The sequence below is a fragment of the Vigna angularis genome, chromosome 5 (assembly GCF_016808095.1).
Source record: "Vigna angularis cultivar LongXiaoDou No.4 chromosome 5, ASM1680809v1, whole genome shotgun sequence".
In the NCBI taxonomy this organism is placed as follows: Eukaryota; Viridiplantae; Streptophyta; class Magnoliopsida; order Fabales; family Fabaceae; genus Vigna; species Vigna angularis.
The window spans coordinates 2572460-2639911 of record NC_068974.1 but is presented as its reverse complement, the minus strand read 5'-3'; the positions used below and the strand labels follow the sequence as shown (position 1 = coordinate 2639911).

Sequence of the window (67452 nt, the reverse complement as noted above, 5' to 3'; positions counted from 1 at the left end):
ATATACAGTGATGGAATTTAATTAAACGATGAGGGTACACATGACTTTTTAACATAAATCTCTGCTAATCTCTTCTCCATCGCGGGTGACACAAAATCCATCAATCTTGCAAATTTGTCCTCGTCATTGCTTTTCCTCTCAAGCGAACACGAAAGACAGCTTAATTCCTCGCCCATAAAACTGAGTAAACAGTAAAATCCCTTCAAACGAACAATCGCTAAGTTGCTTTACATTGAATACAGATTTGTTGTGTGTATTAAATGGCTTTTACGTAGATTGTTTTGATGTCTTTTAATACGAGGATACTTTTTAACTGAATTTTGAATTGCTTTGATATATTGCAACAATTATTTATTTTTAAACAACTGTTAACTATGATCCAACGTTACACTAGTACAAAAATATACTAAAAAAAATTGTTATTTAGTAGAAATTATTATGTAAAAGTTATAAAAAATCTTACAAATTAACATAATTTAAGATAATTATAGTGAATTATCTAAATAACAATAATAATGAAAGTTTTAGTTCTTTTATGAGATTTATACACTAGTGTAAAAAGAGGTTTTTAAGTATGCAAATTTAAGTCAGTTAAAAAAATTCAGACTTAAAAAATGTGCGGTGGTTATATAGTTTACTCAAATTATAATATATTTTTTACTTTCCTTTTCATATTTTTTACATCTATATCTAAGATCCAGTTTTTCAAATTTCGTGATTCCCTTTGTCCCTTTATATTTTCTCAAATTTCATCAATCCTTTTGTTCCATTCTTTTTTTCCTTCTTTCATTTCCCTTTCTGATTCTCAGTCCAAACAACAATCATTACCCTTCAATATTCAACTTATTCGGTGTCTTTGAAATTCATATGCTCGTGTCTTTGAAAGCCTTATTCGGTGTTCACATTTCGCATGAGCATGTATGAAGGCTCTACAAGTATTTTGTCATCGCTTGTAGGTGACATTTTAATTAATTGGCAGGGTAATGCAGATCAAGTTGTAGGTGCATTCTACTTTTTTTACTGATTAAACAAATTAATTCACATATTTTTTATGAGGGTGACATGTTAATTAATTGGTGGGGTAATACAGATCAAGCTAAGTTTTCTGTAGGAGGAACATGGATAAGGTGGTAAGGGTGATAAACATTCTTGTCATTAGACACACTATTTCTTAAGAGCTACTCCACTCCTCTTATACGCTGCATGAAATTAGACAAATACTCGAGCTATAAACGTTTCAATCTAAGCACCATTTTACAAATCAAAGGTTTAACTACCTGTGTAGATCATCCAATCACTACCAAGGATTGTTAAACATCAATGTTGAAATGTTTTTTCATAAATATTACTCAATCCCCAGTCTAGTGTTTCTTGCAATTTCACTCTTCTCATCACTATTCTTTGTCTAAATTTCCTTGCTATGCCACTCCTCTGTCTAGCCATCACCGAACAAAAACAATTCTTTGTTACGAAGTTCATAAGAAACAATAACAAACCTTCCAAAGCTCAAACATCATTGTTGGGTCCTGGCTTCAGATTCATTGGATGTTGTGTTGAGGTTCGGAAGCTAGTTGCCCATCAATAAGCACGACCTCATTTTCGACATGGGAATGGGCACTAGTAAAAAATCGCATTTTTAACTTGCACATTACGCTTCGGTGTTTTTGGAATCGAAGCGTATCAAAACGCGGTGACAGTCTCGTAACTTTTAAAATAATATATACCTTGGTTGTTAAGCAACCAGTGTCTAAAAATAATACTGCCTCAGTTGGCAAGGTGAACCGAGGCATAAACCTCACGTGGCAAAGATACTGCCTCGGTTGGCAAATAGACCGAGGCATATGGGCTTGGATTGGACTTTAAAAAAGCATCCAAGAAAACCTAGCCTATGCGATGAAAATTTTCCCAAAAACCTAGCACCTCTCCTCTTCTCCTTTTTCTCTACGATGTGCGATGGGGTGAGAGCGCGTGACGGTGCGGCGAGAGAGCGGCGACGGTGCTGCGATGGCGGAAACTCTTTTCTCATGGAGTGGCGAGGACGCAGTGGCGGCGGCATGGTGGCGGTTAGTCGCGTCTCTACGCACTCTCGCGAGCCAGTTTCTCTCTCGAGAGTGCATCTCCTCATCGCCAACCTCCATTACAAATCCACCTCTCCTCCGCACTATAAGTCTAGTTTCCTTCACAGATCCAACATTCTTCTTCCATATTTTTCCTTTCTTCAGCCTTAGCACCATAAAACAACTTTTCTACCGATTAAACATGTTTCCCTCGGTTCATTCCTCTTTTCCACTGTTTAAAACCTTGGTTCCACCGATTAATTGGTCAAGATAGTGTCTCTGCAGGTGGATGGTGAAATGGATTTGGGGGTTCTGCTTCTTAGGTTGCTCTACGGCTTCTGATTGCTCGCTGGGAAAGAAGAGAGAAAGAAAGGGAGCATCTTGATGGAATGGTTGAAGCGTCCCCGGTAAACATTGCTCCAATCTCCGGTGGACTTCAACCTCAGCCGCACGGAGAAGTTGTCGGTGGCCAACAGGATCTCCTCCGTCGTATACTCGCGGAAGGTGCAGCGCGTCCATATTTGAAGCCTATTGGAGAGCTCCGATTGCACCTCCGTCAGGGGCTTCTGATTAGGGTTGAAAATTTGGGTTGTTAATGTAGGTTGGAGTTTGGGTGCCACTGGTTCGTGATAATCAAGCCACATATTGTTTTTTTTTGTCTCAAAATTGTGTTTCTGTCTGTTCTCTTCCTTCTATCATTCATATCTTCTTTCCTTCTTTTTTCCAGCACAATCATAGGTTCTGTTTATCTGTACATTATTTGTTAAGTTTGTGGCTTCATTGAATAGTGAGAACTCAGCAGCAAGTCTCATATGTTGATTCTTTTCCTTTTCAGTATCTTATCTTTATATTTTAGTTTCCAATGGTAAAGAGCTTCTTTCTTGCTATGTTTGATCAAGAATTCTAGACTCGTTTGATATTAAAAAGAGAAGGAAAAGAGAAAGCAAAAGAGCATAGGAAAAACAGAACATAACGAGGAAACGATCTCGGTTGAGATTAAAAATATTAAAAACACTTTATTGCCTCGGTTAATTGGGAAATGAGGCATAATTTGAATCCTATTGAATCGGTTCAAAACCGAGACAAAAAGTCTACCCTTTTTGCCTCGCCTGTATATGCCTCGGTTGCAGAACCATTGCCTATAAACGAAAGCAACCGTTGTCGTTTCCTTTGACCGCATTAGTGGGGTTGTAGAGTTGGTGTTGACTTCGACTTCGGCCAAGGCTTCAACCATCAAAATATTTTCAGATTCCCATAAAATAGAACGATTGTTATTCATATTTGATTATATTACATCCTTTAAAGTTGAAACCTTTCATTGATTTTCTATGCACAATATTCATAAATTAATATAAGATACTTTATTTAACTCACTAGAAGAAAAAATAATATTACCTATAACAAAAATTCGTATATAAGATAAAAATTCATAGGTAAGATAGTGTTCCCTACATATTACCTACGAATAAAAGTTCATAAACAAAATATTCGTAAGTAACCATACGAATTTTTTTACGTAATTACATACGAAAAAAATCTATATATAAATCCATGTGTAATTACATAAATCTATATGTAAATCCATGTGTAATTACATAAAAAAAATCTGTATTACATAAAAAAATTCGTAGATAATTATGCACAAAAAATATCTATATATTGCATACAAAAAATTTTAAAGTTTAATGAAAATCCAGGTACATACACCCAACCAACCACGACAATAACTTTCATTGAACACCATAACAAACATTTCACATTTAACATATATATATATATATATATATATATATATATATATATATATATATATATATATATATATATATATATATGTGTGTGTGTGTGTGTGTATGGTAGGATATCTGAATAGATCGACTGGCAACCCAAACAATCACCAAGGACAAAATAACGAGCTGTCATGTAGCCATTCCTGAACGATTGTCCACCCGCTAGAAAGAGCGATCGTTGTATCGTATTCACCGATCGGCTTGTAGCGATCGTCTGTTGATTAAACCCAGTCAAAGGTAACAGTCAACAAATGTTCGGTCAATTTTAGTCAAAATGGATCTTTTAATCCTGGCAAATTAAAGAATAAACGGTTAGAAATAGGTGGCCATGATGTCACAAATCACGGAACCAACTAACCCAATATCAAGTACGACCAAGCGGTTGTATTTCCCAAGCAGTTAAGTTCTCCAACCAACCGGATTTTCAGGTAAACGGTTTTATCTTACTGCTAGGTTAAATATGAAAAACCAGAAGGAAAAAAAGGTACGTTTTTCTGAATACAGAGAGAGGAGAAAAATATATTATTTCTTCCATTATTGAACTGAGAGGGTTCTACGGTTTCCCTTTTCTGACTTGAGCGACGGAGTGCCTTCGCAGGTACCCACCCCATTCTCCTTGATGAGTTCTAAGTACGAGAAAGACGTGAAAATAACGACATTATTGGCAGGAGAGGACGTGACTCATCGGATTCGCATCTCGGCCTCAACTACTATTCCGAAACAATATATATATATATATATATATATATATATATATATATATATATATATATATATATATATATATATATATATATATATATTAAACATCATTATCAAATTAGTTTACAAAATATCTAATAATCATAAATTGTACAATTCCTAAGATGCCAAAAAATATATATATTACTATTCACCAATGACAAGAGTTCACCATCATGCGAATTAAGAAAATTTAAGGCATCTTCAATGTTTGTGTAGATCCCTTCTACCACTTTTTATAAGATCATTCATAAACTTTTTCCAACTTGTAACAAAGAAAAGTTTAATCAAGTTTAACCCAGCATGAAAATTTGAACTAAGGAAAATAAAACACTAGTGCAGTCAGACGTTATGGCACCGGTTCTTTTAGTTTATAAACACCGGTTATTGACCCGAAGCATATCCAGACGAGGTTAAAGATCTGCACTTTTATGCCTCGGTTGCTGTGAACCGAGGCAAAACAATATACGATTAGAACTCGGTTCCTTTGAACCGAGGCAGTATCTCCTCTTCTTGGTTTCCCCATCAAGCCGTCGTCGTCTCGTCTTTCTCAAGCTGTCAAACACCATACGTCGCCAAACACCACACGCCGCCAAACACCACCGTCTTTCTCACAGACCACCCGTCGCCAAACACCACTATCTCCCTCTTCTCTTCCTTCTTCCTCAACTAATAATGTTACCCTCACATCCACCACCACAACAACTATTCCTACCACCACCACCACTACTCCCACATCGGAAAATCAAAACCTCAGGTGCCCGCGATGCGATTCATCCAACATCAAGTTCTGCTACTGCAACAACTACAACCTCACTCAGCCCCGCCACTTTTGCAAGGCGTGCCGCTGCTACTGGACCAAAGGTGGCGCTCTCTGCAACGTTCCCATCGGCGGCGGCTGCCGGAAAAACAAAAATATCGGCGTGGCGAACTCAACCGTTGCATCTGAGAGTGGATCTGGACCGGATCTGGAGCGAATCTGGAGTGGATCTGGAGCGGATCTGTAGTGGATCTGGAACAGATCTGGACGAAGCTGGCGGTGGATCTGGACGAAGCAGATCTGGAGCGGATCTGTAGTGGATCGACGACGAGGCAGTGGTTGACCACGCGACGGCGAGGCAGCAACGGGGAGGCCGCGGCAGTGAGGGAGCAGTAGCGGGGAAGCGCGAGCAGGGGTTGGATGGCAGTGGGAGAGAAGAGAAGCAGAGAGAAGAGCGGGTAGACGAACGGGAGCTCGACGACGAGGTAGTGGTTGACAAGGCAGTGGTTGACGAACGAGAGCTCGACGACGAGGCCACCCGCGACAAAAATCGAAACCGAAACCGAGAAATCGAGGTTTGCTCTGGTCGAAGAGAAAGAAGGGCTGGTGGAAGAGAAACTCTCAGAAACGAGGGTGGAAGACAAAGAACTGTAAATGGCTTTGGTAAAAATAAAACAAAGGATATTACCTCGGTTTCATAGAAAACCGAAGCCGTATGCGAGCTACTAAAGCGGTTCTACACAAACCCGATGCATAAACATCTTTAAAAAATTTCAAAATAATTATATATGTGTGGTTTCATTCAAAACCGAGGTCGTATCGTATTTCCGCACCAGCTCTAAACTAACCGAGGTCGTATCAGAGACTTTTACACCTCGGTTTCCTTGTAGACCAAAGTCGTATACCCTTTAGACACCGGTTCTGCAAAGGACCGAGGTAGTATCACGTATAGGCACCGGGTGTGCCAAAACCGAGGCATATTAGACGCGTTCTAAAGCTGTATTTTTACTAGTGAAAGTTGTAAACTTGATGAGGGTTAATAACAATAACTATGTTAGTTATCTAAATAATTAATTTCATTCTCTAAATAAATAAATGTATTATCTTACGAGTCTGTTTTGAGTTTATATTGTATATTTTATTAGGAAATTTGTTAAAAAAGCAGTAAGAAACAAATATCATAAATATAAAAATTGTTGTTGAATATTGTAAAAGCCAATTCAACATTTGGAAAATATTGGTACATATATAAAATGTTGGAATGTAAAAATAATTGAACCGAAACTCTTATTTAACTCTGGGAACGAAGAAAGTATTAACTAATTTTCTTTATAAACACAATAAATAATCAAAATAGGTTAAATGGTAATGAGTATGACAACAAAAAAATCATGAGCTAATTTCAAGAAACCGTAACGCATTTGAAATTATTTTAAAAGCTAAAAATTGCAATTATTTTAAGGATAGAGAAAATATATTTAATTGGATTTAATCAATAACCATTTCTATGCAAATAAAAAAATTACAAACTTTTAAAATTTTAATCAATAACAACTGGTTTGCAAATAAAATTCATCAAACTTTAGTAAACAATTTTACCAAACACTACTTATGAGAAACAGACTATGTTAATTGATCCAAACAAAATTAACCTAGCCAATCATAAACTGAGGATATTTAATATTAGATTAAATCAATTTGGAAAAGAAAATTCATCGGACACAATCAATCATTAATTCACCATGAAAATAGTTTGATTTAAAATTTAAATCCAATTCAATTAAAAGCATTTGGGATTGGATCATTTTTAAATTTCAGTCTTACTTTCATTTTTCTTTAAAGTATTCAAAAAATTACTAAGATAGATATGTAATTAATATAAAAAAAATTAAAAACATGAAGCATCTAATCTACAAGTCATTATAGAGCTAATAGTTGTATAACTTTTCAAATCTATACTATTAAATTCACAACTTGAAAAATGATAATTATGTTTATATAATTTTATGAAATAAACGTAAATATAAGTGATCTCATAAATTTATAAATAAAAATATCAGTATATTTATAAGTTTGGTTTGGATTAGATTGATTTTTGAAATCAAACCCAAACTCCAATAAAAAAACATTTTTTTATAGTTTTTTTCACTTGTTTTTATAAACAACCATACATAAAACAATTAAGTAGAAAAGTATCAGAAATGCCATTAATATCACAAATTTTCAAACTTCAAACAAACTTCTCAAACAGTTTCAAAAGAACTACGTAACCCTGATTTTTCATTCTGATTGAGAATACGTAGGAGCAAGGTCAATCCTTTTCGGACCCAAAAAACTAAAAAATATATTTTATTTCTTCAGAATTTTATTTTAGGGGATAGTTAAACATTTTGAAAACCACATCATATTCGTGCATTTAGTTAAAGGTATTGTCTTAGGGCAGACGTTGTAGGGTGCTAACACCTTCCCTACGCGTAACCGACTCCCGAACCCAGAATATGGTTTTCGTGGACCGTGTCTTATTATTTTATGGTTTTTCTGTAGTTTTCCATAATAAACTATGGTGGCGACTCCAAAATTTCTTTTTAAAACTCGTTTCTTTTTGGATCGTCGTCTCGTCGCGATTCCAGTTGCGACAGCCATCAATATGAATTCTTAAATTGTTTAACCATGCTGGATGATTTGTAGAGGTATAATAGAAATATTTTTGTGCATGGATCATGATTCACATCTAAACTTTTAGAAACATTTTACTCTAACAGCTCCAAAGCGGGTTATTCTAATAGCCCAATCAATTCATCTAATGCTTCAATAGATAAAATGTTCAAACATTCACAAAGTAACCATGAAAGAGGACATTCCATCATGATGACACTTTGCCATGAATGTTCATGTATTCTCGGAGCCGAACAAAAATTGTCTCTCGTCGCATTGATGTTGTCTGTCCCCAAGAAGACTACCTTATAACTGGATAAAATAAGAAATCACAACTAGTCAGTTCAAGCTTATCACAACCTCCATTAGCCAATGCATTTTTTCTTGGCCGTGCATCAACAATATAGAACTTTCTGAAATATAATTTGGATAACAGTTTCAAAAAATGCAGAAAATTGGACCAAATCACACTACAACACAATTAAAAACCAACACCACATACCAACTCATTATTCATAAAACTCAAACATTCAGTAGTAAAAAAAAGTTCTTCTAACGCGGCTAATACGTCTCGATTTAGACAAAGTTGAAGCATTTAAATTTATAGGCCTCGGTTCAACAGGAATCAAGGCATAATAGTCATATTATCTCGGTTAGAAATCACCCGAAACGTATAATCTATGTATAGGCATCGATTGGAGGAAGGAATCGAGGCCGTACAAATGTATTACTTCGGTGAAGGGTATAACCGAGTCAGTATTACTTCATTGCTTTCATTGCTTCCAGTTCGCGAGGCATTTCCATTCTCGCACAAAAGCCTTTCCTGAAACCCTATCTTCGGCCTCTGCTAGGGTTCATCATCACTCACCCAGTTTTCTCCATTTTTGGTCGTTTAAACCACTAATTTCTTTCATTCCTACCAGTTGAATAATTCCTGCCTCTGAACTCACCGATTGAAACGTCGATTAACACCATTTTCATCGTTATCACACCTTCTCCTTCGTTTTTAATAGAACAAAACACCTTCTCAATCCATTTCACCGATTCAATCGGTGAATCCTTCTCTTTCCTCCATTGCAGCAGCTTGCGCTCTAGCGAGGATGACGATGGTGACTAGCGTCGAAAGTAGAGGGAAGCGCGATGGTAGAGACGAGTATCGCGACGACGATGATGGGAGACTCGCCGATCTAAGGCGTTTAGCGAGCAGAGAAGATGGTGCCAATGGGGCCACGGTGCAAAGAGAAGAGTTGAACGAAGTTCCTTGATTTAGGGTTTGACGACGCGATTTGGAGTTTGGGGGAAACTTTTTGATTTAGGGTTGATGACGGCGGTGCTCTATGGTGCGAAGGAGAGAGAGAGAGAGATTGGTGGAGTCGCAGTGGTTCGGTGCGAAGGAGAGAGAGAGATTGTGGGAAATATTGCAGGTTGTGCGAAGGAGAGAGAGAGAGATCTCGTAGTGGTTCTGTGGTGGTCCGGTAAAGGTGGTCCGACGAATGGAGTGTTGAAGATTGGTGGAGTCGTGGTGGCGTCCTGGTTCTCTGGTGGTTCGGTGGTGGTCCGACAATGAACCGACCTTTCTAGTTCCCTCATTTCTATTTCTTGCAGGTTGCCTCTGGAGAATGTCGTTGGAGAAGAAGACTTAACGGGGGTGGTCTGTTTTGGTCTGTTGATGGAAGAACGAAATGCTAGCTTCTGATGCAGGATTCACACGAAGGATTCACCAATTGGGGATTAGGGGAAACAATTGATGATCGGAAAAATGGAGAAGGTGAAAACTCAAGAATGGGATGAGCAATGCAGGCAAATTGGCTGTGGAAAAAGCACATGAATTGGGAGTTGAAAAGGTGAATCAGAAGCTAGAATTTGCACAGCTATATGGAATGTCAGAGGCACTTTCCTACGGGTTGAGCAATGCCCGTAGAAATGAGTATGCCCTACCTCATTAGAAGAGCTGAAGAGAATAGGGGGGTCTTGGCTGCTTCAGGTTTTGATAGGCAATTGACTAGGTAAGCTAAATCTTTTATTCTTTAGTCTCTTCACCCGTGAATGAGAAATATTTTCTTTGATGTTACACTAACAATAATGATAATTTCTTGGTGAATAGAAAGGAGTTGGCAAGGAGACATGATTTGGTCCCTTTGTTCTGTTTGATGCTTAAGGCTGAAGGTAGAGTGTGAGCTGGTATATTGCTTAATAGAGAATGGAGCAGTGGAAGATTGGAATCACGTCATCATTAGCGTGAAAGGGCTTGATGGATTTACTGGATAGGATGAACATACTGCCTCGGTTCAGAGGGAATCGAGGCATAAAGTCCTGAAAAAAAAATTAAAAAAAAAATCAAAAACTCTACTGCTTCGGTTAACTTTGAACCGAAGCAAAATCCTCCACCTTTTTGCCTCGGTTCACAACCGAGGCATAAAAGTATAGACTTTTTTCCTTGCCTGTATATGCCTCGGTTAAAGAACCGCTGTCTATGGGCGAAAATAACCGCTACCATTTCCTCTTACTACACTAATGATTGCATGGTCATATATAAAGTTTTTCTAATTATATACAGATTTTACCTACGAAAATATCGATAACTAAAAATCTGAATGTAAAATTGGTATGTAACTTACTTTTAAAAATTTGTATTTAAAATCCATATATAATACCTATATTATCTATAAATAAAAATCTATATATAAAATAAGTAGATAAATCACAATTTTCTTATAATGTTAGTTTAGTCTATTAACTAACAATCACATGGTTGCAAGAGAGAATGATGAACTAAGAGTTGGTATTAGGCATGTCATATGACAACAAAGTCTCGTGCTCTCTTTTTTGTGATTACAAACTAAAGTATGCGTCTTGGAGTGCTTGTCACCGCCTCTCACACATTTTTTACTAGTACCATGTTTATGGTATCTTACAAGCTTAAGTGGGTAAACATGTTGAAGTTTGCTTTTGTGCCTCAAACCATATAATTAATGTAACAAAATTGTTCCCACATGAATTATTGTTTTGTTTCAATTTAGCATTTATAATCTGTTTGAATTTAACATTTACAACTAGAGCTGTCAAAATGGGTCACAACCCGCGAGCCAACCGGGCTCACTACGGGTTTGAGCCGGGTTGGGTTAGAAAAAATTATACTTTTTTTATGCGGGTCAGATTTCAACCCGACTCGTTTAAACCCGGCTCATGCGGGTTGAAACCTAATTTTATTTTATTAAAATTTAATTTTAATTTTATAAAAAAGTATTTATTATTTTGTTTTTGCTGGAAAAAATTATTTAAGTTCCTTATTTTCAAAATTAATTAAACACCCATGTTGGGAGTGAAATTTGGGCGCGAAATTTGTTTAGATTTGTATAATAGAAAGTTTGTAATTTTTTTTATTTAAAAAAAATTGTAATTAAGTGAGCTGGTGAGCCAACCCGTTTACCCACCAACCTGTGGTGGGTCGAGCCGGGTTCGAATTTTTCTAACTCGCTAATAAATGAGCCGAGTTGGGTTGGCTCACTAAGCGACCAACCCGTGGTGGGTCGGGTCGGGGTGGCCTGTTTTGACAGCTCTATTTACAACCATCTACAATTTTTTTAATATGCAATACTCTATATATCAGTTGACATTATAACTAATATAAAAAAATATTTTAACTATATAGAAAGTTCAATATTATAACTAGTATAAAAAAAATATATTAAAAAAAGTATATTGTTTTATAATCGGTATAGAAAGTTCAATATTTTCTATACCTCATCACTAGTGTATAAAGAACTTTAGACGTCTGTTATTTTGGTCTTTTCACGTCTGATCTTTGTCCGACGTCTATATGGGTGACGTTAATGAGACGTCGGACCTATATAGGTCAGACGTCTATATAGATGTCGGACCTATATAGGTTAGACGTCTATATAGACCTCCGATCCATACAGGTCAGACGTCTCTGAGGTTGCTCCTGACTCATGGTGATTTGAGTTTACAACTTTATATTTTAGTTGAAGAGAATGTATTGTACATTTTTTTATTGGATGGTTTTAAAAACGTAGTGGAGGGAATTGGAGGAGTCCAAAACGCAAGAAATCGCCGCCGAAGAACGCCGCCCAAGGACACGAGAATAACTGCAACAAAACCCAACGAAAACACATTTTAATTGGTTCAAATTAAAGATAATGCATCAAAGAGTGATGTAATCGGAGTAAAATTAATTTAAAACGGTGCAAAAGTAAGAAAACGAACCTAAAAAGCGTAACCTGTAGAGAGAAAACACGACGAAGATGATGAACAATGAGTGCGCGTAACGACTGTCTCGCATTCGCGGTGTTTTAATGCCGACATTTAGACGTCGGTTCCCCCAATAACAGACGTCTAAAGTGCTTTAGAAGTCGGAGTGGCGGGATCAGATGTCTAGATGGAGTCAAAAAGTGACTTTTTAAATTTCTGGGTTGTGTATTTAGACGTCAGTTCCCCCAATAACAGACGTCTAAAGTGCTTGAGAAGTGGGGTGGCGAGATCAGACGTCTAAATAGAGTCAAAAAGTGACTTTTTAAATTTCTGGGTTGTGTATTTAGACGTCGGTTCCTCCAATAACAGACATCGGTTCCTCCATAGCCGACGTTTAGATAGTTATTTTATTTACGAAAAATGCCACCAGTCAAACGTCGAAAGGGTGACGTTAAAGGTCTTTTTTGTACTAGTGCATATTTTTATACCAGTTCTAAAATCAATATAAAAAATATACTTTAACTATATAATTTTTTTTAGTGATCTTAATTTAGATTGTACTCCTATAAATATTAGATATATCATAAATTTACTTGTTCATAAAAAAATGTGTTATATAGGAAAATAACTCAAATATAAGATATAGTGAAATTGGATATTTAAGAATTTTAAATAATTTAGCAAAGTTTCACTTAGGAAACGAAGTTTATATTGGATATACACTTTTTCAAGCACAATTTCTTACAAATTACGTTTGAGATAACAAAAAAATATTTTTTTTCCCAAAACATACTTTTTGAAAAACTCTCCTTATATTAATTGCATATTAATAATATATAATATAAAATAACAACAAATTATAGAGATTTACACAAATTATTTTTATATTGGTTTGTTTGGTAAACTAGGTCCAATTCTTTTTAATGATCAAGATTAACTAACATATAATAATGATGCAAGAAAACAAACTAAAAAAAATGGATTTACCAACTGTCTATATTCATAGGTAATAATTTTAATCTAGTAAATCAAAATTATAAATGACATACTAATTAGAGTTGTCAAAATGGATAATCCGGCTCACCACGGGTTGGTCAATTATGAGACAACCCAACCCGGCTCACTTATTAGCGAGCTAAAAAAATTTGAATCTGACCGACCTACCACGGGTTGATGGATTAAACGGGTTGGCTCACTGACTCATTTAATTATAATTTTTTTTTAAATAAAACAATTATAATTTTTTTTAATTCAAATCTAAATAAACGTTACACTAAAATAATGTTAAACTCGAAAGACAGTTCAAAATAAATAATTTAATCTAATTTAATTTAATTATTTATTATTTTGTGTTTCAATATTATTAGTTAGCATTTTTTTTATTATATTGAAGATGGTGATAAAGAAAAAGATGTTTCAAGAGGGAAAACTATTATAAATTTATCTATTCAAGATTCTAATATTATAAATAGAAAAGTGACACAAAAATTATCAATATTAAAAACTTGTTTGTTCGCCTTTAGTACATGTTTTTGGACTTGGGTTGTATGATATTTTATTTATTTATTTTGAAATGGCTTTCGAGTTTAACATTATTTTAGTGTAACGTTTATTTAGATTTGAATTAAAAGAATTATAATTGTTTTATTTAAAAAAAACTTATAATTAAATGAGTCAGTGAGCCAACCCGTTTAATCCACCAACCCGTGGTGGGTTGGGTCGGGTTCAAAATTTTTTTCAACACGCTAATAAGTGAGCCGGGTTGGGTTGTTTGTGTACTTGAATGGATTTGGGGGAGAGTGATTGAGTGAATTTGAGAGGATTTGAAGATAAATTTTTTTGTTGTTTATTTGAGTGAATTTGAAAGTAAGTGAGATTGAATTTGGAGATAAGTGAGATTGAATTTGGAAGCAACTTTTGTGAGAATTAGTGTAGGATTTGATTGATTTGACAGATTAAAAAAATTTACTTTCAAATCAATTCTCACTTACCTCCAAATTCACTCAAATAAACAACAACAAAATTTATTTTTAAATCCTCTCAAATTCACTCAATCACTCTCCCTCAAATCAATTCAAGTGAACAAAAATGACCAACTCATGGTGAGCCGGATCGGGTCGAGCCGAGTTATCCGTTTTGACAGCTCTAATTTTGAGGACGCTAAATACGATTAACATAGGCTTTTCTCCTTTTGCATGAATTTATTGAGATGCATTTAAACTTTTTTTTGTAATGTGAATGGTAAGCAAGTTAGATATAAAAAATCTACCTTAAAAATTTACAAAGAAAATGAAACCTACACCAATTAGTACTATGTATATACACATGATGATGTGTGGTATTTTTTGTTTGCAAATACCCATTCATGCAAGTTACTAAGATTCCTTTCAAAATTTAGTTTAATGAAGTTAATAGATTATCTGTATCAGTCAACAGTAACACGTGAAAGCGACTGTAATATGGGTTCCTTGCTTTCCCGACGCAGCCATAATCGCCCAGCAAAATTTATTAAGACAATTCTTTACGGGAAATTACTCCAAAGAAAGTTAAATAATTGCTGCCAAACTCATTTTTTTTAGTGTACAATTTTTTTTATCTATGTGGAAAATTCTTGGTAAAATAAACAAAATCAACTTTTTTATATCAAATAAACAAAATCATCTTTAAATAACTTTTTTCTATCTTTACATTATTTCTGTCTAATTATTTAAAAATTCTTGAAAAAAAATATAAATTTAATGGCTTATAGTAAATTTATAGAGTAAAAGGAAACATATTCAATTGGAAGAATGTTATGAAATGTGAAAAACATATATTAAAAAATATATGTTTTAAAAATTTATCAAATTATTAGCACCAGTTAGATATGCATTTATTCCCTGTCTTTTTTATTTTGTGTCTTAGAAACTAATATATGTCAATATATCGTAAAATAATTCACTAGAAAAATTAAACATAATATATATGAGGTGTGGGAAGGTTAAATTTAATGATCAAGCACTTGCTAGGTGTTAGAATCCTACTAAGAAGTTTTCAAGAACTGATACGTGTCTTTTTGCATGCACACATGCATTCATATTTCCCTATGATCCTCAACAACTTAAACAGAGAAAATTAAGCAATAACTTCACGAGAAGAGTGATGACAAGCTCCAGCGTGCAGCTCGAGTCTCATACAATCAATATTTTAATCATCATAAATCTTGTTGAAGAGAACACAGTAATGCCTATAAATTGCTACATGCATGAAGAGTCTATAACACATCACAAAACTCATAAGAAAAAAATCTGCAAAACTAAAGAATGGCTTATGCTAGGCTTGCTCCTTTGACTCTCTACTTGCTCGCCGCTTCCAGTACGTATCATTCCATTCTTCTTAAAAAAATTTCATTATTTCTTGTTATATGTTTCAGAACTACACAAAATTATATATCGTGTTCGTTTGTTCTGACTTTGAAATATCATTGTTAGTAATGTTTCCGATGAAGATGATTGAAGCAGCAGACTGTTCAGGTGCTTGTTCACCGTTTGAGATGCCACCGTGCGGGTCAACTGATTGTCGCTGTATCCCTATTGCACTGTTTGCTGGTTTTTGCATTAATCCAACTGGAGTTTCATCTGTGGCGAAGATGATAAATGAACATCCGAACTTATGTAAATCTGATGATGAATGCATGAAAAAAGGAAGTGGCAACTTCTGTGCTCGTTATCCCAATAACTACATGGATTATGGTTGGTGCTTTGACTCTGATTCTGAAGCTCTTAAAGGCTTCTTGGCCATGCCTGCAGCAATCACCAAATAATTAATACGTCTGTGCCTCTGAAAAAGTGGTCATGCATGATGCATCTTCTACTACTTTATTAAAAAAAAGCTTATGATGCATCTACTGCTATAAATAAATAAAACGAGTGTTCACCAACTCTTATAGTTGGTTACTGTAGACTCCTGCCACTTGAGTTAATAAACAAGAGTGTTCTGAGTAACTTCTTTTGTTGGATATACGTAAGAAAAAAAGAGACATAGTTACATCAAGAAAAGGAAAATTTGTTGATTGATGCGTCAGTTTGTTAACATAATACAACTGTTGGTTGCTTAAAATAGCACTGAACCTTAGCAGATGACGACAAAATTTAACAGCATAAAGAGCATCTAAACTTTGGCTTCTAACAAACACAGTCAAAGTTATAAGCGTAAGCATGTTTCAACATGTTAACTCTAAAAAATATTGTTAACTAACACTCATAATTATGCGTGCCTGTATACAGAGGTTTTGTCCTGCTGAAAACAAGTGCATGCATCACTATATTCTTGGAACTGAAAATTGGGTTCAACTCAAAATGTTTGGTAAGCAAGCATCCTTCTATATGAGGATAGTTAATTTTCAATATCTACCTTCTTAATTATATTAATTAGAGTAGGATCACTGAACATAAGAAGGTGAAGATTCCACCTAAGTGTTGCAATGAACTAAGTGTTGTTTTCTTTCCATTTCCGTGTTGTTATTTATTTTCTGCATTTTCTTGAGTATCTTGTTTAATTCTATTCATCATTGAATCCATTCCATTTCTCTGTTAGGAGTTCTATATCTGATCTTTGCTTGAGTCAATTATTTTTAATTTTCATTCGGTGGATTTTGTTTTAGAGTCTTTTAATTTTGAAATCATATGTTTTGTCTAAAGTCATGTGCATTGCTTGAATTGTCATATAATGTCATTTTTTACCGGACTTTTTCTGCTTTAAATCAAGTTTTTTTTTTATGAATAATGATTATTCGACGTATCTAAATTTTTTATATTCATTTTATATTATCCTTATTTACTTTTTACTTTTTCTTTTTTTTGAAAAACTAAATTTTTGGTTGAGATTTTTTTAAAAAAAAACATTTCATACGATATTTTGTTCTGAAAATTTTGTTCTAGAAATTTTAATTTTCAAATTTTGAAAAGCTTGTTTGGGAATTTTGAATGGCTATGATCTCATAGAGCATACTCCATTGTCATATTCAAGCAAAATCATAGAAAGAAAATCATACCAGAATATGCAATAAATAGAAATATGAACGGCACCACTCACTATGCATAACGGCACTTAAAGAACCATAACAAAAATCATGAAATTTCGAAATGAGATTAGCTACAGGAACTAAGTATCTTGCGTCGCATATCACTAAAAAATGTGAGATTCTACCATAGGTTTATTTCCGGCAGTTTCGGAAACTGGTATGTTTTGGCAGTTTTCTTCGAACCGCAGTTAAATTATAAATTTTTTAAAAAAAAAACTATTTTCATATTTTGGTTAACCTAATCTAGGAACACGTTTTTATATTCCTTCACTCTCGTTTGAGTTCATCTCTTCATCCCTACTTCAACCCTTCATCTTTTTCGGCCACCATCTCCTTCACGCCTTTAGTCATCGCATCACGTTCAATCTCCATCTTCTTCACCTTCAGCCACCACCTCGTGCCCGTATCAATTACTGTGAGCTTCCACCAGTTTCTGTCAACCACGTAGTGAGTCATCATAATCTACAACAACGCCATTTTTATTCCCTCGTTGAATCAAAACGCTAAGCTCTAAATCACCACCACAATCTACGAACAAATCAACCACAAATCACAAATCATCACATGCAAAAACCCAAAAATCGCGCCATCATGTTTGTTCACAGCCTCACCACGAGCAGCATCGCACCACACAAATTGTGAAAACGCAATTTCGTCTTGAAAAAAAGAGGTTGGAAGTGTTTTCTTTTTCTTTTTTAAGGGTTTTTGCGACTCACCTTTTCTTGCTTCACTCAATTTTTCATGGTTCTACCAACGAGTTTCATGACTTACCTTGAAACGGTGTCGTTGAAGTTGGAGGTGGAGGAACCGCTATAAGAAGTGCATGCTCCTCTCAATAAGCGTTTCAAACCTTCACCCGCTTCACAAGAGGTTTCTCATCGTTTTTCAATATCATTATCCTTTTTCTAAAATAGATAGATAAGCTTGTGCCAACAGTTTTAATCTTTGAACAAGTAGTGACAGTAATATAAACCTGAGATCATAAAAGAACATGCATTTTTCATGTCATGTTAAATAAGTATTTAAGAATGTAATCTATCAAACATATTAGTCCAAAATTCAAAAGATTATATCCTAGGATTTCAATGATAGAAGTGTTAGCAGCACATTCTAACTCACTAGTATTGGTTGAAAATTTATTAGAAACTATAAAACTATAAGTGGGGTTTCGTAAAATACAATGTGATATGCACACAATTTTGTGATTTTCAATAAGTTTCAGTCAATTATATGTTTGTTGCTAGCATTCCTCTTTCATCAACATTTCATTGATTTTACACCTTTTCCAAAATAATGGTACACTTGTAAAAGTACGAGCTTATTGAACTTCTAAAATGTTAGTGCAACCTAAATATTGAAGTTCCCATGTGAACATTGTTGAAAGAGAGACATAGATGGAAGAGATGCTGAAATTTTTTTATTACTAAACAAAAAAAGTTCCATTAATTCTATACTCAGATGACAATAAATACGATATACTTATAAATCATATTCTAATAAGGTACTCCTGTAACAATAAAGATCTAATTAAATAAGAAGATATTAAAATGTAGTAAATTCTAAGAGACATGTTAAAAGAATTAGTACAAAATAATTCAAGGAAGATGGGTACTTTTTGGTACCACGTTGAGAAGAGAGAAATCAAAGTTCCAAACAGAGGTAAAGTTTTCCTTTGAAATGTTTTGCCACTTGCAGAAAATATGCATAAGCGAATATATTCTGTCAAGCATTTGTTGTGAAGTAATGCATCATGTGCTGATAAAGTATAATCAAATGTTTACCTCTTTATTATATTCCAATGACTCAAATCTATCTAGCACAAGCCAGTTAATTAAACTACTAGTAAGCAACACCATATTCAGGAAAATGGAATGGTGGATTCGTTCAATTTGAGTTTAGCAAATTAGGAATAATAATAGTATTGAAAGATACACAGAAGAAATAAGGACAAGAATAAGATGATAGTAAAATGATTTAAATGTGTTTATATTTTAAAAGATATGTATCATGTCACTTTTAATATATAAACAGGGCATAAAATAATTTTACGTTAATCATAAATCTTGATGATGGATGTCTTGAACCGCATGAGTATAAGACTAGTTCCCAGATGAACTTGTTGTATAGGTCCAATTTGTATATCTTATTGAAAAAAATTTGCCTCAAAATGAATTATGTTATGTTTTCAATTGTTCATTCAGTGGTCCATTTTGGAATTGGCTTCAAAGTCCATTATATCATTCTCTGCCTCCTCTGCAGTCCAAGAATGTACAAGTATTAATTGCATTTATCATTCTCTGCCTCCTTTGATTTGTTATAATTGCTTCTCAATTTATCTTTATGAACTTGACTCACTCGTGTTTCAATTAAGTATATTTCAGATGTTTCGATATGTAAAAAAGATTTAGAAATTAAAAAAAATTACACATAAAGTCATTTTGATTTATAAAACTATTAATTTCTTTCTTTCATATAGAAATATTTATATCTGATGTTGCATGTTCTTTAGTTGAGCTTGAGATGGCCCCTATTGTCATTTATGTTCAAATAGGATTTGATGTCACTAGTGCAAAAAGGGCTTTAGACGTCCGTTCTTTTGGCTTTTTGACATCTGACCTACCCCCGACGTCTTTGTGGGTGACGTTACTCAGACGTCGGGGGGTCCACATCGGACGTCTAAAACTATTCCTAACTCCATCAATGTTCAACAACAAATAAAACTATTCCTAACTCCATCTTTGCAGAAGATAAGCGGTCCACTCCTGCCTTATCTACCTAATTGTGTCCTCTGGTATAGGAGATGTACTCTTGAAGCGCTGCAAAATTCAAGAAAGATTCATTATGGTTTCATATATGTTTGAAGATGAATTTGATTTGTAATGTATTCAAGGTATACATCATTACCTCATTCCAATCATCTGTAATGACAGCTCGAATGATGGTCTTAATCCAACACATCACATAGAAGGCACATTCCCATGAATCTAGCTGCTGGTTACACTAAAATGACAAACTAAATAGTTAAGAATTTAGATCATTCAATAACATAGAAAATGAATTAGAACTATAAATGACTTACAACCTTTGAATACAAAATTTGAACCAGTTGACCTTGAGATTTACCAATAACTCTGTACATATTGAAAACACAAAGTATAATTAATATGACTATATTTATCATAAAAGTTGAAGGTGAACATCAAAGTCAAAGTCATTTTTGGAGAAACACTTACCCTTGAAGCATTGTTCTCAAGTCATTTTTCATCTTCCTATGCAACGAACAAAACCATATAATTTTACATGCTTTGGGAATGATGACCATCAGCTGCCAGTGCAACCTATCACAAAGGACAAATAGTTATTTAACTAATTAAGGAAACTATAATAATGAACTTTTACATATAACAACACCTACCCATCAATGTATGGCACAAGGTATACGTCTCTTTTTGACTCATCCATCCATGTTTGCAAATAATGTTGTCTGTTTTCAAGTGCGTTACCAGACGGTTGAATGGTCTGAGGTTCACCAAATCCATACATGGAAGACCGACCTTGGTCTACAACGATTGTGTCCATGTACCTAAAACAACAAAGTTAAGTTGTTAGAAAGTATAAGAATCTAAATAAAAGTAATATGAAAGACAAAATTAACTATCTTACATGCACCACAGTTGAATGATGGAAATATTCAACATCCTGTCTCCCCCAATCACCTCCAATGCATCAGACAATGTGATATATACTGGCACATGTGGGGGAAGACCAAATATTCTCAAATCCCAGTATAGTTCTAATGGTGCTTTCTTCAACCTGGATAATCTTGTCATTAGCTTTGATAGAGGATCATCCTCTACTTTAGCCATGTCATCATCTTCATGTATGATTGTATCATGAATTGGCTGCTTTTGAGGACGTGTGAACTGAAGATAAGAATTTACGTCAAAGAGTTATCAACAAATATTTGAAGAATAAACATAGAAATACTAATAAAATAGACATTATACATGTGGAGTAGCAATGTGTGACATGATCAATGCTCTAGGCCAGGCTATAAATGATCCTATGGCCTCCCCCACAAAGTTAATTTCTGGAGTGGGTACAGGCACCTGAGCCTGGGGATCCCGAACCTCGTCAATCGTCACACGCACGTGGTAGGGTAATATGGGAGCACCATGAATAGTCTGCCCTCCCTCAAGCACTCGTCCGACAGCCACAATGCGTGGGGGATCCCCATCAACCAACAGCTCATATTTTTTCAATATTCAGATGTTAAATGATGAAGAAAAAGTAACTTTTTTACTAATGATTTTTTTTTTCAATATTCATATGCTAAATGATGAAGAAAAAGTAACTTTTTTACGTAAATGAATTGATACTTTCCAAATGGTGAAGTAACGAAATAATTCACCAACCTACATATAATATATGATATTTTGTATCACTTTATTCAGATGTGCAGAGGAAAAAATACTGACAAACAACTTTGCACAGAAAAGCATAAGAGAGAAAAAAAAAATTTAACACCGTTTGTAAGTATTTAACGGAAGAGACTTGATTGAGATAAATTTTACCAAATGGGGATACAATTGACACTTTTTTAAAAGAAGGAACTTAATTGACACAACTCACCATAACTGGGGACAAAGTAAGCTATTAATCCTTATATTAATTACAAATTAATAATATGGAATATAAAGGAGATATAGAAGTATAAGAGATATGTTATATCAATGGCTGTTATTTTATTTTATTTATGTCTTTTACATATAAAACAAAAAGAAATGATAAAATATCAAATATTTAAAATATATTAATCTTGATTTTTTACATTTTAAAGATACCTAAATATATATTTTTTCTATAAAAGATATTTTTAATCGATTATGAGTTATGTAATCGATTACTACATAGTAGTTTGCCCCGGTTAATAAACAATGAGATTTGGTGAAATCTAACCAATTATATACTATGTTAAATCGATTATTTCATCCAAAAATGATATATTCAATCTATTTAAAGTAAGATTCATTTACCAATAATGAATTCTTATATCAAGCATAAACAAGATACACATAAGACAATTGTTATGTCATTTGATGTGCAAGAAACTATAAAACTATTCATTTGTTCATCATAAAAAACATGGATATATAGGGTAGGTTTAGCTTCCCCTATCAACAGTTAGTTATATACCCAAAGTGGTTTAACTGGAACTGGATGTAACTTAGTTTAGAGCGAACCAATACAAAACAAGTGTATTTTATTGGTTTTGTTTTTTAAAGATTTTCCATTAAACGTTATTTTAGAAACTCAAGTGGTAACATACAACACTCATTTACAAAAAGTTAAAAACTCTATTCAAACCCTCCGTTCAACACTGGTTTACTAATTAGAAATATTTGTTTTATTAAACATGTTGTGATTGAATTCAGAGGTGTTAACCTTCAACAAATATTAAGTGCTTATTAATTTCTCGTTTGAGATTTAATACATTGATTTGTGTAATACTTCTCTAATTTTAAACAACTTAAACTTTATTTAAATTTGTTTGAAGTTGTTTAAATTTTGTTTGAAGTTGTACTGAGAGTAATTCTAGTGAATTTTGAATCGTTCAATGAAACAGTTTAAAAATATTAATCTCTTTTTATTATTTTATTAGTACATAAACTTATAATCTACATTTTATTATTTCATTAAATTTTGGTTCATTACTTTTGTGTTGATGTTTTCGGTGCATATTTATTTATAGAGGTGTTCTATCACAATTTTAAATTCGTGTAAAATGAAAAGTGCAATAAACAAAGTGAAAATTGTAAATGTAGTTATTATATCATGCAATTTGTGCAAGCTGGTTCTAAAAGAGAATAGGATCGGGGTAATATTTGTGCAAGCTGATTGATCTCTTATATCTATTATATTTCTATAACCTGTTCTTATCCCATCAAATGTCCACCACTTAATAGCTGACGTGCAGACTGATGACTGCGACTGATGACTGTGCAACTGATGACTGGAAAGTGACTGTGCAAACGGATGCGACAAGTGAACAGAGACAAATAATAGCTGACGTGAAGACTGATTACAAAACTTGCGCGTGCACCTCGACTCTCGTATCAATAAGGAAAAAGTCTTTTTTTAAATACAGATCAATAAAATAATAATATATATTTTATTATTAAAAAATTATTAAAAAAAATTATTAAATGATTCTATCAATAATTATTTTATCACAATTGATCCGGTTGAAGAAAACACACCACTAATGCGTATAAATTGGGAAAATGTTTTTACAGCATTTATATAATAGTTTAAAATATATTTTTAAAAATAAATTCAAACACACAAAGGGTGACACATTTTATTGTAAAAAAATTATTCCACGTGTGTTCTATTCTAAAAAAGTGGTTAAAAATAACTTTTCAGTGTCCTATAAATTGATACATGCAAGAAACCATAAGTCATCACAAAACTCAATAAGAAATCTACAAAATCAAAAAATGGCTTATGTTAGGCTTGCTCCTTTGGCTCTCTTCTTGCTTGCCACTTCCAGTACGTAGCATTTCATTCTTCTTCATACTTTTTTTATCATTTCTGTTTATATGTTTCAGAACTACACAAAGTTATATTATATGTATACGTATTCATTTGTTCTGACTTTGAAACATGATTCTTAGCAATGTTTCCGATGAAGAAGATAGAAGCAGTAGAGTGTTCAGGTGCTTGTTCACCGTTTGAGATGCCACCGTGCAGGTCAACTGATTGTCGCTGTGTCCCTGTTGCACTAGTTGGCGGTTTTTGCATTTATCCAACTGGACTTTCATCAGTGGCGAAGATGATAGACGAACATCCGAACTTATGTCAATCTGATGATGAATGCATGAAGAAAGGAAGTGGCAACTTCTGTGCTCGTTATCCCAATCATTACGTCGATTATGGTTGGTGTTTTGACTCTGATTCTGAAGCACTTAAAGGTTTCCTGGCCATGCACTCAAAGGTTTCTGCAGCAATCACCAAGTAAGATGTGTATGCCTGTGATGCATCTACCACTACTACTATAAATGAAAAGAGTCTAACATCCAACCTATAGTTGGTGACTATGTACTCTCCTGGAACATGACTTAAATAAATGAAAAGTTTCTCATATTTCGCAATCAAAAAACATAGATTCATGTATTTCAAGTTAACCATTAAAAAACATAGATTCATATGTCAGAGCACATTAAAATCTGATTCACAACCTCCGTAACCATCTTCTATTGCTTCTGTTTTTATGTTATTTTTATCTTCTCTTTTGTTTTTCCTTTCTTCTTTATTCTATATATATGTACATCTTTTTTCTACTGTAAATATACACATATGCTATATACAGAATGTTTTTTTTTCACAGTTTGTCTTCACCAAGCATGAATGCAGCATACATTTTCCTTCCCTAGTTCACGTCTCAAACATAAAATCAACCAAATACACAAAATCAAAATATCCATAAAAGATAATGTTACCTTTTTTTTTCACTAAATATCGAAAGGAAAATATTTTTTACTAACATTTTTTTACAACCTTTTTATAATCATTTATACGATAATTTTTAGTCTGTTTTAAATATACACAACAATAAAATAATAAAAAATAATTTATTATCAAAAAATTATTAAAAAAAGTTATTAAAATGTATTGTCTTCTAGGAACCACTTCAAAAAACCACTTAAGCGTTCCGCTCATCACAATGTGCCCTACAAAATTGGAGAATGCATCTAACCAAATACTGCGATAAAAAAATGAAATAAACTTATCTACAAAATAACATAATTACTAATTTATGCTGTAAGACCAACACATTTTAAGATAAATATTAAAATAAATATATCAACAGTCTCAAATGAAATGTAAAATTCATTAAGCATTACCGCTATCTCATAAATAAGAAACAAACAAACAAATATTTGCTAACCTAATAATAACAATTGGTGTATTTACATATGCGGAACAAATTTGTCTATATATTATCAAAGTTGACAAATAAAAAAAATATTACGAAATAAGTTCTAAGAACTCATGATGACTTGAGAGATATTATTGGTCATGGGTTACTTATAAGAAAAATTGTAGTTTGACCCAACTTTTCTCTTACTTCCATTTAATTATGTTTTTTTATTAATAAAATATTATATTTAATAAATAAAAATAAACATAAATGAAATTTTACAATAAAATAATAATATGAATGTGAAATGGTAGTATAATAATCCATGAAATCGAGCAGAATCACGAATCCTAACTTATTCTTGCAGTGAACACGCGTAGGATTTCAAACTGTGAAGATGAGGATCCTCTAAACTTTGGCTTCAACCTAACAGAGTCAATATTATAAGCAATTTCAACACGTTAATCCAAAAAATGTTGTAACTAACAAACATATGATTGTGTCTGTCTCTAGGGGTTTTGTCTTGTTCAAAATACTTTTCATGGTGGAACAAAGTTTAAATCAGATTACCAAAATGAAAGTTGGGGTGGGAAATAAAGAGAAATAAGGAGACACCTCCTTTTCATATTTTCTTTGAGCATATTTTTTAAAATTTAAGCGGGTATATATATAGAGAAGAGATATAAAAGAAATTGACATTACCTTTCCTTATTTTTAATTCTTTCTGTTTTTGAAAATTATAAAATTTTATTTTTTTTATCATCATTTTATAAATCCTTATAAGACGTATAAAATAAATGTAAATGTATGTGATTTTATCATTAATATATATATATATATATATATATATATATATATATATATATATATATTAAATATTATTATGTACAGTGTAACTGACCGGTTTATCATTGATTAGATCAACGTTTCTAGAAAAACATTAGGTAAAAGGATTGTTTCTAATCTCAATTTTATGCAAACCAGACTACTACACAATAGATCAATCAATCATACATCTATTATGCATTCATATTATAAATCCGACATATTTACAAGTAAAACACTGTTTGGTCGTGATTAGAATAATGATAATTAAAAGCTTATTTTGAAATCTATAAATAAAAAGATAAGTAATTGTATTTATGGTAAATTCAAGATTTTCTTGTGATAACCGATCATACATATATATATATATATATATATATATATATATAAAGGGGTTTGTTAACGCGTGTACGCCTGTTTTTCAATTGGTACATTTTAGCAATGTGTACCAAGTTTTAGTAGACAAAAATATCTTTATATATCATGGATTTTAAGTTTTAAGGTTAAGGATATTTTAATAATTTTCATTCTCAAAACTAAAAAAAAAACCCCAAACCCTTACTCACCTCTTTTATTCTTCTCAACACTTACTCTTTCATCTCTCTCACTCCAACATTTTCTTTGTCATCCCTATTGTTGCTCCAATTGGAAAAAAAAAATCAGAAACACTTGCCGTTAACAATCTTACAAAAAATGATTTTTTAATGAGTTTTCATTTTATAATTTTTGTCTTATCTAATTTTATCCAATTTTCACAAGAAGGAATTGGTAATTGACCTGGAAAAAAAATCAGAAATACTCGTTGTTAAACAATTTCTTACAAACAATGATTTTATAATGAGTTTTTATTTTATAATTTTTATTTTATCTAATTTTCACAAGCATAATGACATCAAAGGAATTAGTAATTGGTCTGGAAAAAAAAATCAGAAACACTGGTTGTTAAACAATTTCTTACAAAAAAAATGATTTTATAATGAATTTTCATTTTATAATTTTTGTCAGTATATAATTTTATCTAATTTTGACAAGCATAATGACATCCAAGGAAATTGTAATTGGCCTGAAGGGCTTTTTTTTAAAGATGATGATTCAAAATATGCAAATGATGATTCAACGTATGTAGATGATGAAATTAGAGAGGTTAGTAAAGATGGTGAAATTGAAGAGATCTTGAATGAACCTTTGCCTGAAGGTGAATATGTCAATGACTCAACTCTTTACAAAGACAAATTGTTTAACGGCAAATGTTTCTGATTTTTTCAATTGGGACGACAGTAAGGATGACAGAAGAAAGGTTGGAGTTAGAGAGATGAAAGAGAAAGGGTTGAGAGAAACGAGAGATGTGAGTAAGGGCTTGGGTTTTTCTTTTTTTTTTTTAGTTTTGAAAATAAAAATTATTAAATACCTTTAACCTTAAAATTTAGAATCCATGATATGTAAGGATATTTTTGTCTACTAAAACCCGATACACATTATTAAAATATACCAACTGAAAAATAGGCTTACACGTATTAACAAACCCTATATATAAAAGGTTAACTTTTATATTATTATTGTAATATCTCTTAATCAATAATATCAAAGTAAATTATTCATCTTGATAATATGACTTAAAAAAATATGATTTTTTGTATCACAAATAAATTAAAAAGAATACAATGTAAAATTTAATAAAAAATTTAATAACACATTTTGGAAATGTTTAAAAAAAATTAAATTGGTATAATCAATCGATACTTTTTTCCAAATATATAAACTTACAAGCATAATCAAATATATAAAAGTTACAAAACAGAAATATAATTCCTAAATATTTATAAAACAAAAATAAAATCTTTAAAAAAATTACCAATACAATTTCTTTAAAATTGTCTTTTATCCTTCATAAATGTCGCTACTACCATTTTAATAATGACAATCTCAAAACATGTTATTACTTGCCAGGTACGTCACAACTGTGGTAAAAACTAACTACAATCTTAAAGAAAAATACACATAATTGAGTACTGTAGAACACGATAATTCTCTTATTACTAAATAGTTTAAGTTTTAAAACTATTGAAATGTGCACGGTGATTTTAAAATTTAGAAACTTTATTCATGTTTTAAATTTAGATACTAGACTTTTTTTTTCGAAAGCTAAAATTAGGTAAATTGTTGCAGGTGGCTTTTATTTTTAATATCCTAGTTATGTGTATATATAATATTAATTTTTTGTTAATTCATTTTTTTTATTTTTAAATGAGACATATTACAAGCTTTTATGTAACTGGGCATTCACACTTTAAAATTGTGTAATATATAAGATACATTTTATAAGAAAAAAGTGATGGGTAGAAGTATTCATCCATGAAACAACCATTTTATGTATAAGCAATGTGCTGGGCAATTATAATATGATATCCTTAGTCGAAGAACCTTCTTCAAAAAGACAGGTTTCCAATAGAATTACCAATAGATCTAGCAACAGAATGCAAAAGCAATTTGAATCTTTGCTGAGAAAAATGCACCCCTCTAGAGAATAAACTAGAGTCCAAATAGATAGGATTTTGCCTTTCAAATTTAAATAGAGTCGTGTTGCAAAAGATCGTAGCTTCCATGATTGAATGCTTTGCTTCATATCATTTATTCCAGAAAGGTCCAAAATATTGAAATGGATATATCTACATACCAAGCATCAAAAGATTAGGGGAAAGTGTGAAAAGAAAAAAGGATGAAACAGGAAGAGAAGGCCTGTGTGGTGAGTCATCATATCATACAAAAACTTACCCTCCAGAATATCTTGCTGTCAATAAGGCCATAAGGAACAGGACCAAATTTTCTAGAATCACGGCTATTAGACTTGTTATCTCCCTCTACCCAAATGCTACCCTTTGGAACCTGTACAGGGAAGGTATACTTTAACAATGGAATCTCCAAAACACATACAGCAATGGAAAATATGGATTAATGACAAAATTCTCTACACCAAAAGCTATCAAATATCTAAATAGAAAAGAAGTTATCAGACATCAAGCCCATTCTTAATGAGAAAAAGCTATCATAGTATTATTGAGAGTAGAGAAATCCATTCTTATTTGACAAAACTGATATGGGTTTGTTTGGCCTGTACAAGGGAGAATAACATATTGCAATCCACGTTCTATAAGTCTCTACTGTCGAGGAGATAAACTAGGATGCAAGCAACTATCTAACAACTAAAAATCAGGGATTTTTGTCAAATCATCAGAAACTAATTCTAACGTTAACAATTAAACAAAAGCAAGATGCTAGTTAGCAGTCATCGCAGAAAAATAAACCTTCAAAATACTAGCAAAACAGAACCCATAATCAAAATGATAAAATAAAAATAAGAATTTAATTTGTAGGAAGAAATTGAGCATACCACAACCGTCTGAGGCTTATCATTGTTCTCGGGATAGGAAATGTGTGTAAAATTATCATCCACCAAGTCATTGGTCTCAGGATTGGAACTGTACGTAATCCTATCACCCTCCAACCCAATCACGCGTTTGGTCAGATAACGCCCAGGTTTTTGAGGGTCGCAAAAGACTATAATATCTTCACGATCAACTTTACCAAATCGGGTTGAGATCTTTTCAGTCAAGAAGATACTTGCTGTCGAATCGATTGTAGGAAGCATGCTAGGACCAAAGGTCTGCAGCATTAGAAATGGTTACTTACAAAAATAGAATTTAAGACGATAGACACAAATCAGGCTTACCCCAAGAGGGTCGATCACATAGGTCTTGACAACATGTATATAACACAAGCTCTTAAAAATAGTCCCCAATGTCATCACTGCACTTTTAATCTTCAGGTACAGAACCCAAATATTGTCACCCTTTGTGGAAAGCAAGAGCTCTGTTCACCATTAGTAAACCAAATAGTTGTCAGATGTGAGTGAAGGGGAAAACCTGAAAGCATGGTGTTGAAGTGGCCAGAAGCAATAAGCTCAGCAAAGATGGGTACAAACAGAAAAATATATTCTTAGCCCTTTTCGGTAACTTGGATCAGTAATGCCGTGTGGTTGTTGGCTTCTACTTTATAGTATCTAACTCTAACTTTTAGATCACGATAAATAACCACTTTTACCACTAAAAAAATATGTTGCCTTTCTTTCACTATCCAAATAAATTCAAAATTTCATAATTCAAAGGGATTTAAAGAGTTTGTTGGAATGATATTTCGGAATGCTACAGTTAACGATTCAAAAATTAACCCGAATGATTCACAATCTACATTGTAACAAAGTATTCTTAGTTGAAAGACTTCTTGAGGAGAAACAACAGAACAATAGCACTATCCTCTTTCAATCCCATCAAGCATAAAATATGAATTAAATTAATCACGCAACAAAATGGGAAAGGAGTGACCTGGTATGGGAGTGGCAAGGGTTGGGTTTCAACTTGAGAGCATGAAAGCAGCGACCTGATCGGGGAAATTGAATGCGCAGTTGTCGGAACAACCAGGTTAGGGTTTCAATTTGGGGAGAATCGGAAATGAAAAGAAGCTGCTGGAACCACAATGCTCCATTGCTGCAATTGGAGATGCAAAAGGGGAAGAAGAATAAGAGAGAAAAGGGCTCTTAAATTGCAAGACCTAATCTAAAATAAATTGTGCTGGAAGGCTCAGCTCAATTTTTTTAAATCATAATTTATAGGATTAATTGCTCTTTTGTTCTTCTAATTTATTAGATTTGTTCAATTTTCTAAGTTTAATTTAGTTTCTTAATTTTTTAAAAAGATTCGATTTGATCTCTGCTATTCATCTAACTGGTTTACACTAATATTTTTAAAAGGAAAAAAAAAATATATATATATATATAGTACTTAAAAAATTAATTAATATTTAAGAAATGACTTTAATTTTGGAAGTAAATATTTATATAAAAGTTATAATACATGTGTTTTAAAAATTAATATTATTTTACTGTTAGGATGTGTCCAATAAAAACTTATTTTAGATTAGATAATAAAAAATTAATTTACAAATTAAAAATCTCTATTTTAAGAAAATACTTATGTTTTTACAAGTTTTTCATTTCAATTTAAACAGTCAATTTATTTTTTTCTAAATTTATTTTTATTGTGTCATATGCAAAAAAAAAAGTATAATCTTGAAGATTCCTTGAGATCATATAAGAGACTCTTTATAAAAAAAATTACATTAAGTTTCAAATCCAGGTAAAATATTCATGTATGTCCTTCTTCTAAAGTCATAAAGAAAAAACATTTTGCGTTAATTATGCTTTTTCTTTTCTAAACAGTCACGTTCTTTCGTCAAATTTTGTTTTATTTTTGTCATTTTTCTTTAAAAATCATGGATTTTGGTTTTTATGTGACAAACGATATGTCTTGTCTATGTTTAAAATACATGTACTGTATCACGTGCCAATAAGATAGCTTTCTCAGAAATATTACAGGTATTAGGATAATTTGATAAACTGTATAAAGAATTCAAATAACTCGGTAATCTAGATAGCTTGGTAAGATTTTATCCAAGCTATTTAAACTATCTATGAAACTATATGATTCTCAATCCAATTTATCAAACTATTTAAATTTCATACTAAATTCTCTATACACCTTATCTATAACTCCATATTTCAAAAAGTTTTACGAATTATTATAAAATTTAAACAGTTCAAAACTTTATAATATAACAGAAACATATTTTTCAAAAGCTTAACATATAAACGTGCATAATTAAATTAAATCATAATAATTCGAAAAACGTACATAATAAATGATGTTGGAAGAGTGTGCTCAATTTTTTTAAATCATAATCTATAGGATTAATTGGTCATTTGTTCTTATAGTTTATTAGATTGGTTCGTCTCTTTATTATTTTCTAAATTTAATTTAGGTTTTTAATTTCTTATGAAGATTCGATTGATCTCGAGACTAAACGCTATTTAGACAGTGTTTATCTAGCTGGTTTACACTAGTATTCTTAAAAAGAATTAAAAATATTATATATATATATATATATAAGTACTTAAAAAATTAATTAATATTTAAGAAATGACTTTAATTTTAGACGTAAATATTTATATAAAAGTTATAATACATGTTTTTTTTAATTATTATTTTACTTTTATGATTGTGTCCAATAAAAACTTATTTTAGATTAGATAACAAAGATTTCATTCACAAATTAAAAATTTCTATTTTAAGAAAATACTTACCCTTTTACAAGTTTTTCATTTCGATTTAAACACACAATTTTTTTTTCTAAATTTATTTTTATTGAGTCATATTCAAATAGTCATATCTTCCATGCAAAAAAAAATTATCAAATTAGAGAACGTGACACACTGTTTGTTTGTTACTGAACTATCTTATTAACTTGGAGACACTCCATACGTTTCTTAAATGGTGGCACACCGTTTACTATATCAAAAAATAATAATAATAAAAGACTAATAAAATTAGTTATAGAAGACTAAATTCATTACCTTCTAAGTAGAGAGACTTAAATAGAACAAAGTTTGAAGGAGGGTAGAAAATTAAAAACTTGTAATAATTTAAGGATAAACACATAAATAACACAAACATGTTTACATCCAAATACTATATAACTCAAAAATTTATTTCTCTTTGCTACAAAAGAAAATGTTTCTTATGATCAATTTCTCAAGTTTGAGTGAATATTTGCTACTAATGTGATTTTACATTTAATCTTAATTACATTTTACTTTAAATTTATTTAAAAAATTCAAAAAGACCCATAACTTTTATTTGATGTAATTAAGTTCTTTAATTTTTAAAAATTATCTAATTAGGTATTTTTTACCTTGAATTGTCCTTAAGTTATATCCAAACATATCGCATATCAACTCATAATATTTTTAAATTTTTAGAAAAAATATATATTTTTTTATATTTTTATTTCAAAAAAAATTGTTATTATCATGTCACAAGTTCGTATAATGACATTGTTTTATGTATTAGATATCAATTGATAATATTCAATTTATTTTTTATATTTCTAATTTTGACTCAATTTAAATCTGTATTTATAATTTTGAGTCAATTTAGTTTTTTTTATAAAATAAACTATATTATCATTGTTCAAAATAATCTAAATTAATAATTAAGCTTAATTATAAATATATATATATATATATATTAAAATAATCTTTTAGAATTTATACATCAAATATATTAAAACTAATGTTTTATACACTTTTAATTTTAATAAAAAATTACTATTTTAAACTTATTATATATTAAGTTAAAATATGTAAATGCATTTGTCACTTTAAATTTATAATAAGCTATCAAAGAAAAATTCATTTTTTAAATTATTTAAAATATTAAAATATAAAAATTACAAGTTTATTTTACATTTAAATTTTAATATTTAAAATATTTATAAGTTTAAAATAGAGATTTTTTTATTAAAACAAAAAAAATTAAACAAATACCAACTTCAAACTTTTTAATTAAAATACAAACCAAACAAGTAATTAAACCTTAAATTATTGTTACCAATGAGTGTAATAAATCACAATCGCAATGCTCATTACTTATCCTGACAGCAATATAGTAACATATCCTTTTTTAAATAAATTCCTTTCTAAATGTCTTCTAAGAAAAATGTTAATAAACACTCGTACAGATCTCTAAAAATTGATGGTTTCTAGTAAAATAATTAGAAAATGTATTGAGAGAAGTGTTGCTAGCATTCATCGTGATTCTAATCTAGTAGATTTTAGATGCATCACTAAATAGAGGATGAAACTAACTAAGATGTTATATGAATTTCCTGAGAATGGTGCTTGAAAAAAAGTGCATAAACCTAGAGATTATATTCGTTGTTAACAATATTAGGGAAGAAAGGATGTGGAGGCTAACCATATGAGCAAAGGTAAAAGAATCAAATCAAGGCGAACAAGCATCTCAAGTATCAACTAAAATCCAATTTTATGAATCTCTGAAATAAAAGAATCAGAGATCAATCCACATACCCGAAATTATAGCTATGCGATTCTGATTTAGAGTTATCTGTCCTAAAGTAATGATACCCCAAGAGAAAATGTTATTATCACAATGATGCAATCCATCAAATGCCGTATAAGCGAATTCATCTCATCCTGTCGTTTCATTCAACTTATCCTCGTGCCATTTACAGAAGCCTTCCAGGGCATCCCTCATCCATGCATGGCGGAGGGTTTCAAGTGCCTCCGATACATCTAGCCAACTCCGATTTCTGGTGCTTTGCTCAGGCCAAAACTCCAGTTCCTCCTTCACAAACAAGGCAAACATTGCTGCTCTACATAAACCTTCTGGACTAAACTCATCTTGATGGGTCTTACTCCTAAACTCATAATATCCAAGAAAATCCTGACATTCAAATAAACATCGGCATCAACAATCGCTTTGCAACATACATCCAAATGACAATATCACAAGCCACTGTATAAATATTAATCAGCATTGTTTGCCGTTAAAATATTAAAACCAATTACGAATATCAGGGGCCAATAATAAGATAATTACGGGATCAGCAGCACACCAAAACAAAAATATATGAAACCAAAACCATGTAATATCACCTACTTCAGCTAAATTCTAAGCCATACATAAATTAAATGCTAATACGATAAGAACCCTGGGAGAAACACCACAAAAGCTAACTAATGTAGTGGAGAGCCCAAGGCCCCGACCAGGGTGAGGCACTCAAGTCCCCAACCTTGCAATTAAATCCTACACCCACCACATTGACCCTTTCACTAGTCCTGGGTGAACACAACAACGCCAATATCACTACCCAAACCACTTTGATACACGGAGGACAACTCTAAAAGCAATTGATAGGAACCTTGGGAGAACCACACCACAAAACTTGGCTATCGTAATTGGAGAGCCCAGGGCCTTATAAACCTCACATCATCCCATACTTCCAAAGTGGACTCAAGTCCATACATTGCAATTGATCTAAACATATTTTAGAGTCATTCATCCAAATTTAAATGATAGTTTGGCCTCATCCGTTCTCACTCAGATGCAAAAGTCCAAACATACTATACTTAGAGAAAACCTTCATTGATATTAACAGCAGTGACCAAGACTCCGACTCATAGCAACATAATCATCAGAAAATGATATGATTTACACACAAGCTTCCTAGACTCCCACCATAAACAACAAGAAGGCCTTATCAAACTATGTGATCCTAGATGCCCACTATTAAACCATTAAAGCATACAGATGAAGCTGTCTTTTTAAGATATTGTATAAGCCCAGTAACTGTACAGAAGCTCAAAAATATATATTCAACAGTAGATAAGTTTTTCACCATTAGGTCTCCTCGAACTCCTGCTTCTTCTACAGCTTCCCTTGCAGCTGCCTCCTCAACAGTTTCGTCATTCTCCCAACCTCCCTTTTAATGGAAAAAGGATATCATAATAATCAGAAACTAGATGTCCATGAAGTGTTCTTTCAGAAAGCAATGCATTAATGATCTCAACCAGATTATGTTACACAACAATTCAAAACTAAGTAGCGTCAATCATTTTAAACAGACGGCTAAGTTGCAGTCAATTTATTGAGAAACAGTTAAATATATATTTATCATATATTGCAATTTAGAAGAAGTTGTCTCACCAACATGTTCAGAATATATAAGAATTTTTCAATAGGTCTAATTTACACAGGGGACTGAAAAATAGCCGTCGTATCTTCAATAAATGGTACCTAACTTTTTATATTACTTAGATCCAGAGAAATATAGAGAAACAATTTCTCATACAATATTGAGAATGGAATCCTTGTGATTTTACCATCTCGTCCAAAACAGATAAAAATTTATTTAAATTATTTTATTCAACAATGAACAATGTGCATAAAAATTGGAACAGAACCTGACCCACTGAGATAAAAAATGTCCCCATTAAACGTATGTATTAGAATATAGCTTCTATGGAATCTGAACTGTAATTGGACTATATATAATCTGCATAACAATCATACATATAATAACATTAAATTCAAATCTCTAATTCAAATTATGGCTTTTTAATACACATGTCGATATTTTCTATACACAAATCTTTTCAGAGGAAAGCTCCTAGAGTAAATGTAAGCCAAAAGATAATGCATTTTGTCAAAACTTTGTAACCTTAACTTAAAGAATCCCCAAAATCCTTAATCTCCTACGATCAGTCAATTCCAAAAGAGATTAGTAGCAGACACTACCTAATCGACCTGATCAAAACAATATACCTTTGGAAACAAAAGCCCAGGTCCACTTGGTGAATTAATCATAAGCACTTGAACAATCTTCTCGGAACCGGAGTCACCATTAGAACTTTTATATCTAAATGGAACACACCTGCAACCCAATGAGCATCTTCAATATATATATTTTATAACACATGTACATTGAATAAAAAACAAAGCAATTCCTAGTCCAAAATCGTCCGTTGCTGTAACCAAAGCTGCTCAATTAAAAGGCTAATTATTAGTCAACAGATATCTTCAACATTTTTCCCACATTAAGCTTACGAAGACCAAATTCATATTGTTACTACTACATTATCAGATTGCATTAAAAAATTTAAATTATTTTACAGTGAGTTATTTGGATTAGTCAACCTGATAGCCTGCATGATACCAAACAAGAAGCAATCTTGAAACCCAGAACATTCATGTGAAAGAGACAAGATTAAAAATTTCAATCAAACAGAAAAATGATTTTATGTCAGCCGAAACTAAAAAAATACTAAATTGCTAAGGAAAATATAAACATTCAATGTCAACAAAAAATTAACGTCATTACATCCTATCAAATTTCCAGGATTCCATGCATCTCTAATGTGCAAAATTCAGTATGCATGAGATTCATGATTTATCATTATCGCCATATTCAACTTAACTTTTGCAAGCAATCACCAAAAAATGCACAAAATAAACCATTATGAAAACCAAAGTTTAATTGTATCAAATTCAGAAAGTTAAAAAGTATCTCAAAAGTCAAGCTACAATTACCAAACAATTTTGGCGTACTACGACAGGCCCATGAAGTCAAAGCACGAAAATAAAGCTTGTTCATTTTTTTAAATTAGTTCAGTATCCCCTGTTGCAAAACTAGACTTCTGTCTTTAAATCCACGTGCTTCATAACCAATCCCTTCAAAATCAATGTATTTTGCTACAAAAACACGCCAATCCAGACCAAAACGGAATAAAAAGACCCATGATTCAATCTATTAAAAGATCTTCCATATTCCCATTAGTTTAACACTATTACAGAAAACACCGTCATTACAATAAATTATTTCTTTTTATACTAAAACCCACTTTCTTTCTACTATTCTCACATGAATGATCAATAAAAAAACAGGTTTTAAAAACGGTCAAAAGGTTTTCGAAAAACAATTGTAGCCAAAGTGTGCAATTTGCTGCAATATGAAAAAACTTCACATAACTGCGATCGTAATTTAAGTGATCAAGATCAACTCACCATACAATGTTACTTAAGTATAAATATACACAAATAAAACCACGTTATGCCCAAAAAATGGCGCAATAACCACATGCATGAATATCAACATCAATAAAGACAAATAATTATAAAAATCTATCCAAAAGAAAAAGTAAACATAAACAAAAACAGTGTTAACAAAAACAAATTAACATCAGAGCATCACGATCATCCGGTCACCATCGCAATTTCTCAAACAAAACAAAAAAAAAACATAATAATCTTTTTGCGCGTCCGTTCGAAAACGACATTTATTTTTTATTTTTTCATCAACAATTTTTTCAACGAAACGAAACAAGAAGACGATGCAAAGGGGAAGAACACGAAACGGCGTCGTTTTACCCAGCAACAAGCCGATAACCGTTCTCGTAGCGCTGCTGATGCCGCCCCGTACGCGCCACCAATTCAGACATAATAGCGATCCCCCCAATCAATTACCGAACAATTCCTTCGCCATTGCAATGAGAACGCACCGTTCCTTCTCTGATCGCGCCCGCACCAGATCACGATCTATTCGCCAAGCATCGTTCGTGCCTCTTATTGTTCTTCTAATCTTAGGGTTTGGTTTTCGGAGGGAGAGAGAGAGAAAGAGAGAGTGAAAAACGCATCCGAAAAAGAAAGTGAAAACGGAAATGAAAACTAAAAGCAAATGAATTGATACAAATGAAGAAAACGGAAACGAAACGAAACGAAAAGCGCTTCGAACGGATCAATACAGAGGGTCAAAGTCACGTGGAGCGTGGTCAACATGTGGGGCCTATTTTTGTAGCCAGTGTCAGCGTATCCCTGCTGCGGGGACCATTTGTATTCTCAATAAAATAACGACACGTGGACATTTATGGTTTGATAAAGCAGATGGGCTGAACATGATTGGGTGAGTGTTGCGGTGGGGTGTAGTCCGCGAGGCATCAGATTGGGATGAAGTTGAAGAAGTCAGCGGATGGAGAAGGATGTTTGTTTTTGGCATTAGTGTGAGAGGATTTTGTAGGGTCGTCTTTTTTGTCCTTTTATTTTTTTTAAATTAAAAAAGAAAAAAAATGAAAATCTTGGTGGAACCATGGAATAATATGTATCGGATTTTTGAACAAAATGATACTTTTATTTTAATTAAAATAATTGACAATTGAGTTTGTATAGTACAAATTGCGACGGTCAAATAAGATTTTTTTTAATCATATAGTTAGAAGCATTTATAAAAGATATCACCATAATTTCAATCATATAACACTTGATGAATAAATACAAGATATTATTTATTATAGTGTGAAGAATAAGTGAAAAATGTTTTTATTTCCGAAACGAATATCATAATATGAAAAACTGACCATAACAAAATAAAATATTTTTATGCTTAAAATGTTAGTTTATTTATATATTAGATTTTCTTAGTTTTTTTTAAAAAAATTAGAGATTGTAAAATGGTCAGTTTGGACTCTTTTGCCGGATAGACTCGTAAACTGGACTATCATTTTTTTTTTAAATTTTAACTTTATTTTTAAAATTTGTTTATATAACTTATAAATTAATATTTAAAACATATTTAATTATATAAATATTTTTAATTAAATAAATTAAAATAATTATTATATTTTCATGTTAAATTATTTCATTATAACTCATAATAATAATTTAATCGGTAATGATTTAAATTATAATAATACTATATATTTATATATTTACAAAAATATACTAAACAATTTCTGTTAAATAAAAGTCAAATTAGCTTATTAATGTTGGAGTAACCACCACTCTAGTAATGGATGTAGAGTAATGGATGTAGAGGATAGTTTTGAAATTGAATAAAGGTACACTCTAAATACTAATTACTAATACTTTGTTCACTTCACGATATTTGAAGGACATGATTTAGGAGAGAATGATTGAATGAACTTGAGGGTAAATTTTTTGTTGTTTGTTTCAGTGAATTTGGAGATAATTGAGGATGAATTTAGAGATAAAGTTTATGAGAATTAGTGTAGTATTTGATTGATGTGATAGATAAAAAAATTGTGACTAATCCATAGATAATTGAAGATTACCAAAATATCCCTAGTTATTAAAGTAATATAAAATGATAATTGTTAATGTTATATTTAATTGTAAAAATATTTATAAAGTGAAAAAAATAAAAAATAATTATTAAAATGTATAAAATGGTAAAAATTAATTAACAAAACCAGCTAGATAATCTAAATATGGTCTCATATATTTGGTTGAAAAAAAATGTTTTATTCAACTTTAAAATAATTTGTTTTCAGAACAAAGTTAGAAAAAAAAATTGTCAAAAAATAAGACAACAACATGGAACTATTTTTGACATTTTTATTTATCCATGTATACAAGAAACAAACTATTCCATTAAATGCTCCATTACACACAAATGCTCCACCACCACTTTCATAAGTTGCGTTGTCACATATCCAAATACCAAAGTCATTTTCACAAAGTCCTTCACGCATAGATGCACCTCCACTACCTGCATTATGTACCTCCACCACCTTCGTTGCACTATCCGAATCACCTCTTCCACCACACCTCCAAACAACGAGCTTCATCTTCACAAATACCTACTCCACCAAAGCTTCACCACCTTCAGAACCATGTTCACGTTTATGTTCCCTTCCCTTACACCTGCAAAACACCAAACTAGTTAGACATGACTGCCAACTTAAGCAATCATTAACCATCGTAAGCTGGTCACCAAGAACAAAGTGTATGACAACAGCTGGAATCGGTTAATGGCTAAGCAGGATTGAATACATGAATAGCGGAATCGGATACATGAAAAGTGGAATCGGATACAAGACTTAGAATCAAATACATTAGCCATGGAATCGATTCCAGACAAATTGGAATCGGTTACGCGCATTGTGCAAGTCTTTTGCTGCAATATGTTGGTTTGCAACTTCGAGCTTCTTCAACCCCTCCACGGTGCTCCTTCAACCTCCTTCACGGTGGTTCTTCAACATCGATGTCCCTGGCTTCTTCAAACGTCCTTCATCGTTGACTTCCATCACCTCACCAAGGTCTCATAGTGTACTGCTTCTTGCAATGGGTACTCCATTTTCATCTCCAACCTCAAGAATTTCACTATGTTTCCCTTCAAATCTCTGCATATAAGAGGGTGATGAAAAAAGTTTGCATCCTGCAAATCTCTGCAATTCATTGCTTTCAAATCATCAAAAACGAACAACAATTTCATTTAGAATTCGCGCTTGCAATTCTGCATGAATAGTAGAATCTGTTCAAACGAACTTTACCTAAATGTTTTACTTTTCTTACATGGAGAAAAAGAGTCTATTGTATAAGAAAGGATATTATTTATTTTATTAAGAGATTTATAAGAAAGTGATATTTTTGTGAGGTAGATTTTGTGAAAATCTATAAAATGGAATATTAAAGTGTTTAGGTATTTTAAAATAATAAAATTGAATATTTTATTGTTGAAATAATTCAATAATATAAATAATATGTTTTGTTATCTAAAATTTCTCTAAAATTTATTCTTTTAGTTTTCTCTCTCTTTTCATTAAGAATGGTACGTCTTGAAGCATTTATTTGACTATTAAGAGGTATCTAAGAGATCACGATAATGAACTCTTCATTTTCAATCAATAAGTCTTTTATATAGAGTAATCAGTTTCTACTCACTTTTCTTTGGTTTTCGATTTAAGACACATGCAAAAGGGAATCTCATGCATGTGTCATTCAACCTCTCTTAGTCCTAAAGACCTACCCTGATCATGATTCTATGGTTTAAAGGTACTTTTAGAGTTCTTTAAGTTGAGGCAGGGGTAGTGTACTTCGTAGAGTCATTGTAGCTTTCCAAACAAATAAGTGAAACTAATTAGTACTTTAGATGTTGTAAATAAAGTGATTAATGTATATGTGTTTGAAATGTGCTGAAAATTTGAAAGTTAGCATGATGAATATGTCTTTGGGTATTCATACGTGTCAAAATGGTTACTTTATGAAATCTGATGCATATGTCATTTGTACCTGTGGTTTGGAATTTGTTGAAGTGTTTGAAAGGGGTTATTCCGGAGTTTGTTTGGGTAGAAAATTGTAGTGGCAATGAGAATAAAAAATAAGATAAATGGTAAGTTGATCTTAGTTAAAAAGAAGGTTTGATAGGTGAAAAGTTTTAAAAGTGGATAATTAGTAGAAACTGAGTTTTTGAGTATGTTTTATAATCATTTGAAACTTGTTGAGGCCTTGAGTTAAAAAAATTTGATGTAGAATTGTTTAGTAGTTGATAGGTTGAGTTTTATATGGTTTTTTGTTTATTTTTAGAGGTTTTAACTAGTGAAATTCTAAAATAGAGGGTCTGTGATGAAAGTGAAGGTTTGAGGTCTATTTTTGGGTCAGTTAAGACTCATTTAGATCCCTAGTTTGCCAAGTTTTGTGTTAGAAGTTGTGGAATTGAGTATAGGTACCTTTGAATTGTTGAGTTGGTTTAGTACACCTATTTTCTGATCTAATGAGTAATGTGATACTCTATTTTCATATATAAACATGTTTTTGTATCAATCCTAGTGATAAAGAACCCATATTAGACATTTGGATAGGTCCAAGGTACACCAAGACTTGAAAAATAGGTTGTTGTTTTCTAGTATAGTGTTGAGGGGTCATTAATGACGCTTAGCGCTACCAAACCCAAAAGCTCATGGACTCCAAGACACTCAGCGCTCTCTTTGGGCGCTGAGCGATGCAAAACCTAAGAGCAATTGCTCTCGCTGGCACTAAGCCCCAGAGTAGTTGTGCTGAGCACAATTTTTTTTAGTACCGCTAGGGTTGAGCGTCAAGTTAGTTACCATTTTTCAATAGCATTAGGGCTAAGCGTCAGGGTAGTTACGTTGAGCGCCCTGTTAATGAGTTAGGTTCTTTTAATTCTTTTCTTTTGTTTTCTCGTGGATGAATGCTATATTAATACTATAATGCTTGTTTGTTATAATATATGGAATGTTATGCAGGTTTATGCATGATGTTATATATGTATCAAGGTATGGTTAAGTAAGGGTTTCTAAGGTGACACTGTTTTTTCTCATTTTTTACTTTGTTTTTTTTTTTTTACCACCAGGCCCAGACACTTCATTTCAACAAAAGAAAACCATTGAATCTGAAGTTTCATTCTCACCATTTTGTCACCGAATTTTCGTATTTGATTTTGTACTTGCCCTTATGTCTATGTGCTCGTAAAGCGTTTGATTAAATGCCTCAATCAATGTCGTGTTTTCTGAAGTTTACAAGTGATAAATATTGCTACTTTCACTGGCTCTTCAATGAGGATCTTGCAATTCCGGCATTTTCAGAATGCTCAGTTGATGAACTCGTTCCATTTTCTTCCAACACTGTAGGGGTCCCTATTGTATCACATTTAGCAGGGTTAACAAAGGAATCCGCTACATGCAGAAGCAAGGGAATGCGGACCTCTAAGCTTTAATGCTCTGGAAACTTGCCAATTTGGTGGATTGATTTGGCATTGAACTTGTTGAAGACAGCAATTCTTCTGATATAGTTGAACTTAGGTTTTCTCGTTATGAGTAAATTAGTGGCTTGCTTTCTTGAGTTTTATGTGAGAATTTTTCTTGTTCATGTCAGTTTATTTATTTATTTTTTTATATTTGAAACAGTACAATATTTTCTGGTAGTTTGCAATTTTCTAGTGTGTTTCGCTTTCAATTGCTCTTTTTTTTTTATGTTCTGTGGAAAGCTGATTGCTGACTGTGGATTTTTGACATAGATGAGCACCTATAGAGTCTTGTGAATTGTCATGTCTTTTGATTAATACTGCTTCACAGCCAAAATCGTTGGCAGTTGTTGGTTTACACTGTATACTACCTGGCTTATTAACATTAATAGATTATTGTGATGTAACTTATATTCGTTGGTTGGCTCTTGCTAAAAATGATGCTAATTTTAGATCTTGATCTATACTATTATGACACTTTATATTTCATCAGAATCTATATTTGACACCTATTTGTACTTTTTTTGTAAGTTTTAATTGCCATTCTGAAACTTTTGTAGCTCCCCAACGAATCACAAGGAGACACACATAAAAACAATAGCTGCATTACCTGGTGAATGGTATGGCACTCATCATAACAACGATGTGATTAAGATCCCATCAGGACATTGTTGGGTTGAGGGAGACAACTCAGCCTCTAGCATTGATTCAAAGTCATTTGGACCGGTAAGTTGCTATTATCACTGAGTTTCTGGCATGATAGTACTGTTATGATGTGCAAAATGAAGCAAGAAAAATAAGTCTCGTGTAAAGGGTCAATGCTTGAAATGAGAGAATACAGAATTGAGAGGACTTCTGAATCGTACTTAGTTTAATATTACATTGAGAAAAACCTTAAGATTTCTGTTAACAGATGAGCAGAAGAAATTATGGTTTATAATAATTACGGGGTAAGGCCTGACTAGTTGGCTTCTTTTGCTAGAAAAAGAATGAAGATTTATTATGTATCAATTGCTATTGTGTTCACTTATTTCAAAGCATAGTAGAGCCGATGAGTCTTTCTGATTAATTCAGGGTCATTAAATTAGATTAGATCACGTTACATTGCTTAATGTTTTCAATAAAAATGCTATTTACTATAGTTTCACCACCAGATCAAGTTAATAGTTTACATTCCACTGTCTCAGCTTGCCTAGTAACTGTGTCTTTTGGTGCACCTAGGCAAACCTTGACACTAAACCAGTATAGCGGTCAAATTACCAAAGTCTTTGTAGTTAGGAAGTTACAATGTTGACAGAAAATATTTTCTAGTTGGCTGTTGAGGACTTTGTTTATCCTGTAACGTGGATTATGGTTAATGATTTTTCTTATAATTTTGGTGTGACCTAATGAATTTGCAGATTCCTTTGGCCCTAATTCGGGGAAGGGTTACCCATGTTGTGTGGCCTCCTCAAAGAATAGGAAGTGTCAAGAGTACTCCACAACAAAGATTATCTTCTGTATTGGAATAAGGCTATTTTCGTTTTTCTATAATCGGATCCCACCTCTATTGTTTAGTGTCCTCAAATAATAGGTCTGAAAAAACTACTCAGAAGAATCTGACGTGGTTCCCTTGGATGGGACAATGATTACTTAAGCAAGGTACAAATTAGATGAATAATCTCTGAAGTGTTCTTCTAAGCAGAAAAAGGTGAAACACTTATCATTATGGACAATAGTCCAACTGTGATTTCCGCACTCATTTGAGATATGCAGAACTGCTGGTAGATATGTTAGTTATTTTTATTACGAAATCATAACAAGTTTTGGTTTGGAAAAGTCAGTTTTAATTATTTAAAAAAATGGGTTATATGTTCTAAACCCGGTTGTGAATACCATTATTAAATAAAGATGGTAAAGTTTTTTTTAAAACACTTTTGGTTTTAATTATAATGATTTATTCTTTTTTTAAATAGCTTTTGGTGATAGTTTAAAATATATTGTCTTACCTTTATTTAATTAAAGCAATTGTATTACTTAATGAAATATATTATTGTATGATCTTCTTATCTGAGAATATTCTATCAAGAGTAATTCTATAATTGTGTAATTCTTAGTTTTACAAAACTTATATAATTTTTATATGTGTAAAAAAAATTAAGTAAGTTTTAAGTTGCTCAAAGATGATATTTAAGTGAACTTTATTTAGTACTAAAAATTTTTATATTGTCTCATTGTTTTATTTACTTGTTCTTATGAGTCAAGGAAGGGATATGATTACTATAAATAGATATTTTGGTTAATCTAATAGAACAAATAATTTTATTTTTTTTATTAAAAATATATTAGATATTAAAATTGACTAAATTTGATTGAGTTTGTTCTAGTTGAAAGTCAATAGAATTCGACCATACTTTGGGCAAAACAGAAACAACAACAAAATTTAGTCCACATATACCTAGTCTCCAAGTGCACCCCAAATCTATGTATCAAAATCAACAATTAATTGAATAGCACACAAAGAAACATAAAAATTTTTGTTTCCTCCTCATTATTGTTATAAAATGGTTGAATACAGAGCACAACCCAGTGCAGATTGCATGACATAAATCACATATTAATTAATCTATATGCCACTATGAAGGAGCCACCAACATTCCGATGTCGATGTCGCAACTTCCCCGAGCACATTCTGAGTGTCCACCGTGAACTCAACTTGGAACGGGAGAACTCCGTGAGCAGCGCCGAAAGGTTTAGGCCGAACCCATGGGGTGTGTGGGAAGAGGCAGCACCGCCGCCAACAACGTCAGAGGAGGAAGTGAGGGCGTTGCCGTTACTGCAGTGATTTCCACCATCGTAGTGGCAGCATTTCCACCGCCCATTACAGGTTGAGAAGAACATATATCATTATCCATTAATTCTATCACAGTTTTCTTCAAAAACAAATTTCACAGATGTTAATTCGAAGAGAGGAACTGATTTCAATTAAAATTTCCCTAATTTCTTAATTAAAATATGAAAATATGAATTTACAGATCAATCATCTAGTTACAATATAACTATGTGCCGTCGTTAAAAATAACAACATTAACCTACCACGTACTGAGACATCATAAGAAACCTATTTGAAACATTAAAGCAAAACTAAATTATAAAATGATAGAATTCAATTTTTATTGGAAACAATTCAAATTTTTTTTACTCAATATAATACAGTTAATTGATAATAGTGTGAGAGACATTCGGAATCGTAATCCCCCAATATGCATTCTGGAAAAACATTCCCCACCAATTTGAGAATATTTTTTCCCTCTAAACTATTTCATAACATTATTATTCGTTATGTTTATGTGCAGTTACAAGAAAAAACATGATTTATTTAAGATCTTAATTCCTTCCAATTCTTAGAGAAGAATCAAGAGGTTTGTTGTTGACAGTAGCAAAGATCCTAGCAATCTCTAACTGTGTGTTGGCAATTATTTCAGTTCTCTTGAGATCCATTTCCCCTCTCTTGGCCTCAGCTTCAACTCTCATTCTCTCTATCTCCTTCATTGTCTCCATTCTTCCTTCTTCTGACCTTATCATAGCTTCTGCTAACCATCTTAAGCTTTCTCCTATCTCCATATACTCTTTCCTTCTTCTCCCTCTTCTCTTCTCATCATTCACCTTCTTCTTCCTCTTTTCCTTCTTATTGCTGTATACTGCAGGAGTGCTGCTATCTGTCTCCAATGGATTCTTCCTACATACTTCTTCACAACACTTTTCTCCTAACACATCTTCCTGTTAATCATCAATTTGTATCTATACATCATTATATATCTATCATAATAATGTCCATTTTATAATCTTTTATACTGTTTGATAAAAATCATTGTGTATAATAAAGTTATCAATTTATTTAATAAACAAGTCACATTAATGCCAAAACATCAATCTAATTAAATCAGTCATAATCCCTCGCAAACAAGAAGTATACTATTTATAACTTCTATTAATTGAGAGCATAAGGAGTTTTATTAATTTCTATTTTCTATTAGATATTTGGTATTTTCACTAAATATTTTATGTTGTTTTTCCGTCGTGTTTTTAAAATACATTTATGAATATGGTTTAAAATATATTAAAAATCTTTTTTATACATCAACATCAATATATTATAAAAGCTTAGATAAATAATAAAAAAACTCAATCGAGAATCTAGAATCAGAATTTTACAGTCAATATCAATATTTCTTAATAAAATTTCTCTTCCATAAATATTTCTGCAAAATTAAAAAATAATCTCTTATCAAAATAAACTAAAAGCATAGGAATTTAAAGAAATTATAAGAAAAACATCAATTATATATATATATATTTTTGTCTTGGTTCATGAGAAATTTATCCAAATAAAATTAAACAAACCACAAGCTAATTTTTTGTCTTTTTTTTTTCTCTATTACGTATGATCACAATCTTATTCACCATGTTCAATCCCTTAAAATAAAACAAAAGAAAACTGCGTTGAAAATTTACCTTGACAAGCTTATCATCAACCCCATTGGATCCATTCGAGTTCTGCACAACTGCAAGTGGCTCTGACGGCGGCGACTGTTGCGGCGGTTCTGCCGACGAGGGTGGCACCGCGAGCGGCGGGGGTGGTGGCGAGGAGAGGAGAGGGCCAGTTCCCCTGAGAAGAAGATCGAGGCGCGAATAGAGAGGCCAGGAGGAGGGATGTTCTGCAGTTGCCGACTCTGATCTGTACCTCTTCTTCATGGACTCCACCTTGTTCTTGCACTGTGTGGAGGTTTTGGGTGACTTGGTGCAGTTGGCACGTGCTGACACGTGTCGAGCCACGTCCTCCCAGTCATGGCCCTTGAGTTTGGCTCTGTTTCTGAGCACCCATTTGGCTTCATAGGCTTCAAGAAGGGTTGACACTGCTCCTTCACTCCATTCATCTCTCTTCACTCTGTCACCACTTCCAAAACCCTTTGATCTAAAACCACTCTCTTCCTTGATTGGGAGAGTGTTAGAAGGGTGGTTGTTGTGGTCTAGGTTAAGGTTTTGGTTTTTGTTTTGTTCCAGGTTGTGGTTGGTTGTTTCTTCTTTCTCCTCCTCCATCATCCCTTGCTGTTTCACTCCCATCTCCTAAAAGTCTACAACTTTTTATTTTTATTTTTATCCCACAACATCATCACCACCCTATTTGCCAATGGGTAAGGGAAACCACTAGCATTCGAATCTAAGGATCAACATATAGTGTTACCATATAGGAAGGTTATAAATTAGTCATATAAATTATAGAGTGGCTGGTTTTGAATGATCATCAGAAATTGTACAAAAATATGATATTAAAAAAAACTATCCTAATTCATTAAGAATGTAATGTTGGGTTGGAATGAAGTCATGTTTGTGAGTTTTAAGAAATTAGATTTATGGGTATTTGAAATCTTGAATGGGATAGAACAAAAATTTAAATATGTTTTTAATTCTAAATTTTGACTTAAAATTAATATTTGATTTTAGGTCAATATATAAAAAAAGTAATAATATTGAATTAAGAAAATCATATTTATTTATTTTTAAAGTTTATAAATTTACAATTGAAATTTTTTTAATTTTACTTCAAAGTTTAAAAATTAAAAATATAAATAAATATAGTTGATGCAATTGCAAATATTGAGAGTTGAAAGATAGTGGGAGGATTAGTGGGAGAATAGGCAAAGGAAAAAAAAGGGTACACTTTTGTCAAAAGAGTTAATGATGTTAACTTGTTAACCTTTATTTATTTTTTTTGTTTGGGGTTTTTTTTGTTTTCTTACTTTGTGGGTGAAGTTAGTGGGAAATGTAGGGTTTTTATTGCTTGGGTTGAGTTGTTTGGCTGTTAGCGTTGACATGAAGCCAACCAAAGACATGAGAGATGGTAGGAAGAGTGGTGGTGGTGGTGGGTCATTCACGTGCCTCTGTCACCCTTTCTCTCTCTACAATCCTGTTCACCCAATTCTTATATAACTCTTTTACTTATATAAATATACTCCTTTTTTTACTACAAAAATATTTTATCACTTATTTATTTATATATCAATTAAACATGATAAAAAAACGTTTGAAAAGTGAATTCAATTTTCTTTTAAGAAAATCTTATTATTTGCTTGCTTTTGTGGAATTTTGTTTACATTGTATTATGTTTATGACTTTTTTTCATACAAAATCATTGAGACTTCATAATTTCTACATGGATAACGTTTTACGGATAGTAAAAATTAATTTAGAATTATTTTTTCACAAATAATAAATTATCACAATTTCAAAGAGACTTACTTGATGCAATTTATCATATACCAGACAAAGGATCAACATAATTTTTTTTACAACTAAAACAAATGAATGTTAGAGATTTCACCTTAAATGAAAATAATATTGTATTTTAATTTAAGCTTAATACCTATTTTTGTCTCTTCAGGACGTTTTTGTTAAGATATGTCAAATATTCTATTAACGGATATTAGACAATCAAATATTGTGTTAGTTATAATTTAGATATTATTATAATTTGTGCATATTTGTGCACATGTCATTCCTTTAATAGATGAAGGATTATAGAATCCTTGTGTGTGTATATATGGTACTCTACTTTTTGAAATAATCATCAGAATTATTCTTTAAACCTTTTAGTATGGTATCAAAGCCAGGTTAGAGCCTATCCTAGTGATATTTATTGTTTGTTGGGCATATTGTTCCACCCGCTATCGGGCCGCTATCGGACCACCCATTAAAAATGTCTAATTCCACGCTCGAGATGTATATACATCGGCGTGAGGGGGGGAGGTGTTGGAAGTCTCATATTTACTAGAGATAAGGCCAATTCATACTTTATAAGTGGGTGCAAACCTCACCCTACAAGCCAGTTTTGTAGGGTTGAGTTAGGCTTAAAGTTCACTTCTAACATGTTCAAAGTCGACCTATCTTTTAAAAAAAGTTTAAAAATGTCCTAATTTATTAAAAACGGTTCAAGTTAATCATTTTTGTTTACGGCGTTAAAAAGTTAACGGTGCAACTGTCTTGCTGGCCAAAACTTAATGAGTTGTCCACTTCTTCATTTGCATGGCATGTTGAGGAAAAATAAATTGTCAATTTTGAATTTAAAAAAAAGTTGATGAGGTGGAAATATTTTGACATAGGGTTACAAGAAAAGTAGTTGAATCAAGATGAATGTGCCAATGAAGGTTTGACATATGGCATCCCCTTTATATCCCAATTAGGGTTTCAGAATTGTAAAGGGAAAAGTTGGTTGCCTACACTACGAAGGGATTTCTGCGAATTAGTAGAGGCACTGCATCTGGTGTCTTGAAGCTCACAGTGGCGGGATGAACTCTTGTGGTGGCTGCAGCAAAGCTTATGATGACATGGTGGCGCAAGAGACGAACTGCACGAGACTTGGTTATGTTCTTCTGTAGGTGCGAGACACGATTAGGGTTTTGTTTCGCGTGGAGGAACGCTGGTCTCGATTAGGTTTCGATTTGGTGCTAGGGATCTTTGTTGGTCTCTATGATTTGGTTTCCTCTACAGGTTAACGAAGATGGTGAGGACAAGGTTGCCCCATGGAGACAAACTTGGAGGTTGGCGATGTGGCGGCTTGCGATGAAAGCGTGATTCTGGTTTGACAAAATTTGATGGTTGATGTAGACAAGTCACAGTTACGTTCTGTTTTCTGGTTGTGGGTTTCGGGATTTGGGGGTTCTTCCTCCTAGCTGCTGATGTGCTCGCGTCATAACATTTCCACCTCATCAACTTTTTTTTTAAATTGAAAATTGACACGTCATTTTTCCTAAGCGTGCCACTCAAATGAAGAAGTGGACAACTCATTAAATTAACTTTTTAACGATGTAAGCAAAAAGGCTAACTTGAACTATTTTTACACAAATTGAGACATTTTTAAACTTTTTGTAAAAGATAGGATCATTTTGGACAAACATCCTGATTCGAGGGACCAAAATAAATATTAAGCCTATAATTTATAAGTAAAATTAGTGTAATATTTGTTGATTTTATGATATTATGTTGTTTAAATTTTTTAAGTTTTATGTCATTATCATCAAACTTATATTAAAACAACCTAGAAATATTTAATTTTATATTGAAATTTATTACTTTTGTATATTATAATCCAATCATTATATATTTGAGTATTATTCTTAACAATCATATTGATAATAAAAGAAAATAAAAGAAGAAAAAAATGTTTAAATTAATTTAACCTTAATTTCTAAACAATATAATATTATTGGACGTGATAAAAATAAATATATTAGATAAACGAAATATAATCCCCATCTTACACATCATCCCTAAAGTTTGAAATATAAAGAGTATATTGGAAAGTGTTGATCCCCTCAGGAGCACCGGCCAATGTGCAAGCTTCACTAAAAAATGAGTAGCTTTGGTTCCTTCAACGTCCTTTCTTCTCTTTGTCTCTCTCACGTATGCATATGCTTTTATGTGTCTTTTGAAAGGTCTTTTGGTGATGCACACACACCCACTACCCCTAAAGTTACGCCCTAATGCCTTCCTAATAACGACTCTCATAGTCCTAAGGAATCATAGTAGGCCACACCAACACTAAACCTAACCCATTCCATTCTTCTTCTAACTCATGACTATTTTTCTACTCTCTTTTTTAAAGATAAATGACATTTTAACATCCACAGTTTTTTTACTTGAAATATTACTTTTCACTGTTTTTTATTTTTTTATAAATAAAACAAATTTAATTTTTTTAACTATTTTACCTTTATATAAATATAAGTGTAACGTAATTGTCAACCGGTGTCAAAAGTTTTTTTTTAACAAAGGTTAAAGATGGATCTTTCTATGGTTAAAGATGGGTCTTTCAAATTTGCATCATAAATAAAAAGATATTATCACTTTTCTTTTATACGTCAGCCGAATACATTGACTTTGGGTGTTTGGTATCCGATCAGATCATATTCTATGCTTTTGAGCCATTGAAAGAGAGAAAAAAAAAACTTTAAAAATTCTCTTTTTTAACAAAAGTTTAGAGAAAAAATATGGGTGAAAATCTCTATCTTCAAAAGAGGATTTTACACTTTTGGACTCAGTCATTTCAACTTTGCAAGTAATTATGATATTCTTTTGAAATATATTTTTGAAGAAAATAGGCTAATTTTAGATTTTCTATATGAATTTTTCTAATCAGATTATTTTAAAAAGGAAAGATTTTATTTATTTATTTATTTCAATGCATAAATTCTACTTTGTTTTAAAAAACATAAGTGGATATTTAAAAAGTATTATTTGTACACTTGTTTTAAATTCAACCAAACTTTTGTATAATTTATATCTCTTTACTTAATCTCAATAACCAACTAAGTGAGAGTTGGGTTAGAAACAAGGTACTATTGTCCTGTGGGACCTTGATTTCCTTATACATAGCATCTGTCCATTCAGGACCGTTTCTAACCTCATCATAGGAGTTGGATTCTTTGCTACCAGTTTTGGCAAGAGTGTATTTTAAGTGTTTATTATATAAAGATTCATAAGATAGTGCATTAGTGATAGGATAAGGAGTTTTCAAACTGTTTTTGATGCATAGGGATATAGATGAGGACTGGTTAGCTTGATGTATGTAGTCCTTTAAGCATTCAGGAGTCCTCTTAACTCTGTTCGACCTTCTTTGATTGTGAACTAAATCTTCTTATATGAGATTAGTGCTATCAGTACTAATATTGGTGTTCTCAGTAGGGGTTTGATCATTTCTTCTACCCTCAACCAAGCTCTTCTCAGCTTCAAGATAGATTATCAAGAAAAAATATATTGTCTTCACTATCATTACAATTAGCTTTATTGTTTTGCTCATTTTTGTAGGGAAAAATGTCTTCATAAAAAATAACATTTCTACTAATGAAGATTTCCCTAGTGTTGATGTCAAGAATAAAGTAACCCTTCACTCCGTTTTTGTAGCCTAGAAAAATACTCTTTCTAGCTCTAGAGTCAAGCTTATTCCTATTACTTTCTAAAGTAGAAGCAAAACACACGCAACCAAAAACTTTTAGGTTAAGATAAGTAGGAAGATTATTGTGTAGAACATCATAAGGAGTTTCATCTTTAATAACAGGAGAAGGAAGTCTATTTATCAAGTATATGGCCTGAGATAAGGCATAAGACCAATAAACATAGGGAATGTTAGATTGAAAGAGTAAGCTATGGGTTATATTCAATATATGTTGATGCTTACGTTCCACAACAGAATTTTGTTGTGGAGTTTCAACGTAGCTTCTTTGATGTTCAATGCCATAAGAGTCATATATGTTGGAACAATTAAATTTAGGTACATTGTCAGTCCTAATGATTTTAACAATTTTATTAATTTGAGTCTTAATTTTTATAATAAAGGTCTGTAGTAATTCTCTAGTCTGACTTTAATTATGCATAAGAAAAGCCCAAGTATGTCTACTACAATCATCAACAATAGTGAGAAAATATTTATGCCCATGGATAGATGGAATGGAGATAAGACCCCATATATCACAGTGTATGATATCAAAACAGTTAGCAGACAAAGAATTACTCTTAGGAAAGGGCAATTTGTGTTGTTTGGCATAATGACAGATATCACAAGTATCATTAGAAGTAGTTTGAACATAAGGAAAGGTTTTGCATATTCTTTCAACAATTTTGTGTCTAGGATGGCCTAACCTATAATGCCACAAGTTTATATTTACATGCTCATAAGAGAAAACAAAGCTAGGTGTGAGATTTCTTCCAAAAGATTGCAGGTAGTAAAGTCCCTTGTAGACATTAGCACATCCAATCATCTTCAATGTAGAGTTGTCTTGGATTTGACACATCTTAGAGGAAAAAGTTAGTGTGTAGTTTATATCTCTAGTTAAACTTTAGGCAGATATAAGTTTGAAAGTAAAATCAGGAATGTATAAAATATTAAAGATAATGAAGATTTTAGGAAACTGTATGGTTCCTACATAGTAGGTTGTAACAATAGAATTGTTTGGTAATCTAACAGATATAAGCTTGATTTTATAAAATGTAACGAACTGATTCTTGTCATGGGTCACATGATCAGTGACCCATGTGTCTATAATCTAGGAAAACATACCTTGTCTATCCTCTGTAGTGCCTTTATGTATTTGGCTAATGCTATGAACAGGATTGTCAACCTTTTCTATTATTTGCAATAGTTTCTACATCTGTTATGGGGTGAAAGAATTTTCAACAAAATTGATGTTATTCTGTTGGCTGGTCTGTGGTTCAATAGAGGCAGTGCAGGCATTGGCAAAACCCCATTCACTGTGTCCCATCTTATCTTAACTATTACTGTCACTCTTTTTCTACCATGGTGAATAACCATGCTTAGAGTAACACTCATTAACTATGTGGTTCATTTTATGGCAATAGGAACATTGTTTCCCATAATTGGGGTTTCTTCCTCAACCTCAACCTTGGCTACGAGGTCCAAAACCACGTCCATGAGCCTTTCAATTTTGCTTATTCTTCCACTGATTTTGTCTTTCAGTGGTGTTGGCCAAAACCTTGATTTCATTTTGATTGGTGGGGCTAAAGTCATGTTTTTCTTGCCTTTCTTGCTGCATAATAAGGGAAAAGACACGGTTGATGCTGGGTAGAGGTTCCATTAATAATATATGTGTTCTCACAATATTATAACACTCATTTAGACCTTTCAAGAAGCAAATAACATGTTTCATTTCTCCGTATTTATGAGAAACCTTAGACAAGTCACAACTGCAAGGAATCTTGCAACTATAGCACGGAATAGGTCTAAGAAGTTCTAATTCTTCCTATAGGATCTTCAAATCTTTAAAATATTGACTCACGCTCCTTTCTCCTTGTCTAATGGAATGGATTTCTTGAAGCAAATCAGAAAACTTGAAGTAATCACCTTTGGAAAACCTTTCTTTCAATTTTTCCCATAGTTCTTGAGTATCTTTCACATATATAACAGTTTCTGCTATTTGGGATGAAAGAGTTTTGATGATTCAGGACAACACCATCATGTTGCTCCTTTCCCAAGAATCAAAAACAGGATCATCTCTTTGAGGTTTCTTGATCTCTTCGTCTATGAATTTTAACTTTTTCTTGGAGAGGAAAGCTCTTCTCATATTCTGCTCCAAGAAGTATAATTGGATTCATTAAGAACTTGAGAAATAAGGGAGATACCTGGGTTCTCTCTAGGATGAAGATAGAAGGGGCTGGAAGGGTTATTGAGTTGATCTATGTTCTCTATGATAACAAGAAAAACTAAAAGAAAGGATTAACACCAAGAAACCAAGAAAATTACACGCAGCAGAGGTAGAGGCAAAACAGGTACAATACATGCTCTGGTACCATATTAAAATAAGGCTCATTGTTGTCTATAATAGAGGCCCAAAACTGATGGCCCACGATGCGTGAGACAAGAGTCTCATTCGAAGCTTCATGAGTCAGATTCTCTAAGAAGTGAAGCAAGGTTGGCCTGCGAGAGAAAGAAAGAGCATGAAATCTCCATGGCTACATTCAAGCTTGTCGTCTAGAAGAAGAAGAAGAAATAACAGATCGAAGGAAAAGTTTCATCTAAAGATAAGAAAAACTTGAACTTTCATAGTTTTTGTAGAGTAGTATATTGTGTTACAAAAGAAAGCAGAGGAACCTAGATATATTTGTATAGTAATATATTGTGTTACAAAAGAAAGCAGAGGAATCCTAGATATATAGGGTTCTAGTGAAAAGAAAAGAGGGAAATAAGATTTATAAAATTCCCTAACCGAAACAACACAAAAACTAAAAAAATAATAGAAACAACAAACTGCCTAATTTAAATATTATTAATCTGAGAAGTAATATACAAAAACATTAATATTTTCTAATGTCGTTTTCGTTATAAAATTTTTCTAAATAATTAATGTTCCAACAATAATTATCTATTAAAAACATTTTAATACTCAAATCAATAATATCATTAAATCGATTAATATAACAAAATCTTAAATTTACAAGAAATATAGTCACTTATCTCTTAATCACTTATATTTATATAATTTAGAAATGAAATTTAATTAAGATTAACCTAACTACAACCTAAAAACTAATATATATATATATATATATATATATATATATATAAGTGTCCTGTATAACGTGATCTATTAATATATATTTAACTAATTGATTGCTTACTATTTAGTAGAACTGTCCTGTATACAAATAGTAAGGGAACAAAAATGTTAATCCCAATTAATGGGTACTCTTAGAACATTGATCGTCCGATAAATCGATCAGCGATAGATCATTTAATATTATTTACAAATCATAGGATATGAATTCATCATCATTGCTATTTATTTTAAGGCTTAATTACCTACTTAGTCTCCATGTTGGGAGGTAATTTGCTATTTAGTACCCGGTTTTAAAAATGTAGGCATTTGATACCTATGTTTTGAAATTTGTATCAATTGAATCCTACCCACTTAACGCCGTTATAATTGATAACGTTTTTCTGACTGTGTACGTGATTTGTGCAAGTGTGGCAATGAGGTGGCTTAAGTGAGTTGACGTGGCAGACTGATTTGGGAAATTGAAATGGGGTAACGTTTTTTAAATTGGGGAAATAAACTAGGGTTTTTTTTGTTCGTTCAAGAGGGCTAATTAGGGTTTTTTTTACAGGTAGCTAGTAGCAGAGGTTAAAGAGGTGAACTGAGGTGTGGGTGGCCTTCGTTGTTTGGTTGGTGTGAAGTGGGTGCCCTATGTTCAGTAACTATTGTTGTTTTCTGAGGTGAAGAAGGTCGCAGAGGTAGGGTGCCCTTCGTTGTTTGCTTCGTCTGAGGTGGGTATCGTATCCCTGTTCTCTTCTCTGATTGTGGTTCATTTTTGGGGTTGGGGTTGTTTTGTTGGTGTGGACGACGACGCAATGTCAACGAATGACTGTTCGTCTTGCTCACGGGGGAGCTGTCGTGGTGCTTCATCAAGAGGAATGCTTGGCACACAAATATGCTATTGTGGAGAGCTTGCCGTATTGAGAGTCGCGAAAACTGCTAAGAACCAAGGCAAGCCTTTTTGGGGCTGCCCTAATTACAAGGTTTCTTCCCTTCGTGGTGTTTTTTATTTTCGGATACATTTATTTGGTTTTGGCTGAGATGATTTTGGTTGCATGTTTTATACAGCGTAGTCGAAATGAAGAAGTGCGAGGATGTAATTTCTTCAAATGGGCCAGTGAAGATAATGTTGATGAAAGGGATACTACAATTGGGTGGCAAAGGAGAAAGATTATGAATTTGGAACAATCCCTTTTGGTTTGTCAGAGAAGGGAAAAGGTCTTAATTTGGATGTTATGTTTGATGGGGTTGATTAATATCGTCTTTGTATGTGTTATGTTTTAATTCTGTTGAAGTGTTGTATCAGTCACATTTTGTGATGAAGAAGTTAGTTAAATTGTGAAGAAGTTACTTAAATTGTAATGAGATTGTGCTTCTAATGGCATTGTATTTAATGAAGAAGATGGTTATATTAGAATGTAATTTTCAGAAAAGTGTTATGTTTCTGGCAAGAAGTACCAAATCGTTCTAATTTTCAAAGAAGTGTTGTAATAATTTAACTCACTTAGACTAAGAATAATCTCTTTTTAGTATGGCTGAAGTATACTTTACAATTATACTCAGACCCAATCTCCAACTTTCCTATTATACTCAGACCGAATCTCCTATAGGTGTTAATTCCAGTTCAAAATCCCCACAAGTGGAAAAACAGCATCCACTGAGCGTGGACGAGCGTCTCACTTCTCGATGTCGAGCGTCCACTAAGCGGTTGTGGACGAGCGTCGTCTTAGTTCGCTGAACGAGCCTCCTCTTCTGCCTTATTGGGCGTTCGCTTCGCTGGACGAGCGTCCTCTTCTGCCTGACTGGGCGTTCGCTTCGCTGGACGAGCGTCCTCTTGTGCCTCACTGGGCGTTCGCTTCGCTGGACGACCGTCATCTTCTGCCTCACTGGGCGTTCGCTTCGCTGGACGAGCCTCCTCTTCTGCCTGACTGGGCGTTCGCTTCGGTGGACGAGCGTCCTCTTGTGCCTCACTGAGCGTTCGCTTCGCTGGACGACCGTCATCTTCTGCCTCACTGGGCGTTCGCTTCGCTGGACGAGCCTCGTCTTCTGCCTGACTGGGCGTTCGCTTCGCTGGACGAGCGTCCTCTTGTGCCTCACTGGGCGTTCGGTTCGCTGGACGACCGTCATCTTCTGCCTCACTGGGCGTTCGCTTCGCTGGACGTACTTGCGTCCACAGTGCGAGCGTCCTGTTCTCGCTGGACGAGCGTGAATTGGACGTGCGTTCTCGTGGCGAGCGTTTGTTAAGTGCAAAATATGAAATCAGCCAATACAATATGACAAAAAATACTTCAGAAAACATCACATATCATCCAAAATAGTTCAGATATCATCCAAAATGTATACATTGTTAAGTGCAAAATACACTACAGAAAGCAAAGCAACACTATTTAAAGTCAAAGTACTTAATGTTTGAAACTAGAACAATCTAAAGTTGTGCTGTAATTTCATCAGTCTGGGGTTCTTGAGTTATCTGACTTGCTTGAGTTGGGTCTGGTGTACGTTCTTCGTTTGATTGTTGACTTCTCTGTGGGCACTTAGTTTTTCTATGCCCAAGTTCTCTACATATGGAACATCTCTTAGGGATTCCTTTTTGTCCAAGTTGTGTATCATCCTTTTTTTGCTCCCAACTCTCGAGCCTTCTTTTCTTTTTTGGTCTACCTGGCAACACCCGTTTTGGTGGAGGCAAAATATCAGGATATGAAGTCCTTTGCCATAGATCAGGTCCATTGACAGGGAAAATGATTGGAATGTATGCTTCTTGATAGGTGGAGGTTCTGAACCAGTGCGGGATGAAGTCTTCTGGATTCATGTTCAAAAACCTCATTGCTGTAAGTGCATGAGAGCAAGGAATTCCTGATACAGTCCACTTTCTACAGCTACAGTCTCTTTTCTCTAAATCAACGACATACTTTTCAGCTATGTTGGATGTATGGCAGATCTCAAATATTTGCATCCCTGACCAACTGCAAAATCATAAACAATTAATGTTAAATGGAAACAGTATAAACAACAATAGTAAAGGAAATCACAAGTTGTCATACTTTGGTAGCCAATATTTTGTGTTCTGTAACTCTTTTTGTAGCCTCTTTTGAATTTTGGGGCAAATGAGACCTTGAAATCTACTTATCTTCTCTCTATTGGATGCCCACCTCTTCATCAAGTATGTACGAATCTCTTCCAACATTGTTATGATTGGTTTCCCCCTTGCATCTAAGATGACACTGTTAAATCCTTCTGAAATGTTATTAACAAGTGTGTCACAAACAGGTCTTCCTGTAAATCTGGATCTAGACCAAAATCTGGAAAAAAAGATTAAGTTAAACATTTGGAAAACAACAAAGATGTACAAAACATGAAACAACAATTACAATTTTGAATACTAGCCGGGGTGGAATAGCTATCAAATGTTTGAATGCATCTTCATTAACATCCTTAATTTGTCGCATCACTGACTCCCATGCTTGAGGATGTGTTGATGATGCTGTCTTCCATAGTAATTGTCTCAGAGTTATGCCAATAAATTTCTTCCTAAAGTTTGCATATATGTGCCTTACACAAAAACGTTGGTCCACCCCAGGCAAAAGATTTTGTAAAGCTGGGAGAAGTCCCTATCACAGTAAAAAAAAAGAAAGTATGACTCATAAATTTCAATCCTCATCAAAGTAATAAATAAAAGTTACACAATTACTTACTTTTTGTTGATCTGATACAAATGTGCACCTTGAACAAAAGCCCCCACCTCCAAGATCATCAATTAACAATTCTAAAAACCAAGTCCATGTTTCCTTATTCTCTACTTCAACAACAGCATATGCTAACGGACACATCTGGTCATTGGCATCTCTTCCAACAGCAGTTAAAAGTTCCCCTCCATATTTCCCTTTTAAGAAACAACCATCCAAATGTATAATAGGCCTACAACTTACAAAGCTGTCCTTACATGCTTTCAAACACACATACATTCTCTTGAATATGGCCTTATCCTCAGTTGGTTGTACCTTAACTTTAATTGTTGAGCCAGGGTTTGATCTGAGTAACTCGTGTGCATAATCAAATAGTCTTTCATATTGTTGTTCGAAACAAGCATCAATATTGGCGGATGCCATTGCCTTTGCCCTACTTGTTGTAGACCTAGACACACCAATGTTGTACTTTTTACAGAATTTATTGTGCAGGTTTTTCATATTAATATCCGGATTTCCTGTCATGCTCTTCTCTAACCTCCCACTTAACCATTTAGAGGTAACTAAACCAATTTTGAATTCCCTACTGCATGTATGACTGTCTACAATTTTCCTTAACTGCCATGTACGTTGGCTACTCCTATATCCACAATATGCATACCATGGACATTTCCCTTGTGAACCAATACATTTGACGCATATTCTTCTGTTGTCATTCTTAGAAATCTTCAACTTCCTACCGTTATGTACTCCATAAGTTCTAATGGCATCAGTGAAATCTTTTTTTTCAGCAAAGTATGTTCCCAGTTGCCATTTATATTCTTTCATACTAACTGGCTCTGAAAAGATCCCAAAATCTCCATATCCAGTTGTTTCATTATCTGACTCATCACTTAAATAAATACTGCCACAACTATCAGATTCCCACTCACTATCAGATAATCCCCGGGCCTGTACATGCATTTTTCGAGTAGGACATCCACTTCTTGTACCCACTTCACCAAACAAACTACCTTCGGATTCCTCTTGTTCGGGTTCTTCATCTCCTTCCAATATAACATCCTCCAAATCATCTTCATTCACAGAAGCGTCTTCATCAGAACCTACCCAACTACTAACATCAAACTCATCCTGTACATCCCCTACACCACCATCTACACCACCACCATCTACACCACCACCAATGATATCATCCTCACCATCCCCTACACCACCACCAATGATATCATCCTCACCATCCCCTACACCACCACCAATGATATCATCCTCACCATCCTCACCGTGTTCAGGCAGTTGACCTTCAACAACTTCAACAACTTTATCTCCATCCTCACCAACTTGTTGTTCACCATCCTCACCAATTCCTTCTTCACCACCATTCTGACCAACCTCACCAACCTCATCATCGTGATCTTCACCTTCATGACGATGTTCCAACATTTCTATATAATCTGGTTCGGACACCGTGTGAACCACAAATAAATGAGCTTGACCATTCAACATCGCAATGTTGACCACATGCATTGCACATATGTCATCACTTAACAATTCCAACCTAGCTTCTAATACAGAACCACCCAGGGAATACCACACCTCCTTAACATTTCTATATCCCATCTCCTTCAGTATGGACAAGATTTCAAAATAACTCCATCTGTCTGTGTCAACCATCAAGGTACTGGTAGAACCTCCATGGTATCTAAATGACCCATCATTCACAAACTTACCCCCATGGTGAAACACCACCTCAACATCAGGGTCTGACATTTTCTTTAATTGTCAACTATTATATGCCTATATAAAAGTAAGTGTCAGACTACATATGGAACAACTTAACGACCTTCACATGCATCTACTATCATTATTTAATGACCTTCACATGCCACGTTTTTAACAGCTATTAAACAATTAGGCATACAAAGTTAATCACACCAAAACTTGTGGATTCACCTACAACATTCCATTTTGTCTCAATGCTTAAACAAATACGCAAGGACCACACAATAAACAACAACCACACATTCAACAATACGAAAGTGAAAACAGTACGCACTTAAGGTACACAAAACAGTACGCACTCATGGGGAACCAAAAACATACAAACAATAAGCATAAGAAAACGACAGCCACTAAAGAAAGGGACCACTCCAAACACAACAAAGGGGACCACGACAGGAACACCACATGACACACTAAGGGGACAAGAATCCAACATATTACCATGGGGGACCGAAACTACATAAAAGAAATCATAAAAACTGCACCTTTCACCTTTCCGCCTCCAAAGGGATACCGCTATCGCTCACCCGCCGCCAAAGGGATACCGCTATCGCTCACCTTTTCGCTCAACAAATCTCGTTCCATAACCACGACAATCCTTCACTCAGTATCAACCTTTGCTCGCAAATCCTTCCACACTATCAACCACAACAATGAATGAAAAATCCCCAATTTCTAACTTACTATTCGTAGCCCTCTTGAACGAACAAAAAAAAAACCCTAGTTTATTTCCCCAATTTAAAAAACGTTACCCCATTTCAATTTCCCAAATCAGCCTGCCACGTCAACTCACTTAAGCCACCTCATTGCCACGCTTGCACAAATCACGTACACAGTCAGAAAAACGTTATCAATTATAACGGTGTTAAGTGGGTAAGATTCAATTGATACAAATTTCAAAACATAGGTATCAAATGCCTACATTTTTAAAACCGGGTACTAAATAGCAAATTACCTCCCAACATGGAGACTAAGTAGGTAATTAAGCCTTATTTTAAAAGAGTGTTCCTCGTAGGAAAGAGTAACAGTGACACCTTTGTTTTATAATGTTCCCTTTCTATCATCACCATTTTTTATATCAGTCACTATTATTGAAATCTATTTTTGCATTAGTTAATGTGATCAGTCTGTGTCAGTCTGTGAATTGATATAGATCCTGCTAATAATACAAAGTTTGATTTTTTTTTTATGTAATATTGAGTTGAAATTAATTTATGTGAGTCTTATCTTTTGAAAATGAGAACTGAAATTTAGTTAGGTCTACGTAATCTAATAAAAATTACTTTTGAAATGAAGGGTTAGAAAATGTGTTATTAATATATTAATTTACACGAATTAAATATGAAAGCATAACTACATTTATCTATTTTTATTTACCTTTTATAATCTTTCTTATACTAATATCATATTTCTATTTTGGGATGTTATGTATACAATACAATATTACTGTGCAAAGAATATTATTCTGCTATTACAGCTGTTATATATACTCTCCCAGCTGTTATATAAACAATATTTCGATCAAATATCTGTTCAATGATTCAAATATGATCTTATAAACTTTATTATTTTCCTTCATGCTTTATATTTTATTGTTATTTATCTGAATGTATGTATCAAGTAAACAAATTTATGAATTTAAGAATATAAATTTTTAACTTTCGTTTACCTATAAATATTATGTAATTAAAAACTTTCAATTTCATTAAATACATATATTAAAAAAGTTTAGTTTATGTATTTTTAAAAATATATAATAAATTAAATAATTTGGAATTTGGGATGAAAATTGAAAAAATCTTGGTTTTGAATTATGTTAATTTTATAAAATATCAATTTAATTTAAAGTTTTAAATAAATTATTTTTATAGTATTATTTTTTTTTACAGCCAAATGGTTATATCATAGAATATAATACAATTTTAATTTCATAACATATTTTACTGTTAAAAAATATATTTTAAAACAATTAATTACCCTTATTTTATGGTGATGCTCCATATTTGACAATAGTAAAGGAAATTTGGAAAAGAAAAAGCAACTTTTTAATTTATAATATAAGATTATTATAAATGATACAATAAAATTTTCAATTTAATAAAATAAAATATGAAAAAGTATAACGCTAGAAGGAGGGCTTGAACCTCCGACCTTGTGGTTAACAGCCACACGCTCTAACCAACTGAGCTATTCCAGCTTGTTGACTATTTGAACATTGTTTGTTTTATATTTATATATATATATATATATACATATTTGTTGATATTTATTTTGTGAAAATTATTTCCACGTGCTACTATCGCTGATTATATTGAAATGTTATTTTACAAATACTTTAAATTCTTTTCTTTTGTACAGTTTTAATTGTTTGTATTGAAGTGTAAGTGTTACTGAAAATATAAACACGCGTATCCTTTCAATCTGAATAAAAAAATAACATAAAAAAATTAAAAATAAATGTTATGTGTAGAATAAAAGATAAAATGAAAAATAAATATTATTTCAATAGATAGGAATAACAGAAAAAAAAAATTAGACAAGCTTAATTTTCTTTGCTTGTTTAAATGTGTGAAAATTTGTAGAAGAGAAAGAAAAAACTATCAGAATCATTATACTTATTATATTATATTTTAGTATAAATTTATTATTATTTATTGATTTATCACATTCCTCTCATTTTACCTTATTTTTGGATGGAAATGTTTCGTATATGATAAAGTTCATTGAAATTGTTATTTATTATTTATAATATCTCATTTCAATAGTTTAAATATATTTAAACAAATATTACATATTCAATTTAAGGAAGATCTAACACAATTTGGTGTAGTTTCAGTGGTGGTTAATAGTGGCCAGCAACAAGCTCGTTAGAGATTGGTTTCTAATTACGAAGATGGAAATGATGATAATTTAACGACATCTGATTGACTCATATGAGTGTAATAAGATCACCATGTCTGTCACGTATTTTAATTAAACCATGTCATTTGACATTATATCAATTTAACGACTGAGGTCCATTAAAACAAAATAATTGAGAAATTTATTTGAGAAAAATAATCATAAATAAAAACCAACTTTAGTTTTTGTTTTCAATTTTTTTTATTTCATCTCTCTTACAAACTTTTTATTTTATTTTTTACTATTTAATTTAAATTAACAAGTGTTTTTTTTTTTAATTTGATTGAAAGAAAATAAATAGTCATATGACACAAATGTTGTTTTCCTTAAGCTAAGTTTATATCCTTTCTTTCTTTTTTCTTCTTCCAACATTATACAAACAAAAACAAATAAAAGATACTGAAACAAAATTCCCATCATTCTAAAACGGATTAAATATGATTTTTGTCTTTAAACTTTAACGTTAAAATAAAATTTATTTTTATTTGAAACTTAAATATATTTTGATTTTGAAATTTTAAAAATAAATAAATATAATCCTTTTAATTCACATTAGAACAAAAATATCAAATGAAACCAACAATTTAAAAACTAGTATTAAACATGTTTTGCCACGTTAAAAAATATAAAACAATTATGTTAAAAAGTTATATCTATTCATTTTTTAAATTTAAAAACAAAAGTAAAAAATATATTAATTAACAATTTTCTAAAAAAAATTACATTTTATTCAATTGTTAACATGTTTCTTTTTATTTTAAAAAAAGATCAAAATTAGTCCTACAACAAATAAAAATTAACTAAAAGTTATAAGACGTTTTTCAGAAGAAAAACTCATAAATCTCCCATCCCATAAAAATAAAATAAAAAATTAATTTCATTTTAAAATTTAAAAACTAAAAACATATTTAATTCCTTTTAAAAAAAACTAATAAACAACAAAAGACTAAAAAACACATAGTGGAGACTAGCAAAAATGTGAACCAAATGAAAAACACAAAAAATTTAATAAAGACAATATATTAAAAATATATTGAGTTCTTAATTGTTCACATGTCACAATAAATAAATCATCTCGTTACTTTTCAAATGTCTATAAATCCTAAAGATCAAAATTAAAAAATAAGCTTTTATTAATAATAAAAATATAATCATAAATTTTAGCAAATCATAAATTTTAAAAAATGATTGATGATCAAAACAAAAATAAATTTTTTATCAATAATTGAAATAAAATTTTATCAATGATCAAAACAGGAGTGTATCGTACTTAGTGGAGACCGAACGGTTAACATTCAGCACCGTTCGGTCCATCCATTCAGGACCTTTCAGTTCATCCGCTACAGTCAACCTGATCAAATGGTTTTCAAGGACATTGGGTTGTAATTGGGTCCACAACGCTAATCAGCTGCTTCAAATGGTATTTGGACCAACGCTTTAGTTGTTATTGGGCCAAAGGCCCAACATAAATTAAAATAATAAAAAATATCTGATTAAAGATATTCATAAAGCTGTTTATGAGCAACCGCCCGGATTTTAAGATAAGTCTGTTTATATTTTATTAGGCTTGTAATAACCTATAAATACAGGGTTAAGGCTAAAAGCCAGGTACGTTCCACTTACGTTCAACTCACACTTCATAACACCCAAACATTCAAGAGTGATAATCTTTCACTAAATACACAACTAAGAACCAAGGTTCCTCAAATTCACGCCTAACTTGAGCGTCAGAGTATCTTTTGCATGTACCTTGTCTCCTAGAGCAAGAAGACAACCGAACAGTCTAGATTAAAGTCAATCGAACGGCTCAGACATAAGAAAGGCAAGCAGCTTAGGTGATCCCAACTTTCGAAAGGAAGGAAGACACGTTAGAAAAGTTAGTCTCTCGGTCCTAGAAAATATCTATCGAAACATTTTGGCGCCCACCGTGGGCCTCAGGGGCATTCCCTGTAACCACAAGGAACTAGACAAGGACACACTCTCAACATCATCATGTCAACCTCACCCCTACATATTGATCCTGATAGAAGAAAACATCAACGTCAAAAAGATCTTACAAATTTACAACCATTCGACCTCATAGACATTCGGTCATTCGACCATACAGGTAATCGGCCATTCGACCTCAGGTATTTGGCCATTTGGCCTCGCACGTACTCAGTCATTCGGCTATACAGGTAATTGGCCATTCGACCTCAGGTATTTAGCCATTCGACCTTGCACGTACTCGGCCATTCGACCTTACAGGTCCTCGGCCATTCGACCTCACATGTATTCGGCCATTCGGCCATCAAGAATTCGGCCATTCGGCCTCACAATCGCTCGGCCTTCCATGGCCTCAAGGTATAGCTCGAGCAGACCTTGGTCTTTCTCTCTCTCATTCGGTCAAAAAGCATAAAGCACCCATAGCTCATTCAAGACATCTTAATACGAATTCCTCGTCGTTGACCATCAAACATTCAACAAAAGACCGAACGGTCTTATTTGCTTGGCCGACCGGCCTTATAACAACCTATTTTGACATTAATGCATTAGTTTGTTATGCTACTATTTTTCTCACCATGTAAAATATGAGTTGTTATATTTCTTCAGTGCATGTGATAGGATCTTGCAAATCACAATGCCAAGAGGTAAAGCCCTCTCACTAGGGAGTTCGTCAGGAACTCCTAGTGCAAAGCCGAACGCTAAAGTCCGTTCCCTAAGAAGAACTCCTAGGTCAAAGTCATAACGCCGAGAGGTAAAGCCCTCTCACTAGGAAGTTCTCCAGGAACTCCTAATGCAAAGTTGAACGGTAAAGCCTGTTCCCTAGGAAGAACTCCTAGGTCAAAGTCACAAAGCCGAACAGTAAAGCTCGTTCACTAGGAAGAACTCCTAGCTCAAAGACCGAGAAGTAAATCCCTCTCGAGGACGTTGAAGACCGAGAAATAAATCCCTCTCGGTAGAGAGGTAAAGCCCTCTCACTAGGAAGTTCTCCAGGAACTCCTAGTGCAAAGCTAAACGGTAAAGCCCGTTCCCA

The 67452-nt window shown here is 32.7% G+C and overlaps 5 protein-coding genes and 1 non-coding gene across 6 annotated transcripts; 2 read left to right on the top strand and 4 right to left on the bottom strand.

Annotated features, from left to right (window-relative positions):
* Window positions 1-15474: 15474 nt before the first annotated feature.
* LOC108340012 (albumin-1) lies at window positions 15475-16198 on the top strand. The gene is made up of 2 exons (XM_017577241.1): window positions 15475-15569; window positions 15686-16198. The coding sequence occupies exons 1-2, from the start codon at window positions 15518-15520 to the stop codon at window positions 16015-16017; spliced, it is 384 nt and encodes a 127-aa protein (XP_017432730.1). The 5' UTR covers window positions 15475-15517; the 3' UTR covers window positions 16018-16198.
* Window positions 16199-23751: 7553 nt separating this feature from the next.
* Window positions 23752-24421, top strand: LOC108339918 (albumin-1). Its single transcript, XM_017577148.2, has 2 exons — window positions 23752-23829; window positions 23955-24421. Exons 1-2 carry the CDS (start codon window positions 23778-23780, stop codon window positions 24296-24298), a joined length of 396 nt encoding a protein of 131 aa, XP_017432637.1. The 5' UTR covers window positions 23752-23777; the 3' UTR covers window positions 24299-24421.
* A 3954-nt stretch (window positions 24422-28375) lies between these two features.
* On the bottom strand, window positions 28376-30646 carry LOC108339813 (uncharacterized). Its single transcript, XM_017577024.2, has 5 exons — window positions 30406-30646; window positions 29754-29893; window positions 29415-29687; window positions 28799-28909; window positions 28376-28692 (listed from the first exon to the last, which is right to left on the bottom strand). Exons 2-5 carry the CDS (start codon window positions 29826-29828, stop codon window positions 28651-28653), a joined length of 501 nt encoding a protein of 166 aa, XP_017432513.1. The 5' UTR covers window positions 29829-29893; window positions 30406-30646; the 3' UTR covers window positions 28376-28650.
* Window positions 30647-33895: 3249 nt separating this feature from the next.
* On the bottom strand, window positions 33896-38240 carry LOC108339049 (nudix hydrolase 16, mitochondrial). The gene is made up of 4 exons (XM_017576201.2): window positions 37864-38240; window positions 36262-36370; window positions 35336-35419; window positions 33896-34380 (listed from the first exon to the last, which is right to left on the bottom strand). The coding sequence occupies exons 1-4, from the start codon at window positions 37932-37934 to the stop codon at window positions 34126-34128; spliced, it is 519 nt and encodes a 172-aa protein (XP_017431690.1). The 5' UTR covers window positions 37935-38240; the 3' UTR covers window positions 33896-34125.
* Window positions 38241-46115: 7875 nt separating this feature from the next.
* Window positions 46116-48285, bottom strand: LOC108338917 (trihelix transcription factor ENAP2). Its single transcript, XM_017575987.2, has 2 exons — window positions 47486-48285; window positions 46116-46750 (listed from the first exon to the last, which is right to left on the bottom strand). The coding sequence occupies exons 1-2, from the start codon at window positions 48092-48094 to the stop codon at window positions 46358-46360; spliced, it is 1002 nt and encodes a 333-aa protein (XP_017431476.1). The 5' UTR covers window positions 48095-48285; the 3' UTR covers window positions 46116-46357.
* Window positions 48286-63658: 15373 nt separating this feature from the next.
* Window positions 63659-63732, bottom strand: TRNAN-GUU (transfer RNA asparagine (anticodon GUU)). Its single transcript has one exon. It is a non-coding gene; the product is annotated as a tRNA-Asn (tRNA).
* Between the last annotated feature and the right edge of the window lie 3720 nt (window positions 63733-67452).

Bases quoted from the DNA above. Each gene is read 5' to 3' on its own strand.
- LOC108339049 (XM_017576201.2), bottom strand. From the start codon at position 37,934: ATGTCTGAATTGGTGGCGCGTACGGGGCGGCATCAGCAGCGCTACGAG. The intron at 36,371-37,863 runs GTAAAACGACGC...ATTGGGTTGCAG, and splicing joins GGTTATCGGCTTGTTGCTGG to GTGTGTTCCATTTAGATATA. The intron at 35,420-36,261 runs GTATATTGTTTT...TTCCATTAAAAG, and splicing joins CTGGGCTTTTGTTTCCAAAG to GGAGGTTGGGAGAATGACGA.
- LOC108340012 (XM_017577241.1), top strand. From the start codon at position 15,518: ATGGCTTATGCTAGGCTTGCTCCTTTGACTCTCTACTTGCTCGCCGCT. The intron at 15,570-15,685 runs GTACGTATCATT...TATCATTGTTAG, and splicing joins CTACTTGCTCGCCGCTTCCA to TAATGTTTCCGATGAAGATG.
- LOC108338917 (XM_017575987.2), bottom strand. From the start codon at position 48,094: ATGGGAGTGAAACAGCAAGGGATGATGGAGGAGGAGAAAGAAGAAACA. The intron at 46,751-47,485 runs GTAAATTTTCAA...GATGATTAACAG, and splicing joins TTGATGATAAGCTTGTCAAG to GAAGATGTGTTAGGAGAAAA.
- LOC108339813 (XM_017577024.2), bottom strand. From the start codon at position 29,828: ATGACATTGGGGACTATTTTTAAGAGCTTGTGTTATATACATGTTGTC. The intron at 28,910-29,414 runs GTATGCTCAATT...TTCCCTGTACAG, and splicing joins ATAAGCCTCAGACGGTTGTG to GTTCCAAAGGGTAGCATTTG. The intron at 28,693-28,798 runs GTAAGTTTTTGT...CTTGGTATGTAG, and splicing joins ACAGCAAGATATTCTGGAGG to ATATATCCATTTCAATATTT.
- LOC108339918 (XM_017577148.2), top strand. From the start codon at position 23,778: ATGGCTTATGTTAGGCTTGCTCCTTTGGCTCTCTTCTTGCTTGCCACT. The intron at 23,830-23,954 runs GTACGTAGCATT...CATGATTCTTAG, and splicing joins CTTCTTGCTTGCCACTTCCA to CAATGTTTCCGATGAAGAAG.